Source organism: Ascaphus truei, chromosome 3 (assembly GCF_040206685.1).
Source record: "Ascaphus truei isolate aAscTru1 chromosome 3, aAscTru1.hap1, whole genome shotgun sequence".
Taxonomy (NCBI): Eukaryota; Metazoa; Chordata; class Amphibia; order Anura; family Ascaphidae; genus Ascaphus; species Ascaphus truei.
Window position 1 is genome coordinate 303,171,004 of NC_134485.1, and position 72,089 is coordinate 303,243,092.

Consider the following 72,089-nt stretch of genomic DNA (forward strand, 5'->3'; position numbering starts at 1 on the left):
CCTATGCCCAGGGTGGATGAACTTGTAGAGAGACTGGGCAAAGCCCAATATCTCACAACCCTAGACCTAACAAAAGGGTACTGGCAGGTTCCCCTCACAGAAAGGGCAAAAGAAAAAACAGTCTTCTCAACCCCAGACGGCCTCTTTCAGTATAAGGTGCTGCCTTTTGGCTTACATGGAGCTCCCGCCACATTCCAAAGAATGATGGATCAAATTTTAAAACCACATGCTCGGTATGCTGCCGCCTACCTAGATGATGTGGTAATCCATAGTGAAGATTGGCAGTCCCACCTTCCAAAGGTCCAAGCTGTGCTCGACGCAGTTCGGTCTGCCGGACTAACTGCTAACCCCGCTAAATGCACTATTGGTCTGGAGGAGGCCAAGTATCTGGGGTATTCTATTGGTAGAGGGTTACTCAAACCACAAACACTCAAAGTAGAGGCGATACAAAATTGGCCAAGACCAGTTACAAAAAAACAAGTAAGGACCTTTTTGGGGTTAATTGGCTACTATAGAAGGTTTATTCCCAATTTTGCAACTAAGGCAACCCCACTAACCGACCTCACAAAAGCAAGAGGACCGCTAATGGTAAAGTGGTCCCCCGAAACCGAACAGGCCTTTAGAAGCCTGAAAGAAGCTCTCTGTGCCCAACCAGTGTTGGTCACACCTGACTTCTCCAAAGAGTTCGTGGTCCAAACCGATGCATCTGAGGTAGGGCTGGGGCGGTACTCTCCCAGGAGTCTCAAGGTGAGGAGCACCCCATCCTTTATTTAAGTAGGAAACTAAATCCCCAGGAGAAAAATTACTCCATAGTAGAGAAAGAGTGTCTCGCAATAAAGTGGGCTGTAGAGACGCTCAAATACTACCTGTTGGGGAGAAAATTCCAGTTGGTCACAGATCATGCACCCCTTACCTGGATGTGTCAAAATAGGGAAAAGAATGCTAGTGTGACCAGGTGGTTCCTAAGCCTACAACCCTTTACATTTTCTGTGGAACACAGGTCAGGGCACAAACATGGCAATGCTGACGGGTTGTCAAGGATGCACTCCCTAATATCCATGGTCGCTCATCCCTCGAGGTCTGAGCTGGGGGGGAGGATATGTGACAGAAACCAGGGGATGGTAATAAATTCCATATATAGGGCTCTTAGGATACTGAACAGTTTCTATCCTGTTTGGCCTGGGAGTGCAGCCTTATAATACATGCACTCCATCTCACAGTTTGGCAAGCGCTGGAACTGAGGGAGGAGAGATCCAGACCAGAGTTTGTCTGCTGCCTGATTTCTGTCACCTGTCATGCTAATTAGAGATCAGGTATGTAAGACTGATTTCCTGTTTGCTCTCCCCCTCTCCCCAAGAGCCTGGAGGCTGGAAGGCTGCTGAACTACAGAGGGGAGAAGCCTCTTCCCCAAACAGGTTCAATCTTTCTGTTCATTTGTCTAAGTCTGCAAAAGTATCTTGTTTTGTTGTTGGAAGTGGAAAAGCCACTTCCAACCTGAGTTAGGGAAAAATCTAAGTTAAGTTATTGCTCAGGTGAGCAGCTTTTGTTTTGATGTGTTTCTGTTATATGCACTGTGGCAGTCTCAGTGCCTTGCACTGAATAAACCAGGCATAGCCTGTTTAAAGGAACAGTACGTGACGCCTCATCATTTAACCTACCCTAGAAGACCGTGTTCTAACAGTCCCGGACAAACGGCGGAGCCCCGGAGTAAGCTGTTTGTCACAGTATATATATATAAGCCTATAGGGAACCATGTTAAAAATGGTTTTTGAGGCAAAAAGTGACACTGTGTGCTCATTTGCATGTCATTTCCCAGAATCCCTTGCTGCAGTGGAAGTGCTGTATGCTATGTGATAATGGGGAAAGGCGGGGTTGCAGACCTGCCTAAGACATGCAGATGAGCATACAGTTGTATTTGCATATTTGCTTTCCTGTGGAGGGTTTTTGTCACTTTTTTTACTCACCATAACTTAACTCAGTATTATGGTATAGCCTATCCCATAGCCTCTTTGCATACCCAGTTAAAATCAACCCCACACTGATGAGACCCATCAAGGTCGAAACAGCTGTCTGTGGGTGGTTTTCTGGGTATGCACCTTAACCCTGGCTGTGCTCAAAGCTGTGACCATGCCGCAAGCTTAAGCCTATAGGGAACCATGTTAAAAATGGTTTTTGAGGCAAAAAGTGACACTGTGTGCTCATTTGCATGTCATTTCCCAGAATCCCTTGCTGCAGTGGAAGTGCTGTATGCTGGGTGATAATGGGGAAATGCGGGGTTGCAGACCTGCCTAAGACATGCAGATGAGCATACAGTTGTATTTGCATATTTGCTTTCCTGTGGAGGGTTTTTGTCACTTTTTTTACTCACCATAACATAACTCAGTATTATGGTATATATATACATATACATATATATATATATATATACATACATATATATATATATATATATATATATATATATATATATACATATATACATATATACATATATATATATATATATATATATATATATATATATATATATATATATATATATATATATATATACATATACAGTGGTTGACAAATCACCAAAAAATCTACTCGCCACCTAGTACCAAACGTATGCTGCTTGGTTCAATAGGAGCTCTCCACGAAGTTAAACCCACTCGCCCGGGGCGAGCAAATGTATAGGTTTGTCGAACACTGTGTGTATATATATATATATATATATATATATATATATATATATATATATATATATAGATAGATATATGCAGCCCCCTGTAAAAAGCAAAGGCTATACCTATCTCCCTTCTACTGTGGTAAGTCCTGTTAAGATCAAGCACCAGTAATCATCATGGATTTTCCCCCTTCATAGCCCTGCTCTGAGTGGTAGATGCAGGCCTGGACTCTGCTGCAGGTGTGAGCAAGAGGGGAGGTTCTGCTGACATCACGAGAGGTGGGGCTAGCTCTATATTTATCAGCCAACTCCTGTAAGTGACGAGTCTGCCGTGGGTCTGTCTGAGAGAGAGTCCTGCGGATCGGTCCAAGGAGTTGGAAGAGACAGGCGGTCTCACCTGCGCAGCCGTTCAGGAGCAGAGAGAGAGGAGTGGAGAGACTCAGCCACTTTGAGTAGAGCTGATAGCGTTATAGACCTGGTGGACCAATGCCCGTCACCCCCCTGCCTGGGATGATGGGGAGAATCCAATCCCCACCGCGAGGATAACCTCGGAGGTGGGCCGCGGGGTATTGAAGCCCCAGCCCAGACCATCCTGTCGGAGGAGAGACTTGGAGGGCAGGAGAGGAGGAATTATCTGTGTGGGAGGAGAGCGGAGTAATTAGCAAGGCTTTACTGTTGTTGTTGCGGCTGCTGGACGTCACTACATTTGGGAGTCGCTGATCTGCCAATAAAGAGACTATCCTTTGTACCAAAGACTGTGTGTGAGTTGGAAGCTAATACCCTGGGACCGAGGGGGTTCTTCTATACAGGTCCTGTCCCATATTCCTGGGAGTATAGAAGATGGAGGCGCTGCACCACTAAGAGATCATGGAGGCTACCACCCCAGAAGCCTGGTCCTGGCTCCCCAATAACATTGCGGGAAGCTCAGGCCCTCCTGTTCCTCACAGGTATGCACCACCACGACGCATGTAATCTGCCCTCATGCACCCTAGACACCACCGTAGAGTCTGGGGGGGGGGGGGAAGCAGGGTTACATATATATGCAAAACAAAATGGGGCAGCCGGCACTCCCAATACCATAAATAGTTTGCGGTGCATGTCCTATACCAATAGTAAGAGAAAAGTAATCCACTCCAGCAGGAGCAGACACAAGACAGCACTCAAAGGTAAGTAAGAAAACTTGTATTCAAAAAAAAAACATAGCACAAACTTGACCAACGTTTCGGTCCTCGTGGGAGGAAGGTCCCACGAGGATCGAAACGTTGGTCATGTTTGTGCTATGTTTATTTTTGAATACAAGTTTTCTTACTTACCTTTGAGTGCTGTCTTGTGTCTGCTCCTGCTGGAGTGGATTCTCTGTCTCTGTCTTGTGAGATAGCCAGCAGCAGGAGGCGCAGGGAGGCTCCGGTGGCTCTCCACTGGTTGGCACCGCCATGTTGGAATTGACCGCGCTTGCGCAGGTGGCAGACCAAGCGCAGGAGGAGGCAGAGAGGCAGGAAGACCCTCTAGAGGTTGTGCATGCGCAGGGAAGTGGCGCGGCAGCCATTAGGATGGCGCAGACAGGAAAAGGTAGGCGGCCATTAGAGAGGCGCCCATGCAGTTTCCATAGGCAGGAGCCTCCTTGGGAACTACACTTTCCAGGAGGCATAGCTGCAGGCAGTCAGATGTTTGAGCTTAGCCAACAGGGCTCTAGGATTCTCTGCAGCAGGGAATTGATACAATGTTGTGTGGTGTGTGAGGAGTTGGAGCTGGGAGTGAGACAGGGGAGGTTGTGTGTGCAGGGGTCAGGGACCCAGTGCACTAGGCCCCCAGCTAGGCCCTGAGCCATTGTAGGAGTTCGTTGCTGCTGTAGGGAAGGCCCTTGCAGTTAGTAATTTGCCCTTTAAGCAGTGAGATATAGTCAGGGACACAGCTGTGTACACGTGACCTGGCAAGTTTGGTCTGGGAACAGACCTCTTCAGGAAAGAGACTGCTGTCTTCATGGTGGGAGTGTCTGGTGGGACACCATCCCACGCGGAGGCAGATTCATCACGGGATCAGCGGATCCTTTGGGAAGTTTCATCATACCGTGTGTGGACACACCCGGCAGGTACAGTCACCAAGTGCACCACCAGTACCGGTATCAAACAGGCACTGATCACGCCTAAGGGTGGGTTGCAGAACACTTGGGACTTTGGGGTACTGTGGACACGGTGTGGGGTACAGGGTGTGGGATTATAGCCCTGCGAGGTGTGTGGGTAGTTGTGCCTTACGTTGGTAGTGTGATAAGGTATTACCATAGAGTTATGTCATTGCATTAGAGCGTTAAGAGGTATGTTATGTTCCAGTAAAGCCTTTTCTATTTTACCAAGCTGTGTGGTTCATTGTATGAGTGTCCTGTGAGGGGCTGATCCCACTCTGCTGGGATCTCTCACAGGTGGAGGCGCTGCACAATTTATATAGTGATTCACCCCAGGCTCCCAGCGGCGGAGGCTTAGGCTCCTGCAAGCCAAACAGGTAAAAGGGCAGCACCGGTAGCTAATTACAGTCACCCCCCTGATCTCACTTAGGGGTGGGGGAAACAGGGCTACACACACACACACACACACACACACACACACACACACACACACACACACACACACACACACACACACACACACACACACACATATATATATAATCAGTGTTCGACAAACCTATACATTTGCTCGCCCCGGGCGAGTGGATTTAACCCCCGGGCGAGTAAATATTGGCCCAAGCAGCACACGTTTGGTACTAGGTGGCGAGTAGATTTTTTTGTGTGGCGAGTAGATTTTTTGGTGATTTGTCAACCACTGTATATAATATATATATATATACAAAAATAAAATCAGCGCTAGAACTAGCACAATAGGTGAATTTATAGTTAAAAAATAATGTGCAAATGTATTAAATAATAATGCAAATCAAGTAATGAAGGAGGATAATGTGCCTGTAGGATGCAGCTCTAATTAGGATATGCCTATCCAATAGAAATAGAAGAAAAAAAGTGCAATCCTACATAGCAAACGAAAATATATAGGGACAATTTATTGTAAAACAACAAAAGCTTGGTTGCTGGACATAAACACAAAAAATACACAGGCACTAAATGTACAGATAAAAAAAACACAATTAGAGGGGTAATCCAAGATAAAAAATGGTAGGATACCAAATAAAAAAATGTCCAAAAAGTCTGTTGTGGAGGAGTGATGAGTATTACAGATGATAAATCACTTGTGGAAAGGGACTAGGGCGCTCCTAAAGGCTCACTCAGAATTCTACTATGATGTGTCTGATATATTGTTTTATTGTGTGCCCCATTAATATATCAAAATATCAAAAAGAAAAAATAATAATCAATAAATAAATAAAATAATACTTGCCCGTCAAGGAATATGCAGCTTTACCCGAGAAGGTTCATCCCAGCGATCCTCAGAGAATATTGGAAGAAGAGTAGGGGAGCGCAAAACAGAGAAAAGGAAACAATAAGAAATAAGAAATAAAACCACAATAAATGGCAATTAGTACACAGACCAATTGGCTTAGTGACACAGAAAACTGTCCACCCAAACAAGGGAATAGCCAGAAATGGTGGGGGAATTACACCAAGAGAAAATATAATAAAGACTCACACGGCCATGTGTGAATCTGTGCCGCACATGGTATCTTTATCACCGATGTACTGGCATCGCGTCTCTCTGGTTGGGCTGTGTTCTATAGTGCTGGGAGTGAACTCCTCCGGATGCACCCGGTAGTAACAGGATGAGAAGTGTCCAGATGTGATGGTTAAAAATCAACTTTAATGAAATGGCAATAACAAACAGCAAAGCACTCACATATAAGAAAACAGCAGTGCTCCTGATCTGGTCCGGGCTGCGCTTCACTAAGAAACTCCTCTGTAGACCGCATCCGGTCTGCAGAGCTGGAGAGTAGTGACAACGTCAGGTTTGGCCTAACCTGACGAAGTATCCTCTGATACGAAACGCGTTGTTCGGGCAAAGTTCACTTGTTTGGCTCCTGCTGGCCACCGTAGAGCGACGTCGTCACTACTCTCCAGCTCAGGTCTATATCTATATATATCTAAAGGAAAAACAAACAAAAAACAGGCGCACTCATTGTGTAGTAAGGTTACAAATTTATATGGGACTGGAAATAAAACATGAACTGCGCACTCACAAACGGATCAAGTAAAATCGCCTGTATGAGATAATAACTCAATCGCCAACAACTGCAGCAGGAACCCAGCTGAACCTCCGGCGTAGACAAGTGTCCCGTCCCGTCAAGTGTGATTGAGTTATTATCTCATACAGGCGATTTTACTTGATCCGTTTGTGAGTGCGCAGTTCATGTTTTAATTCCAGTCCCATATAAATTTGTAACCTTACTACACTATGAGTGCGCCTGTTTTTTGTTTGTTTTTCCTTTAGATATCTTCACGGGAGTGGTGTTAGACCCAAATAGGCTGCAAAGACTCTGGAGGACAGTGTTCTGGGACTGTTTTTTGTATCGTCTAATTTTTATACATTTTTTTATATTTTATATTTTTTAGATTGTTACACACATTTTTCATATTAGTTGATGGTTTTATTTTTATTTTTATTAGTTGATACTTACAATTGTTTTTATGTACTCCCCCATTTTATTGGTTTACTAATTCATCACAGTCACATTTTACTATCCTTTGTCAGTATAGTCATCAGTAGGAGCCACTTCTTTGTTTCTCCTTTTTTGTATGTGTATGTTTATGTACTGTATATGTATATATATGTATATGTATATATATGTATGTATGTATATATGTATATATGTATTATATAATATATATATATATATATATATATATATATATATATATATATATAGAGAGAGACAAAAAAAGAGAGAGAGCGCACGCCCCATAGCATAATATTGCATAAAATTTATTAAAAAGGGGGAAGGGGGTGGGGGGGGTAGGAATCGCACTCACAGGATGCAAATAGTTAAAAGGCAGTTTGTGAATATATCACCACCATCCGGTTCTGGATACTGGAACACGTCTCCGTGGACTCCTTCAGGACTGCCAGACACGATCACCAGGAACCAGATGTATAAGGCTCCGTTCGCTGTCTGTGTATAGTCCAAACTCCAGCTCTCACTTCCGATGGCCGCCGATTGTATTCCCGCGCTTGGTGTAGGCTTCTGCGCGTGCGCGGCGTCGTCGTGATGACGTAATCGCGCTCTCAGTACCCTGACGCATTTCGTCACCTGACCGGTAACTTTCTCAAAGGGCCATCAGCCTACACCAAGCGCGGGAATACAATCGGCGGCCATCGGAAGTGAGAGCTGGAGTTTGGACTATACACAGACAGCGAACGGAGCCTTATACATCTGGTTCCTGGTGATCGTGTCTGGCAGTCCTGAAGGAGTCCACGGAGACGTGTTCCAGTATCCAGAACCGGATGGTGGTGATATATTCACAAACTGCCTTTTAACTATTTGCATCCTGTGAGTGCGATTCCTACCCCCCCCACCCCCCACCCCCTTCCCCCTTTTTAATAAATTTTATGCAATATTATGCTATGGGGCGTGCGCTCTCTCTCTTTTTTTGTCTGTAGATATCTGTGGAGTTGGTTTACCCCGTGTGAGAGCAGCCCAAAGACCCCTTTATCAACATCGGAAACCTCATCATTATGGACTAATTATTGAAGACTGGTTGGATTTTTTATTGATTTTTCTGTTTTTTCTTTATTAGCACGTTTATGCACTGTTATTATAATTTTTATTGGTTGTGGTAGAATAGAATTTAAAAAAGGTTACACTAGTTTAAGAGATATATACATTATACACTTTACACAATTATTCATTTATTAATTATAGTTTTATTAACTTACATATATCACAGTATTATTTTTTGGCGCCACACTTTTTTGTTTTTATATATATATTGTGACAAACGGCTTACTCCGGGGCTCCGTCGTTTGTCCGGGACTGTTTAGAACACGGTCTTTTAGGGTAGGTTAAATGATGAGGCGTCACGTACTGTTCCTTTAAACAGGCTATGCCTGGTTTATTCAGTCCCAGGCACTGAGACTGCCACCGTGCATACAACAGAAAACAGATCAAAACAAAAGCTGCTCACCTGAGCGATAACTTAACTTAGATATCCCTGACTCAGGGTTGGAAGTGGCTTTTCCACTTCCAACATCAAAACATGGTACTTTTGCAGTCTTACACAAATGAACAGAAAGATTGAACCTGTTTGGGGAAGAGGCTTCTCCCCTCTGTAGTTCAGCAGCCTTCCAGCCTCCTGGCTCTTGTGGGGAGACCAGAGCAAACAGGAAATCAGTCTTTCATACCTGATTCCTAATTAGCATGACAGGAGACAGAAATCAGGCAGCAGACAAACTCTGGTCTGGATCTCTCATCCCTCAGTTCCAGCGCTTGCCAAACTGTGGGATGGAGTGTATGTATTATAAGGCTGCACTCCCAGGCCAAACAGGATAGAAACTGTCTAGTATCCTGGGAGCCCTATATACGGAATTTATTACCATCCCCTGGTTTCTGTCACATATCCTCCCCCCCAGCTCAGACCTCGAGGGATGAGCGACCATGGATATTAGGGAGTGCATCCTTGACAACCCGTCAGCATTGCCATGTTTGTGCCCTGACCTGTGTTCCACAGAAAATTTAAAGGGTTGTAGGCTTAGGAACCACCTGGTCACTCTAGCATTCTTTTCCCTGTTTTGACACATCCAGGTAAGGGGTGCATGATCTGTGACCAACCGGAATTTTCTCCCCAACAGGTAGTATTTGAGCGTCTCTACAGCCCACTTTATTGCGAGACACTCTTTCTCTACTATGGAGTAATTTTTCTCCTGGGGATTTAGTTTCCTACTTAAATAAAGGATGGGGTGCTCCTCACCTTGAGACTCCTGGGAGAGTACCGCCCCCAGCCCTACCTCAGATGCGTCGGTTTGGACTACGAACTCTTTGGAGAAGTCAGGTGTGACCAACACTGGTTGGGCACAGAGAGCTTCTTTCAGGCTTCTAAAGGCCTGTTCGGTTTCGGGGGACCACTTTACCATTAGCAGTCCTCTTGCTTTTGTGAGGTCAGTTAGTGGGGTTGCCTTAGTTGCAAAATTGGGAATAAACCTTCTATAGTACCCAATTAAGCCCAAAAAGGTCCTTACTTGTTTTTTTGTAACTGGCCTTGGCCAATTTTGTATCGCCTCCACTTTGAGTGTTTGGGGTTTGAGTAAACCTCTGCCAATAGAATATCCCAGATACTTGGCCTCCTCCAGACCAATAGTGCATTTTGCGGGGTTAGCAGTTAGTCCAGCAGACCGGACTGCGTCAAGCACAGCTTGGACCTTTGGAAGGTGGGATTGCCAATCTTCACTATGGATTACCACATCATCCAGGTAGGCGGCAGCATACCGAGCATGTGGTTTTAAAATTTTATCCATCATTCTTTGGAATGTGGCGGGAGCTCCATGTAAGCCAAAAGGCAGCACCCTATACTGAAAGAGGCCATCTGGGGTTGAGAAGGCTGTCTTTTCTTTTGCCCTTTCTGTGAGGGGAACCTGCCAGTACCCTTTTGTTAGGTCTAGGGTTGTGAGATATCGGGCTTTGCCCAGTCTCTCTACAAGTTCATCTACCCTGGGCATAGGATAAGTATCAAATTTTGACACCGCGTTTAGTTTCCGGTAGTCATTACAAAACCTTGTTGTACCATCTGGCTTTGGGACTAAGACTATAGGGCTGTTCCACCCACTTTGGGATTCCTCAATTACACCTAGTTTTAGCATTTTTTTAACCTCTAAACTTATAGCCTTTCTTTTGGCCTCTGGGATTCGGTACGGTTTAAGGTTAACTCGGACCCCCGGTTCAGAGACTAGGTCATGTTCAATTACGCTAGTTCTACCTGGCCGTATAGAGAAGATTTCTTTGTTTCTTTTCACTAAATTCTGAACCTCTCGTTTCTGATGAACAGACAGGGTTTCAGCTATGCTAACCTCTGGGTCAGTTTCTTGATTCTCTGACGGACCTGGGGGTACTAGGGTTAACAAGACTTCTCTATCTTTCCAGGGCTTGAGTAGGTTTATATGGTAAATTTGCTCAGGTTTCCTCCTACCTGGCTGTCTTACCTTATAATTTACTTCTCCCACTCTTTCCAAGACCTCATATGGCCCATGCCATTTAGCAAGGAATTTACTCTCCACGGTGGGAACCAGAACTAGTACCCTATCACCTGGAGAAAAAATTCTGACCCTAGCACCCTTATTATATGTATTCCTCTGTGCTTCTTGAGCTTTCTCCATGTGTTCCCTCACTATGGGTAGGACTGCAGCAATGCGGTCCTGCATCTGGGCAACATGCTCTATTACACTTCTGTAAGGGGTAACCTCGTGTTCCCAAGTCTCTTTGGCTATATCCAGTAAGCCCCTTGGGTGTCGGCCATACAATAGTTCAAACGGGGAGAAGCCTGTGGATGATTGGGGAACTTCCCTAATGGCAAATAACAGGTACGGTAACAAACAATCCCAGTTTTTCCCATCTTTATCAACCGCCCGCCGTAACATGCTCTTTAAGGTTTTATTGAACCTTTCCACTAAACCATCTGTTTGTGGATGATAGACTGAGGTTCTGAGATGCTTGATTTTTAGGAGTTTACATAGCTCTTTCGTTACTTGGGACATAAATGGTGTTCCCTGGTCAGATAGAATCTCTTTAGGAATCCCGACCCGGGAAAACAGAACTACTAACTCTTTTGCTATGTTTTTAGCTGAGGTGCTACGTAGGGGAACTGCCTCCGGATATCGGGTGGCATAATCTAATATTACCAATATATGCTGATGTCCCCTAGCAGACTTTATTAGGGGTCCTACTAGATCCATAGCAATCCGGTCAAATGGTACCTCTATTATGGGAAGGGGTACCAATGGGCTGCGGTACGCCTTGAACGGGGCGGTGATCTGACATTCTGGGCATGAGGAACAATAATTCGTAATTTCTGCCAGAACCCCAGGCCAATAGAAGCTTCGGAGAACCTTTTCTTTTGTCTTTTCCACCCCTAGGTGTCCCCCCAATGGATGACTATGTGCGAGGTGTAATACTACGTTACGGAATGTCCGTGGTACCAACAACTGTTTAGTTGTAACTGATTTCCTTTTATCAACCCGATAAACTAGGTCGTTCTCTACCTCGAAGTAGGGGTAAGCAAGTGACCTATCTGGTTGGCCAGGAGTACTATTCTGGTCCCGTATATTTCCCCTTGCTACCGCTAATGTGGGGTCCTCCCACTGGGCCTTCTTAAAACTCCCAGGACTGACCTCTAGGTCAGCGAGGGTCTTATCCGGTTCTGGGGTGGTAAGTGTCTGCTCAACATCTTGATTTGGGGTATTCCCTACCAAAGTAGTGATGGGGAAGGGAATTTTACAGCACTCCTCCTTTTCCCCCTTCTTATTTGGGCCCTCGTCAACCTCCATTTCTGAAAAAGGGAAAGGATTTGTTTCTTCTAATACTTCGTTATGGTCCGCTATTGAACTCTGGGCGCTATTCTGAGCGGGGGACCACATTTTTAGAAAATGGGGAAAGTCGGTCCCTATTAACACATCATGTGCCAGTTTGGGTACAATACCCACCTTGAAATCTAAAGAACCAAACTCTGTTTCAAAAAAAACATCAACAGTGGAATATTCATGATTATCCCCATGTATACAACAAATTGCCACTCTTTGTGAACTGTTTCCCTGTTTCTTCTTAATGGGCAAGAGGTATTCGGACACTAGTGTGACCATGCTCCCAGAGTCAAGAAGTGCCCGAACCCTCTTACCATTAACCTTTACAAATGCCCACAGATGGTTATTCAAGGGGTCCTCTGGGCTAGGGCCCATACATTGGGACAACAGCGAATAAGGTTCCACGCTGTTGCATTGCATGGGCTCATAATTTAGTGGGCAGATTTTTGCTGTGTGGCCCCTCTCATGACAATTTACACATTTAGGTACATAGTCTGTGTCCCACTTAGAGCCTTTTCCCGGCTCCCCATGTTGGCTATTGCCCTTAGTGTGCGAACCACTGTTGCTGGTGCTGCGTGAAGGTGGTCGCCGCTCTTCAGCGCCCCTTAACCCCGGTACCCTTTTACCGTCTCTGGAAGAGTCCTGGAACCTCGGGTAGTGGGGTTGCTCCACGACTGTGGGTTGCGGGTGCTCTTCTGCTGCATTGTACCTTTCTACGAGGGCCACAAGCTCATCCGCATTGTGGGGGTCACTCCGACTGACCCAACGGCGTAAGGCAGAGGGAAGTTTCCTCAAGAACTGGTCCATGACCAACCGTTCCACGATGTGGCTGGCTGAGTTGATCTCGGGTTGTAGCCACTTCCGGGCGAGGTGGATGAGGTCATACATCTGGCTTCGGGTGGCTTTATCCATCGTGAAGGACCATGCGTGAAACCTTTGGGCGCGAACAGCCGTGGTTACGCCGAGGCGGGCGAGGATCTCGAACTTCAATTTTGCATAGACGTTAGCTTCGGCTGGCTCTAGATCAAAGTAAGCCTTCTGGGGTTCGCCGCTTAGGAAGGGTGCGATTAGACCAGCCCACTCAGCTTCTGGCCATCCCTCTCTCTGTGCCGTGCGTTCAAACGTGAGAAGATAGGCTTCCACATCATCCGAGGGTCCCATCTTCTGAAGGTAGTGGCTTGCCCTGGTCATTTTCGGAACTGGGGCTGCCGCTGCCAGTGGAAGGTTACTGATAGTCCCCCTCAGGATCTCGAGTTCCTGCTGTAAGCCCTGAGCGAACCGCTGTTGCTCCTCTCTCAGCAAGCGGTTTGTCTCTTGCTGGTTTGCATTCGCGTTTTGCAGGGCTTCATTCGTCTGTTGCTGGTTTGCATTCGCCTGTTGCTGGTTGGCATTCGCCTGTTGCTGGTTGGCATTAATCTCTTGCTGGGCTATTAGCAGCTGTTGATGGGCTGCATTCGTCTGCTGCTGGTTTGCATTAGTTTCTTGCTGGGCTATTAACAGCTGTTGCTGGGTTTCATTCGCGTCTTTCTGGGCAGCGACATTGCGTACCAGCGCACCCACCACGTCTTCCATCTTGTTTGCAGAGGATGAAAAAAACTTTTTTTTTTTTTTTTTCAAAGTTCTTCAACCCGCAGACCCCCTAGTGCTCTGCCCGCATTCTCCACCATATGTGACAAACGGCTTACTCCGGGGCTCCGTCGTTTGTCCGGGACTGTTTAGAACACGGTCTTTTAGGGTAGGTTAAATGATGAGGCGTCACGTACTGTTCCTTTAAACAGGCTATGCCTGGTTTATTCAGTCCCAGGCACTGAGACTGCCACCGTGCATACAACAGAAAACAGATCAAAACAAAAGCTGCTCACCTGAGCGATAACTTAACTTAGATATCCCTGACTCAGGGTTGGAAGTGGCTTTTCCACTTCCAACATCAAAACATGGTACTTTTGCAGTCTTACACAAATGAACAGAAAGATTGAACCTGTTTGGGGAAGAGGCTTCTCCCCTCTGTAGTTCAGCAGCCTTCCAGCCTCCTGGCTCTTGTGGGGAGACCAGAGCAAACAGGAAATCAGTCTTTCATACCTGATTCCTAATTAGCATGACAGGAGACAGAAATCAGGCAGCAGACAAACTCTGGTCTGGATCTCTCATCCCTCAGTTCCAGCGCTTGCCAAACTGTGGGATGGAGTGTATGTATTATAAGGCTGCACTCCCAGGCCAAACAGGATAGAAACTGTCTAGTATCCTGGGAGCCCTATATACGGAATTTATTACCATCCCCTGGTTTCTGTCACAATATATATATATATATGTGTATGTATATGCCTAGTTAAATGTTTAAAATGATAATAATATAATGATGATGAGAGAGGTATAATAAGCAACAAAATAAATGAATACTGAGCAAAGATATAAAAATCCTAATGGATTATGGAAAAGTGCAACAACATAAAACAAACAGACTAACATATAAGACAAGGAAGGGTAGACTATGGAGAAAGGGATGGGATGGATGGACACAAAAGAAAAAAAAACCCAATACCAGAAAATGCCGAAAAAAGAAAAAAATATATATATTGGTAGTGTGGCAAACTGCTCCCTTTATGTAGCGCTGCCGCTTGCCCAGGCTCTTACTGACACAGTCTTCTAGGGGTTGTTTTGCATAAAAGGGGGACAAACACATGTATACACACAAAGGGCACTCAGCCCTCAACATTCAGTGGTTTATTTCTCCATTAGTGACACTACACATATTTAAACACTGTCACTTTAAATCAAAACAACACATAAAAATAACACCTAGTCCCTTTAGGTAAAACTGACTACACCATAGCTTTAGCCCTTGCTAACTGGATGGCCAGCTAAGCTGGTTCCCATGCCAAAAACATGCCCTGGCATATGCCACAGTGTAACACAGTCTCTGCATACAATAATAAGGGTTTTGCTTATCTTAGTTCTTTTGGACAGATGTCCCTTTAGATCCTCAGATGCTGCAGTAAGTAAGTAAGTAATGCTGAAGGGGGCGTCCTCCCCGAACTGGATGCAGGGGATCTGCGATACCCCCAGCCTCCAGGCTCTAGGTGAGAGAGAGGCTGAAGCAGCCAAACTAACTGCAATAAATACCTGTTCCTTAATTAGGAGAGCAGATGAGGGAGAACTAGACCAATTGTAAACTGTGGCCTGGAGTTTCTATCCCACAGTCACAGCAGCTGTGAAACTGTGGAATGTGTCACTTCTTTAATAAGTCTGCACTTCTATAAATTTAGGCAGAAAGCTGCCCATTGTCCTGTGACTATGTCACAGTAGATAAATAAAAATAATTGCTGAAACGCCGGCAGCTATCCTCAGGAACAACCTCCTTCCTCCACAACTACAATACAAAAAAGGAAAGTGCGGTTCCCATAGCATAATATTGTAACAACAAGTTTAATAACACTATTAAAGTAGATCACTGCCACTCACAAGAGAAAAATGGATAATGCGCATAGAAACTGTGATAGAAACACTTAGCAGATGTCACCGTCGGTCCCACGCTGGAGCTCAAGGGCAGCATGTGTAGCTGTGTATGCCTTGTAGCTACTTCTGCTTCTGACTCAGGACACAATCAGGGAGCGCGCGTCCACATTGTTTTACCCTCCTAGAGACTCACGGAGGCTCTTTCAGCTGCCACGGCCCTGTTGCTCTCGTACTGGTGATTCTGGTGATTCTGCCTGGCTCCTAATATTATGCCACAGTGCCACAGCACAACCCTACGTGTTACATCACGGTAACAGGCAACTTCATCAGGGGATCTAGGTATCCTACTTTGGGCATCACCATGGCCCCCGTGATTCCCCTATCTCATGATGTGGCTGCGGAGGGCCAGGGTGCACTCGGCATGTGCAGGGAGGTTGTGGCATGTGACTGAGTCGCCGGAGGCTCCCAGCGGCTCCCTTTGCAGGGCTCCTCCAACTTCAGTGCCTCCGACCTGTGGCCTATGTCAGCCACAGTTTAACCCCCAGTGAGCAGAATTATCCCGTCCACAAGTTGGAATTCCTTGCTCTCGAATGAGCAATCATGGACAAACTCCATGAATACCTGTATATAGTCAACTTCGAGGTGCGAACAGACAACAATCTGTTGACGTTCATATTGACGTCCACCAAATTAGATGCCACAGGTAGCTGGCGGCCCTCTTGAACTACCGGTTCACGTTGAAGTACAAGCCAGGGCCCTTGAACATCAGAGCTGATGCTCTATCCAGAAGACCGGGATTGAGTACCACCCTAGATGATGAACTCAGGGAAGAAATCCCTGGAACAGGGATGCGGTCTATGTGCACAACCTCGGCCATCGTGGAAGATAAAGCGGCCTTCTCCGAAGTGAGGGTCACGGATTCATTGGGATGCCAATCCAAGGCTATTCCTGTTGCCTATTGTAACCCAGAGGGAATGAATATCACCCCAGACAAGATCGCCTGGAAGGATCTGGTACAATACCAGATAAGGAATCCAGTGGCTGTAATTATCCGCCAAGCCATCCAGCAAAACAAGCCTTCATTGCTGAAATGTGTTCCCAGCGACATGGTCGCAGTACTAATGCGGGAAATGGACAGTTATCGAAATGGACAAGGGTCTACCCTATTGTTGTTCAATACCATAACCACCAGATAGAATTCAGCTGGTTCTACCCAAGAACCTACAACACATGGTCCTGCACTCGCTACATGACCATGGGCATCTTGCAGTAGACAAGACATTCGGTTTGATACGAGACCGGTTCTTCTGGCCACGGATGCGAGAGTTAGTAGAACGCCACTGCCGCCGATGCTCACGTTGAATTCAATGAAAGACCCTTCCTACCAGAGCTGCTCCAATGGCTCAACTGAAGAGCTCAAGTAACCTGGACCTGGTATGGATGGACATGCTAGTTATCTCCCACTATGCCAAAGCCTTCCCTACCAAAGACCAGAAGGCCATCACGGTGGCGAAGATTCTATGGGAGCTGTACTTTATACACAATGACCTACCCAATCACCTACATTCAGATCAAGGATGGGACTTTGAAAGTTAACTCATCAGGGAATTGTTGAAATTGCTCAACATCGCCAAGTCCCGAACGACCCCTTACCATCCAGAGGGAGATGCTCTGCTGGAGAGGTTCAACCGGACCCTCCTCGATATGCCCAGCACCCTGAAAGGCTCGCAGAAGAATGAGTGGCGTAAGCATGTGGAGTCTCTTGTACACGCCTACAACTGCACCCGCCAGAAAGCTACGGGGTTCCCTCCCTACTTCTTAATGTTCTGGTTAGAAGCACGGCTTCCGGTAGACATAGGTCTGAGGGTATCAACCGATGGGGTACCCAACAGGAAGCATTTCAAGTATGTCCAGTGGCTCCAAGAAAGCCTGCAATGAGCCTATCAATTAGCTGAGAAGGCATCGGTTCATCTGAATGCTGGTAACAAACGGTGCAATGAACATAAGTTTCTTCATCGGGAAATACGTTCTGGAAACGCTGTGCTCCTTAACAATTTAGGAGTCCCCGGCAAACACAAACTTGCTGACCCTTGGCACGACAGGGAATCAAGGTTGAATCAGAGATGCTGTGCTTCCCGGTCTACCGCATAAAAGGCACAGATGGCCGGGTAAAGGTCTGTCACCGCAATCATCTCCTGCCTATCCCGCAAATGGGGGATGGGGATCCAGAAGTAGAGGCGACACCATTGGCCGGTGAGCCAGAGAAAGCTGAAGAAAATTCAGAGATAGTAACTGACACCACTGAGGATCCGATGGAAAGACCCTCTAGTAGTTTAGATCAAAATCAAGGGGCACTTCCCGAAGGAGATCCGGGTAATGGGCCCGGTTCACAGACACCTACTCCGGTGGCTCCAATGAGCCCTCCTCTGGACCCCAGAAGTTCCTGCTTTATACCTGTAGACGGACGTTCACAGAGGTACACAATTAGGAGGCTTTATAATGTGAAATTATAATAAGGCTTTATTGTGCCTGTTCCTTTTCATCAGGAAATTATCCAAACACAGGGGGGGGGAACAAAGCTTCCATTCACTTGGGAGTATTTCTAGTGAAATCCTATGCAATTATTCACATCTCCATTAGTTAAGCATGTCTCGCAGCCCCAAAACATATAGCATGAAAATAAGCAGATAAGCAGTCTCTTAAGAATTAAAGTCTTATCTGTTTCTTGGAGGGAAAATCTTCTCACTTCCTGGTTCAGCTTCAGGTGTAGTAGTTTTCCCTGTGTCTTGAAATCAGCTCTGCTGTGCAGAGCTCAAGACCAGTCAGCTCCAAAGGTCAGCTCTCAGTCAGAGCTAAGGAGTCACTTCCTGTCTCAAAGGCAGGCTTTTTGTAAACAATCTAATCAGGCAGGTGGTGTTTAGTAATTAACTACCACACTGCTAGATTAAAGGCACATTACTGAACACGGATAAGTCCCCTGTTACATACCTCCCCTGTTTGTGGGAAGCTCGGGCTTACCACGGCCAAAGCCCATCCTTCCACTCTCATTCTAGATATCTCTGTGACTTGAATGAGAGTGGATGGAGGAAGAGAACCCTCTGTCCCGCTGGGATTGGAGCCCTTTCTCCAGTTTATTTTTGTCTCCTCCCGAAGATGCTTGAGATCAGCACTCCTCAGTCGCTCGAGGAGGACTTTTTACATGTAAAGTCTTTTTATCGCGTGCGCGGTCTTGAGATTTCTGTTGCGTCGGGCACTCCTCTTTTGGTAGACAAAGTGTATGGCAACAGTTGTAGAGCAGTTAGGACTAGCCCTTAGAGTTTTCTGCTCTTGAAGTGGTCTTTCTGCAGCTTCTCCACACCACGGAGTCGTCAGTTCAGCTTCTTCAGCTAAGGATTCTTCTGGCTTTGATTCTGCACTCCTATCTCTGTTTGTTGCCTGTTGGGCAGCTGTAGGTTTGACTAGTGCTTTCTTTGGTGGCTCAATCTTCGTAATTTTGTTTTGAAGGTGCATGGAGTCCCCAACTCTCACTGTACCCTTGTCCTTACGGGCATTAGTTACTGTGGGATACTGGTGCTTGGGCAGAGCCAATACCTTTTTCCGTATTGGAGGAATCTGTATCAGAGTCTCCTTCATATTCTGGAGCTCTGTAATTTTTGTCGTCAAGGTTGCCGCTGCGTCTGTTTTCTCCTTGGGAATGGAACAGTCTCTCTGTCTCTCCAGCTCTTGCTCCAGTTTCGGAGCCTTCTTACGCTCCCTCTCATACAGAGTCACCTGGTATCGAAGCTCCGCTTCCAACAATGCTCTGAAGACATGCAGCGTGGCCTTTAGCTCCTCATACTGCTCTGTGGGGATGTACTGGGTATTCAGACGTTCGTGCAGCGCTTGTACCTCTTTAGCAGCCTGCAGTTTTTCTTCCTGTAGCGTTTGCTGCTTCTCCTCAGCATACTTGAGGTGTGTACGCAGACCTTGCAGTTGGTTCTGCAGTCGGTGTTCTGCGTCAAACTTTTCCTTGACTTCTTCTGTTAACTGAAAATTTTCTTCTTTCAGTTTTAAGTTTTCTCTTTTTAATCTTGAATTTTCTCCTTTATCAGTCTCTGTATTCTTCAGGGCCTCTTTGCCGTCCTCCTTCCATTTACGCACATCTGCTTTGAGAATTATAATCTCATGCGTGAGACTTCCTTCTCTAGGTTGAGGGTCTGAAGCTCCTTCTGAGAGACTTTGAGATATGTTTCAAGATTACCAATAGTTTCTTTAGCAATGTCCAGCTCCTCAGTGAGACTGTGTAGTTCCTTTCTGGAAACTTCCAGGTCTGTGCGGCAGCTGTTGGTCTCATGATGTGAGGCATCCAGTGCTCTGCGGAGTGTCTGAACCTCTTTCTGAGATACGTCCTCCTCTATCCGGACACTGTTGACCTCCTGTTGTGAGGCATTCAGCTCTCTGCGAAGAGTGTGAACCTCTTGCTGGAAGACTGTCATCTGCTTCAGTGCCTCCTCATACTTCCGCTTTAGCGTAGCCACCATTTTATCAGATTGGCTCTGCTTTTCCTCCATGGTGGAAATAGTAGCCTTTGCAGTATCTAGCTCAGTCTTGAGATCCTCCAATTCGGTCTTGGCCGCAGAGTAAATTGCGAGCACAGTCTTCTGTAGCTCAGCATTATTTTTTCTCTCCCTTTCCAATTCTTCACAGAGTAGATCACAGTCATGCCTGGCAGCTTGCAGTGCATCTTCAGGGCTGGTCAAGGGATCGTCACTCACTGGCTCCAACTCCGCTTCCCTGGGATGGTTGGCCGAGGGTTCCTCACTGTTGGCACCGGACAGACACTTCTTTGGAGTACACGACTTCTGCCTTGGGCCCTCTGGATATTCAGTTACCCGCGGGACAAATTCTCTCCATTTCTCTAGGCTGCAGGGCAACTCGGTCCCCCTTTTCCTCCACAGGATCTGCGGACATGTCTGTTCCTTCCACGCTAAGTGAAGAACCGCTTTTCTTTTTCCGCCTTTTTGATTTGGATGACACCGTCCCTTCGGGGATATTGGGGTCTCTATCTTCATTTGAAATTTTAAGCAGCTTCATTATATACGCCAGGCTTTTCTTGCAGCTGCTTTAGCTGACAGAAATATTTGGTGATCCACTGCTCCCGCTCTGTCTCCTGCTGATCATATTCGTCATCAAAGGGAGCGGTCTTTTCTGTTCGTGCCGAGTTCAGGCACCCCTACCATTCTTGGGGTGTTTTGTGGGTGTGACTTGGTTCGGGTTCCCCATAAGAGATGTCTTCCTCTTTATTGGACTGGAAGGGCCACTCTTCCGTGGGGTAGGGTTCATTACAGGAACGCTGCATCTTGTCCTCCATTTTTAGGCTATCAGGTGTAATTTTCTTCCTGACCTCAGGAGGCGCTATTGCAGCTGTTGCCACTGAATTTGCTAGAACCCCCAATTGTGGTAGTCCTACAGATGGGCATATTTTGCTTGTAGAGGTCGTAGCTCTCACAGGCATCTATGTAGACTTTTCTTTCTTGGGTAATTTTTTTTTTCAATATCATCAGTACTGTGCATGCATTTTCTTTTATCAGGTATATAAGATGTGCAGTTGCTAGGTAAAAAAGTCTATTTGCTATACACCATTTACTTGCTAGGTGCAAACCCTCCGCTTCAGCAACAGAATTTGGTTTTCTGCCTGAGTTCAGAAATTTTCCGTCTCATCTTTGGGTATTATGGCATTCACACTTCACACTTTGGGTGTCTGTTTTGCTCCCAAGATAATAGGCATACTTTTTTACTTGCAGAAAAAAAAACATTATTTGCAGTGGACTCAACACTCAGCAATTGGCTTTGAAAAACCTTTTCCTTTATAGGGCAATTTTACACTCAGCATTTGTTTGCTAAAAATTCCCCTGCTTCAGCACAGTCTTGTATCAATTTTCACACTTTTCTGCATATACTCCATTCACAGCTGGTAACCCTATGCGGTGTGGCAACCTTTATTTGCAAAATCAATACCACTTGTGGGTTACCATCTGCATTCACTGCTTCAGCGAAACTTTTGAAAACAACAAACACCTATCCCTTTTAAGGGCTGACTCACTTCTTGAACCCTGACTATGGCTGGAAGGCAAAACCCCTATTTCAATGACCATATTAAGCTTTGTGATAGGCAAATAAAGTTTTAGCTGCTTCAGCAGTCTCTCTCCTCTTGGGATTGGGGCAAAGAGTCCATCTGTGGTTTTGTAAGTTTCAATGCAGTGTAAGTTTCAGTGGTGTGTCCCTTTAACTCTGATCTCTGCTGCATGAGGTTTTTTTTTTTTTTCCTCAGACTGTTTGTAGGCAAAAAGCATAAAAAAAAATTTCACATAAAAATCTCCGGTCCTTTTTAACTACAAGGACACCTCTTGTCCCACTTCGGACACCATATGTAGACGGACGTTCACAGAGGTACACAATTAGGAGGCTTTATAATGTGAAATTATAATAAGGCTTTATTGTGCATGTTCTTTTTCATCAGGAAATTATCCAAACACAGGGGCGGGGGGAACAAAGCTTCCATTCACTTGGGAGTATTTCTAGTGAAATCCTATGCAATTAGTTCACATCTCCGTTAGTTAAGCATGTCTCGCAGCCCCAAAACATATAGCATGAAAATAAGCAGATATAAGCAGTCTCTTAAGAATAAAAGTCTTATCTGTTTCTTGGAGGGAAAATCTTCTCACTTCCTGGTTCAGCTTCATGTGTAGTAGTTTTCCCTGTGTCTTGAAATCAGCTCTGCTGTGCAGAGCTCAAGACCGGTCAGCTCCAAAGGTCAACTCTCAGTCAGAGCTAAGGAGTCACTTCCTGTCTCAAAGGCAGGCTTTTTGTAAACAATCTAATCAGGCAGGTGGTGCTTAGTAATTAACTACCACACTGCTAGATTAAAGGCACATTACTGAACAGGGATAAGTCCCCTGTTACAATACCTCACAGAGACATTACAGAGACTGAATTACCACCGATGAGAGAGACTGAGCCTCGAGTACGATCACTACTCCCTAGAGGGAGTTAACGAAGGGCTTCGCCGAAGCCAACGGGTTAGGTACCCTCCCAACCAGGTAGCCTATGATTCTTTTGGGGCACCCCACTATGAGGCTCAGCAGTGGTCTCGCAGCAAAATCAAGTCTGTCATAGTGATGTTTACCCAGATGTATAACTTGATGTAAAGCCGATTCAATGTGTTAAGTTGTACATATGGCACTGCATTTTTATTATATAACTTCTTTGTTGTGGTTAAGGTTATATGTGTTACAGTGTTCCCAAGCAGAGTCGTTGGTCTTTTCACCAGGGAGAGAATGTGGCCTGGTCTCCCCTTTGGGCATCCCCATGGCCTCCGTAGTTCCTCTACCTCCCAATGTTGCTGCGGACGGGCAGGGTGCGCTCGGCAGGTGCAGGAAGGTTGCGGCAGGTGACGGAGTTGCCGGAGGCTCCCGGCGGCTCCCTTTGCTGGGCGCCGCCATCTTCAGTGCAGCCGCACATGTGCGATATGGTGTGCATGCACAGAAGAACTCGGCGGCCATGTTTGTACTCCCAGCGCATGCGCAGAGGCTCATCAATAGCAGTGGCCATTACTATATAGCTCCGCATGGGGAACTACAACTCGCAGCAGCCCCTGGGACTGGGAAACACATGACACCCCAAAGCCAATAGGGCTGCAGCATTCACCTGCAGAAACGGATACATTTGGTGGACAGAGGAGACCACGCCAGTCGGAGCTGGGAGAAGCATAGGGTAGGGTCTGTGTGCTGGGCATCTGTGACCCCTGCACTTGTCCAGAGACCCCCTTAGGCCCCGACTCTTTGTTTAGCTTGTGGCTGCTGCAAGGACCATCCCAGTAGATAGCATAAGCATGAGGGACACAGCTAGGGCATGGCTGCAATCTGGCATCAGGTGGTCTGGGATCAGATCACCATGCACAGAGAGAGACTATAATGGTGGGACACTCCTGCTGGACACCACCCCACGTGGAGTCGGACTCATCGCTGACGATGACGGCGTAGGACTGGATGGTTCCTTGTCTTCAGTTGGCACTACCGGATGCGGGAGTACCCGTCAGGTATCAACAAATGCACCAACTTTACACACGTTAGATGTGGGCAGCGCTCTCGCATACACTTCATATGGGAGTGCCTATTATAGGCTGTACACAAGGACATTGGTGCCCCTGCACCCAACTACTGTGGGAATACTGTGTGGGACTATTGCATAACGTATTATACTGTGTGGTTGTGTAGTATACTGTATGTGCATTATCAGTTTGTGTTTAGTAAATATCGTTATACCATATCCTGGTGCGTATTACTGAGTACTTTGTCCCGTGACGGGGTTATTCAACACTGTTAGGATCCCACGCAGGTGGAGGCGCTTGCATCAGACTGATCAGGTACACCACAGGCTCCCAGCAGCGGAGATTCATGCCTCTTGTGAGCCACAGATAACACACACACAGTAGCCACCATACTGTATCTTCCATAGGGTGGGGAAAACTGCGCTACACATATAAAAGTATCAGCTAAACCCCACAAATATTATCACATACCATTTTTTTCTACAAATACAGTATATTATATAGCATTGGCATTTTATACGGAGAAAGACACTTTATTCATATTTACCATGACATTAATTAATACAACAATAACAGAAGAGTTTAAAAAATCCTGCAATATGTAAAACGAAACAACGTAAATAATATCAACAATGATTTTAACCTTAATGCATATAGATGGATCTACCTGAAAACAACAACAAAAAACAACTCCAGTAAAAACGTCTGTATCCAAGTGCTTGTGGCAAGGTTGAATTTTTAACACAGAGAGAATTCCACAGTGATCTAGAAGAAGTAAATTATCAATATTTATGCATACAAGGTAGCGCTCATCTGCAATTGCTCCTAGCAATGACAATAAACACTTTCAGCAGGTGTCCCAGAAGTCTTTGGACTGCCTATTATTATTTTTATGTGGCTACATGCTATTACCATTTTGTTTAACGCCAGATAGCTTTTTCTTTTTTTTATGTTATTATCAGAATGCACAAAGTTTCTGCAATTGTGTGGCTATGTGTGTTTTGTTTACAAACCTTTAATATGATAAAATCATTTCATTTGGATACTAAAAATATGCAAAACGCTGCTATATGGCGTTATTATAATTATTATTGTAATAACTGTTTATATACATATGAGAAATCTTTGACAAATTGTGATACTGACAGAAAGTGTAATTTTACATACTGTAGATGATCTATATCTATTTTCTCAATACTATAGTTTTATTTTTTTCAGAACTGTCAAAAGGGCACATTGTTTACTCAGAAAATGTATCAAAACCTACAAGGACACTCTTTTGTCATTGGTATGGATACAAGAGTTCTGTATTGCAATGTGAAATGGCTCTAGTTTATCTATCCCTTCAGTGCTGATGTCACCTACAATACACTGTGGGACATTTGGTGCTTAAACTTCGATTAAATCATGTTTCTGAATATACTGTAAATGCACATGTAGGTCTAGGCATATGAATAATTGCCAACATGATCAGTCCTTGGCACAAGCAAGTTATCTCTTACCTGGACCCCAATATGTGTTGTTTCGCTTTGCCGTGCTCAACTTCTGCTGGAACCTGGACCCTGTTTGCCTTTCCTTTGCCCTGACCTTAGAACTGTGACCCTAACTACCCTGCTCCTAATTTATAACTTTATCCTTGTAATTCCTAGAATATTGTGACCCACCTCATCACTTTCGGGTAACTTTGTCGTAGGCAAAAAGATTATTTTTGATTCGGTTAATGCTACATTTGAGAGACACATGGCTATCTGACCTTTGTACCCTCACAATTGTGAATTGTTTAGCAAATGTCATATTTACATGTAGCCGTGTCCCCTCTTGGTGCTGGGGAGGGGGACTGCTTCGATATATGGGAGCGGTGGAGCCCCGTGGCATACCTGGCAAGCAGGGGCCCGCCATCTTGTAGTTCACGCATGCGCAATGCAGCCATGCTCATGCGCAAAGGCAAGAAGTTGCGGTGGACATTTTAAGTTCGCACATGCGCAGTGGAGTCTTTGCGCATGTGCTGTCCCCAGAGTTGCGGCGGCCATCTTAGGAGAGGCCCCAAAAGGGACTACATGTCCCAGGAGCCTGAGGGACATGCAGGTAGAATATTGACATAGTTTGGCAGTTACAGGCAGTTTGAGGCAGTTGTTTGCCGTTACTGGCAGTTGGAAGAAGGACAGAACTGTAAAGGTAGTGTCCAGGGAGCAGTGCTCCCCTGGACTAGGACTAGGTTTGTCCCTAGGTCCCAGCTAGGTCGTAATTCCCCTTCTAGATTGTGGCTGCTATATGGAAGACCCCAGACAGGGACGCTACCCTTTAGCCTTATAGTGTCAGGTGTAGCACCAGTGAAGAGATTCCATGTGGTGAGCTGCAGCCTGCGGTTTGGGATCAGACAACAGGCAACTATAGACATTGGGAGGGGACACCCTACAGCTGGAGCTCCCTCAAGAGGTTGACGCCTATGCGGACCAGAGAGAGAGGATTCAGCAGATGTCGTGGGACCAGATGGATCCTTTTTGCTCATTCAGTGGTACCTGGGTACAGGAGTGCCCAGGGAGGTAAAGTGCACCAACGGTCCACATGAGTAGCACTACTCCCTACACATGGGTGGGACTGACTCTCATTGGGGGAGGACACAAGGGGTATTGGTGCCACGCACCCTAGGTAATTTGGGGGACACTCACCCTGTGTTCTTGTTATTGTATTGTGTTTGTTATATTGTATGGTATCGTTATTCTATTGTTAGTAAACCAATTGTTGGATACTGGTGTGTGTATCATTGTAAGTGGTCCTGAAAGGGGTTATCACACTGCGCTGGTATCCCTCTCAGGTGGAGGCTCTGCACCGAAGAGAACGAGAGCTCACCCCAGGCTCCCAGCTGCGGAGGTTCAGACCTTCTGTGAGCCACAGGTAATGGCAGCACACGTAATTCCCTTAGACACAGGAAAAGGGGGTTACATACAACATATATGTATCAGCTATTATTACTCCAGGTGACATGTTCCAGTGGGACATCCATAGCACTATAGTGTAAAAGGCTACCATTCAACTCAGATTACAATAGGGGTACCCCGCTAAAGCTTTGTAATTAGAGAAGAGGAGGAGGATAAGGGAGGTAGGTTAACTGATATAAACTGTAGGAGACAATAAACTCAACTAGTAGCACTGGTACTCCCTACTGAATGATTTGGTGTGTAATTTAAAATGAATCTTTAATGATCATAAATACTAAAATAAAGGTGATTAAAATTAACAGACAATAGACACACACTAATGATGTTGAGTGCATGTGGCACTCATGATCAATAATGTAAAGACAGATAATTGAGCTTAATTGAATCAATTATCCAGAAGGGGTCTGATATGCAGATCGCCCTTGCAAAATGGTGTTACTACTGTAGGTATATAGGAGAGGAGAATGTGCTCTAAGTAGTCACTGGTGTAGTGCAGCTTCTGAGAATGCTTAATTTGTCAACAAATCAATTAAGTGGATTACCACACAATTAAATAATGAGTTACATCAATAAACATAAGAAGCAACTGTGGTGATGAGAGAGATAATCAGGCCATTAATAAAGGCATTTAACCTGGCTGATTAACCCTCAATCGCATTGGGAGTGAAGGGGTTAAATGTATGTGCATTACCCTGATGTGTTTTCCCCTGCACCACCTTTACAGTCCCCATTTTGCAAGCCCATTCCCTGGCTGGAGTAGTAGGGATATATACAAACTGTACTGTTGGTTTTCAGACACAAGATGGCATTGTAAGCTCTGATTGAAGACGCATGGCTGTGTATGGGAGGGCCAATTTGAAGTATAGATATCAATTTCCAAGCACTCAACCTCGCAACCGCAAGGTCAATTGAATAAGTGGTTTGCAGTTAAACTGAAGTGGATTCTGTCAAAATGTTTCTCTCATCTTGTAAGCGTCCTGAGTTGAAAGGGAGAAAGTCTATTGATGTGGGAACAAGGTTAACCACGAAAACCACAATAGAGACCTTTCAATTAAGTAAGCTAACTTGCGAACCAAGTGGGCTAGCACTCTAATTTTTGGAGTTCTAATTTTCGGCCGAAGACAGCCACGCGCCGCCCACGCTATTTTTAAACTGCGGTTGCAGCTTCATTAGACTCAGCCCGGCTGCAACAGTAACTTGCTCCGCTGATAATAAGTAGGCGGTGTGGTAGTTTGTATACCTGTTGCCCATATTCATGAATGGGCTCAATCCGCTATATACTGCATGTTATCTAGAATGAAAGTAGGCTATACCCTAAGATGAAAAATGGGGAATAGCTAATTACAGTGGTATCAACTGTAATACCTAGTAAACATGTGTAAGGAGATTATCTTCTGACCATGCAGATCACGGCTGCACACTCCCTTGAGCAAGAACAGGAACAGGCTGCTGGTCGCTGTGCGAACTGAATGCTGCCATGTGTCAACGGTACCTGCGTGTGCTCCTGGTGAAACTAGCTGACGCGCGCGTTCGCGTATCAAAACGCTTTCTCAAGGCTCCAGTTAATAAAGGGGGGGGCCCATAGACAAGGGTGGGTTAAATAGCAGTGTCTCGCCATCTAATTGGTCCAGATACTCCCTGTATTTGCCACAGTATGTGCTGGTCTCAGTGAGCTGAGCGGAGACCACAGCAATTGTTATGATATTTAGTTTCATATGTGGCAATGCTCACTGAGACCAGCACATACTGTGGCAAATACAGGGAGTATCTGGACCAATAATATTGTGAGACACTGCTATTTAACCCACCCCTTGTCTATGGGACCTCCCCTTCATTGACTGGCGTCTTGAGAAAGCATTTCGATACACAAAATGCGCGCGTCGTCTAGTTTCACCACGAGAACGCACAGGGACCACTGACACACAGCAGCATTCGTATGGCGACCAGCTGCTTGTTCCTGCTCAAGGGAAAGTGCAGCCATGATCTACACGGTCAGAAGACATCTCCTTACACAAGTTCACTAGGTATTAGAGTTGATACCACTGTAATTAGCTATTACCCATTTTTGGATTTGACTACACTGCTGTTACAAGGTTGCGGCTACCTGCTTCTTTGAAAAAACGAGCAAATATAATAGCCCACACTGTCTCTCTGTGTGCTCACATGGGCTTCCGTCTAGTTACCTCATCTTGACTGAAAGATAATGAACTATTTAGATTGTTAAAATTGCAGTGGGAATTCAGGAGGCAGAAGCTGTTGACACCATTATCATACTAGGATCGTGGATCTTCCTCCTACCCCACCCTGTCCGAGTTTGACAACCATTTTTAATGAACCCCTCTGGAAGTTCATACCATACTATACTAAGAACTTATCTGGGACATTTTGGTCATTCTTTGTTTATACCGACGAAGGTTCACACAACAATTTAAAGGGTTACCAAGTATAACTTGGGCAATTGGGATCTTCCTCCTATCCTACCCTGATTAAGTTTAGCAACCCTTTTGAATTAACCCCTCTGGAAGTTCATACTAAAAACTTATCTGGGGACATTTTTGGTCGATCTCTGACTATACTAATTAGGGCTCATACAACGATCTACAGAGTTACAAAGTATTACTTGCACATTGGTAAATTGCCCCACTGTCTCTAATTCTATTGGTTTGTAATTATCTATCATTATATCACCTTGAGATCTTGGAACACCATTATACACTGTGATTATTACTCATATCCCGTGTTCAGTAGCTCTAGTATGTGCCTGAGGTGAAGTTTACTTGACTTACCCGTATATTTAATATTTATGTTCACCCATTTTGGGAACATCTGATCATTACTAATTGATCTTATTAATTTAATTGGATACCATAGGAGGGTCCAACATATTTAGGTCACCATACACTATCAGCATTTGATCCAGCGTCCATTTGCAGCATTCGGACCAGGATCTGAGCTGCATCTCAGTTGTTTTTTAACACCCGTTATTTTAGTTTTTGGTTGGCATTAACGAATATATTTTAATAAACTTATCTTTACACTATCAGCAGAGTGCCCGCACTAGGTTTCTTTTTCTTGCTATTGTTCTAGTATTTATGTTAAACCTATTTTGTTAATGTTTGCTACCACTACCAGCTTCACTGCACAAGATTAAAATGTTAGCTAAAACTGATATGTCCAAATGGACAGAAAGCCTGACTTTGAGTGGGTTCTTTATTATATACTTCCATAACTCTGACTTTGTTATAAGAGCTATCTAATGCATGGGAAAGCTCTGTGGAAACATACATGTTTAAAATGAATGGGAAGCTAATATTGAGAGACTTAGGGGCTTAGTCTATAAACTCTGAAGAGGCTGATTGCGGTGCTTGCATTCAAGCTTCGGAGTTTATAAAATCAGCCCTTTGGAGCCATATTAATTGAGTGATGTTAAGCCTTAAAGCACCTTACAGCTCCTTAATGTTAATGAGCACTAAGGCGCCTTATAACTTGGCACTGTTTAGTAAAGATGGTTCCTGTTGTGCTATTTGCATGTCATTATCTAAAATGGTGATTTGCTGTTTACGTGCGACAATAGGGTCAATCTACAAGGTTTGGGGGACTTGTGGAAGACATACAGATGTACTACAGGTACATATTCAGTCTTTACACAACCTGCAAAAAGTCTGATCACATTAGTTAAGTCAGGAGAGTGCAAATTTTTGCTGCTGCGCCCCCCTGTCTTGCCTGCCCCGGTGCTCGCACCCCCTATCTTGGAGCTGCATCAAATGACGCTGCATGGTTAATGTGACATCACAGTGTTTACTAAGCACCTACTGCACCGACACACTTTATTCGAGCAAATACCCGGTATGTACCTGGCAGATACCTGGAATGCGCCACTCCTCACCTCTGACAAGCCCCGTTGCATTTGCCTTCCCAGCCTGGGTTCATGCCTGGCTGATGGGCGGCTGATCTGTTAAATGATAATGATTAGGATTTAATAGGCTGCAATGCTTCGTGTGTCTACCAGATGGCATAAATTCATGAATTGTAATGCAGTATATATATATATATACTGTGCAGTATTGCAGCCAGCGGGAATAAAATGCTTCAATCCCTGCCTGGAAAATAACTCAATGCACTCGGGCAGAAAACAGTCACAAACCTCAATACACCCGGGTATACCCGAATTCGTGGGACTAGCCAAGCTCGAATAAAGTGTGTCGCCAGTGTATGAATATATATATATATTCATAGGTGCTTAGTAAACACTGTTATAATCTTCCTGTGTGTGATTATTGGGTATATTGGTTCCGGTGAGGGGCTCCTCCACTATGCTGGGATACCTCGCCGGGGAGGCACTGCACCGAAACGATAAGTATACACCAGGCTCCCAGTGGCGGAGGCTCAGACCTCCTTGTAGCCAAACAGGTGAGGGAAGCACGGGTAGTCTCTTTACTCTGAGGGGGGGGGGGGGGTTCAAGGGCTCCACTTATATCAGGCTTCCTCCTCACCTTTTCTTTCTTCTTCAATTCCTTCTCCAGAATACTACTGTCCTCATTCTCAAATAAATTAACCTCCTAAATTTCCTTCTCACCCTTTCTTCTGCTCAATTCCCTCCTCAATCTTTTCCCCCCAAATGTCCTCTTATCCTCTTTTGTCCATACTTCAATTCTTCTCTGCTTAAACTATTTTGTTCATTTTTGTCAGCAAGTTTGTTTGAATGTGTGGTTCAGCTTTTAAAATATTGTATTTTTTAATCCAGGTAAAAGTAATTTAAATGTATATTACAATAAGTGTTGTGAAGAGAAAACTGTCAACTGCACAACACAATAAACAAATGTAGATTGCAGTTAAACTGAAATCTAAACTGTAATGCAGTTAAAATAATAAGAAAAAAAATTATGAGACAAACGGTCCCTTCTTAATATGAGTTTGTTTCCTCAAATACTATTGTAGCATGTTTCTCATTATCATCATTATTACACCAAGATATTAGTTTAAGAACCAGAAAAATAAACAGACTTGGTATGTTTGTTCCTACTAAGTAAAACACTACTGATCAGTGATCTCCGTTTGTATACCGTATGTTATCTTCTATTTAAATGAAATACGTTTCCCATTAGTAGATTGATGCAGTATTCATTATGTTCTTGGAACATTTGAATAAAAAGTGATTAGAAATCAGAAATAACTTATAGAAAAAGTACCATTTAGACAAAAGTACCATACAATTAGCATTACCTGTATTGATTGCCCTGTAACACAAAACCATTTGTCAAAGCAATTTAAAAACATATGTTTCCTTCTTCAACTCTCTTGTAAAGTAGAAGTATATGAGTGTTTTATGGTAAGTGTCTCTCTTTACATCTTTTTTTACGGGGCAGGAAGGAAGTAGGAACAGCTCCTCCTTAAAAAAAATGCCAGTAGTAGAAAAGAAATCAATATGATGCCAGTAACACGGTTTAAAAGATTAATAGGCAGTAATAAAGAAGGAGGGAAGTGCCATTAAAACAGTTAATGGCGACCAAACAATAAAACTGCTATAAAAATATATAAAACAGAAATGTTTCAGAATAGCAACAACATGGTAATATCCATTAGCAGCTTGAAAATAGCTTAATTGGGTATTTTTATATGTGAGTAGATAAGAAGACTTAAATGTTTCAAGTCTCTTAGATATTTGTTTTGGTTCACTTACAAACCTCAGGCAACACAATTAGTATTCAATTGCATTCTGCTTTGTTCCAAGTTAAACAAGCAATATTCTGAAATGTACAATGTGAGCATATGTCAAATCATACATTACTGAAAGAATAACTAGAAAACGTTACTTTTACATTTCAATGATCAAATTATATATTTTTGTCCAAACTCTTACCAATAATCAAAATGTGGTAAAAAGTTAGTCATTGATGATATTGGCAGTTTTGAAGAACTAGAAGCTTTTATGTTGGAATTTGCAAGGGATATTTTTGAATTTTTGAGCTCTAATTAGGTCTTTACATATTTACAAATATGTATTAAAAAAAATCATGCATTCATAATTTTGGTGCTTGCATTTATATCAGTCCTGTATATTTATATTTTACTTGTTTCTTTTTCATTATTTAAGGTTATATAAAAGTTGCTTGCACCAAGAAAGCTGCACAGCATTTTGAATTTTCTAAGTGTACATCTGCGATGTATTTTTGAACTTAACAATATCTACCCTGTACATGATAGAGATAAAATCACTACTTAAAGGTCAGAGTGGTATACAGGATATTGAAAAATCCCAAATAAAGTAAATATGATTAAATAAAATGTCTGTCATAAGTAAGTTTGTATCCAAGACTGACTGCTTATATGGATCACTATCTTTACAAACATTTGCCCACGAACAAATAGTGAGCTGTTGAAACACAACATTCGGAGTATGCAGTGCTTACAGTCAATATTTAATATCATCTAGGTTAACACTCATTGAACTCAATCCATATTTTAAAATACTATAAAAACTACATTTATTGGATAGAAAGTAGAGATGTGTAAAACTATTAAAATTGCATTGGCAAATTTTTGGGCGTTTTTTACAAATTTGATTAGTTGCAAAAACATTTCACTAAGCTTCAAATGGATAATAAGGTAACCAAATTAGTTATATTTCTGCGAAATATCGCCAGACAGCAAGCAAAATGGCATCCTATAATATTTGCAGAACCTGAAAATAAATGCAAAATTGAGCAAAAATAGAATTATGTAAGGGGTCATGTGACTTCTGAGTCTTGGGTGCTTGTGTGTGCAGAAGTAAGTGGTGGAAATGAAAAAGGGAGATTGAGACTAGTGTTTAGTGGTGTGATTGAGTGTCAGTGTTAGACTGTGTGACTGTGTGAGGTTTGTATAGTATAATTCAATGTTTGTATGCTATTATTTGTATTGATACCATCAGGTCAGGGCCGACAACAGATTTCCTTGGTCCCAGGACCAGGCCCGGTGTGGGAAGAGGCAGCAGCTGGAGAGAGCTGGGGCCTGGCGACGGAAGCCAGAGACCCGGCAGCTGGGCCCAGCTTTTGGATGCTGCTGCCAGGCCTGGCTCTCCCCAGCTGCTGTCTCCTCTTCCCACGCTGGGCCTCTCTCTCCCTTCGGTGCACGCTGGAAGTCAGGCTCAGCTTCTGGCATGCACTGGAGAGAGAGGATGGTATGTGTGAAGAGGAGGCAGCAGCTGGAGAGGCCAGCTGGCCAGACACCCCATAGCCACCAGACCCGGTACACTTGTCCAGGCTCTTCCCCCTTGTCGGCGGCCCAGCTGAGTGTTAGTGTTTGGTTGTGTAAGTATATTGAGTATTGATTCTTAGTGTGTATAGTTATTGAGTGTGGCTGAAAGTGAGGGAGACATAATAAAAATTAAAACATTTTATTCAGTGTTAGTGTAGTAAGTTGTTTATTTAATTTTACTGATTTCTCATAATATTATTATAATATTTTCTCTCACTGTAGGCAGATCATGGCAAATGGGAGCAGGGCAATCCTGCAGCCAAGTTTAAATTTAGGCGGCCCTTGGAGAGTCCAAACAACTGCCTTCACTATTACTGCTACGACTACCACCATTACCACTGCATCTTTACCAGTTGTAGTATCTGTGCCACCATGTAATAGGGTATTACCTTGGCTACAACTACTGATCACACTATGACCACCACCACCATTATGTCTTCCCTTTGCCTTGAATTGATCTTAAGGCACTACTTTATGGAGACCCATACAGTAACTGTGTCTGCTACTATTATCTGGAGTACCCTTATGCTTACTACTACCCTGTAATAAAGGTTGCACTCTTTCAACGATCTCTGGTGTATTTCAGCGTCAATCTCCCACTTTCTGTCCATAGCCTTCACTTTCCTACTCCACGCTCGACTTTTCCTCCTCAATCAATGCTTATACTCTAAACCCAAGTTATCCTGGCACTGTGCTAGTGACTGCTATTCCCTAGGCACAACATCTTTAATTTGTTCCTTGAAGGGAGGGCCTATAAAAGGTGAATAGATGACATACCTCCTTAGTGGGGACCATTTCTCAGGAAGTTGAGCAGGGCATCCACTAAACCTCATCATTATTCTCACACTCATATTACATGAAAATAAAGGTACTATGTAGAAGGAATATGTGAGGTGACTTTGCTGAAGCCAGCATTGTGATTGCTCACTAGAATAGTAGCTGCCTCAAATAGCCCCAAAGGCACACATATCTCTCAATCAGATTTCACTGGTTTGTGCAATAAGTATGCCCTTCAATTATATTGGAGTTCTCTATGATATAATAATTGACTGATTTGTGTTTGTCATAGAGTTGATCTAGTCTGTACAGGGTTGAATGGGTACCTCTGATTTGAGCTTGTGATCAAGTAGGTTGTTTGGCTGCTGCAGGTGACAGAGGGCATGAGCTTTGTAGGAATGGCTAAAATGGACATATATTTTTTGAGATGCTGATATATTCTGCACTTTTTTAACTGGTCTAAGTAATGGTTAACTATCAAGTTGAGTACATGGACAAGGATCTTAATCAGGGAGCCCTGATAAAATGCTGTTACTAGGTTGCTTCCTTTATCTCCTGTCACTAAGCCCAACCTACAGCACCCTTTGGGAAAATCAACAATCAATAATCCTTTTCATTTCAAAAGAATATCAGCTGCCTTATGGGCTTTAAAAAAATAGATAAAAACCATGTACAGTATATATAGGGTAGTTTTGCTCCTTTAAGTGCTGCTTCATCTGACTTCCTGACTCTCAGCTTCAATACCATCAAACCCCCCTGCCAACCCACCGCCTTTTCTTGACAAAAGGGATGAAAGCAGACCCAATGGGTTGTAACAGTCATATCCACCATCATAGCAATGTAGCACTATGGTCGTCGCTTGCCTGCGAGTTTGGGCTTTTCAACCTTGTACAATGCCTTGACAGTCTGCGGCACACAGCCTAGCAGTCGGTAATGGCCCCTTGGGATTAATACAGCGGGGGTCCCTGCGTTTGAATGGGACTCGACCTATATGAATCCTATCGGGCGGCACCTGTCTAGAAAAGACGCGCACTAAGAGTGAGACTGAATTAGTCACTCTCCCTGCACACCTCTAATAGGTGATCGCACAGCTTTGATTTTATTTTGATAACATAGTATTGAAGCAGGGGGTCTCCGGAGCTGAATCACATTCATTTCAGGCCCGGAAACCCCAAATTTCCAGATTTACAGTCCCTGTTATGGGGTGCCAGTATCTTCGCCATGCTTAAATTCTCCCACTTCACAGCCCATATTCTTAATATTGCCACTCAGTACCCTTTGTATTGGTATACAACTCTTTGAGTGGCAATATTAAGAATCTGATCTTGTCACATAGGCCTCTTTTGTCTGAAGATGAGACTCTTGGAGATTTATTTATACTGTAGTTCCTCCCTTGTTCTCCTATAAACCAGGTAAAATCTGAGAGATTCTATTATTATGGAAGATTTGGGTGGAAGGCAACAATTCAACAATATCTTAGAACCCCTAAGTATGGAACATTTAGGTGCTGTTCATGTGCCCAGTGCAATAGTGTTCAGGAAGGGTCATCTTTGTCACATTCGCAGGCAGGACGGAAGTACTCTATTAAAAATGATTACTCTTGTACTTCTAGGTTTGTCATCTGCCTTATTAAGTGTCCATGTGGGATTGGATATGTGGGTGAAACTACAAAATGGTCATAGAAAGGATTGGCCAGCATAAGGCTGCTATATGTAGAGGTTAGGTGGAAGCACCTGTTGATCACCACTTTGTCTCCAAGGGCCACAAGGGTAATCAATTCAGATTTCAAGTTATTGATGTGGTTGAGAAACTGTGGAGAGGATAGGGATAAATAGGGTCAAAATTTTACTCCAACGAGAAATTGGTTGGATTAAGGGACTTAATACCCTGACACCCACAGGAATGAATAAGGAGATGGACCTTAGTTGCTTCTTTTAAAGTTGACTGAGTCTTCTCTCATATTCCCAATTGATCTGTATATAATCAGACTTGATGGGGTCTATGTTGTGCCTGTCGTAGGATGGATTTGACATATGACCATAAAAGGATACATCCAGGGAACTTGCCTCTGCCCATTGTGAATAGTGATGGCATGAGATGATGTTGGGGATATCTTTTTGACAGATGTGGTGGGTCAGTCTGTCTCACTGTATATATTCTGACCTCTCTATATCTCCCTCTGGTCTTTTATGACTGGTAACCTCCACTATGAGCTCCTATTTATCATTACATTAACCTATGAAAAAGTCAATTATTCACATCGTTAAAGTTATTGTGACTTTATTGTGATTGTCTATCTAACTATGAACTGTGATTTATATGAGGTTGCAGTATCATCTTGAATAGAAGGTGTGTAGGTGAAACCTTCATTGAGTCCATGGGATTTAAGGTTTTCAGACGATAAATCTCTTTTCTATGAAGCCAATTGTCCATATCGCTTCATCTCATAGTAGAGAGATGGTCAATACCTGAAAAGGTGAGATAGTTAATATCACCTCTATGTTGTTGGTTAACGTGTCTTGCAACTGGTATATCTTGTTTAGTTGGGATAGAATTGATGTGTTCTAACACACGTTTGTGTACAGCTGCAGGGGCCATTATTCAAACAAATCACGGGTTGTGTACATCGGAATACCGATGTCGTGACGCGGGATGTCTTCCAAACTTACTGCCTTAAGACGCGAGTGCGGTGAGTGCAAAAAATTGTATTTTACAGTTTTGGTTTTTAAACATCTTAAATTGACACAGTAGCACAGTACTGTACACACTGCAATTCATTCATTTCATCGCACCCAAAGAAACAGAATCCATGAAATTCAACAAAGCAATCGCGATAAGCGCGGGTGCCTGGGGCGATTGGCCACGTTCATGCTGCATGGTGTATAGCAGAGCACACAAAAACGGCACCGTGATTTGTTTGAATAACGGCCGCTGCAGCTGTAGCTCTCTAATTGTCTTGCCAATGTATCGGAGGCCACATTTACAGATAAATGGAATTACATTTATTATGAAAGTTTTTAATTCAGTAATTTATTGTAGTCATTGTTTAATTCTTGTTTTCATCCTTGTTTCGCTGGTTTGACAGGCTGATAAGCATCACCACCATGTTCATGTCAGAACAATTCCAGCGATATGGTGTATGGTGCATATACCTGCTGGTAACAGGATGGCTGAGTCGCCGGTGGTGGTAGTTGGGACACAGGTCAAGGCTTCTGGGGTTCATACCCCACATATCTCTTTAGCAGTGCAGTGCCTCCATCTGCCATAGGCACCAGGAACTGGAGGTGATCTCCCACAGTAGAACTATTAATTCTCCCCCCAGTAAGGTCATACACCAGGCACTAGATATATAACAACAGGAATGGTTTATTGTCTTCTGTACAGCACAGTTACAAGGCAGGCTTCTGCCCGATGCAGTACACGCAGCTCTCACTGATGGATGGTCCCTAGACCACCACTACAGGCCAAGGGCACCCGCAGCCATCCTAGCTCTTCCCCCACCTCGCTTGCAGAGGAAGAGATAGTGTCCACACTCACTCTCCCCCGGAAGGAAGAGCACAAGGGAAGGCCCCAATCTCAGGCTGCGAGTTGTGTGACCTGCCTTCCTCAGTGGGGGAAGAACACTACTAAATTTAGGGTGGTCCTGCCTTTAAGTACTGCCAGGAGGAGGGCACCAGGTCTGGCTCATGATTGGTCATGCCCAGGCCTGATGTCACTGTCACGGGAGACCAATGCTTTTAACACAAAAATACCCAGATCCTTTGATTGAGCAAAACATGAGATAAAATAAATTGTGAGTTATTTGCAGAATGAACATACACAGATTAATTTACAAAATACTACGAAAATACACTTAGTTACGATGTTACATCTGGTTACAGGAAAGATCTTAGATGGAATCTCAGGTGAATCTTTTTACAGCATGTTGAATCTACCTACTGACTGGCTGCACAGACTTTTAAACCCTCACAAGTCCTATCTTTACACTGTGCAACCAATCGTGGCGTGGGAACAAAACAACCCACCTATTGCCAAGGTTCGCCCATACTTCAGGAAGCTTGGCAGAGGCTTCAAGGTATGCCACGGGCATGTGCAAACTTCGGCCCTAAGCTGCTTAGCATACCTAGCCAAGCCCACTTCCCTGGTGACAGGTTGTCTACCTGCCCCCTGACACCTGGACAACTGTCAGGGACAAACTGTTTACCTCTCCCCCTCCCCACTTGACACCTTATGTGGCTAATTCTTTTGAGCTGCGGCCTGTTTCCAGACACAGGGGAACCGAATCAGCACGGTGCCGTAGAAGCCTGCGTCTAAATTATGCATTGCTTACTCAATGGATTTCCTGCCATGCATTTTAAAGCATAGTACTCACACTTTAAGTGTTACCTCCTGTTCTGGACGCCTGAAGGAAAAATCCCCATATGTCTTTAATGTTAAAACAGTTAAACTAGGGTAACTTTAATTCATCCATTTTTATAAGGCTTTATAAAAATTGCGTGATAACATTTTTAATGGTTTAACCCCAGCAGCGCTCACCTCAAAAACTCAGCATTCTAGGATGTTCCCAGACAAAGTTACATCACAGCTTATGCGCTGTGCAAAAGGCTGCTGATTTTTAAAACTTGTTTCCTTTCTGCGGTTGGCAGTGAAACACTGTGACAATGCTTATAACTGATACATAACTGGGGAAGACATATACAATGTAACTCCGGGTATTGATGTGGTCCCCTTAAGCTTAGTGGGACACCCACAGACAATTCTAACAAATTTAAAGGCTTGCAGCCAGCAGTGGGCTGCAGAGCTGACACTTCACATTTACCCCATATGACTGAGGGGAACTCTGTTACATGACTTATACATGTGGTCCCCTTATACCTAGCGGGACACACAAAGACCGTTCTAACACAATTACAGGGTTGCAGCCATTAGTGAGCTGCAGAGCTGACACTTTACATTTACCCATTATGACTCGGGAACCCTTTTACATGGCTTATACAGCCGATACATAGCATTACTCTCGCCCCCTTATCCCTGTGGGGAGAGACACAGACATTTTGAATACATTTGCAGTATTACCACCCTTGCTGGGTTGCAGAGCTGACACTCTACAATTCCCAATCTGGCTCAGGGGCACCCAGCCAGGCATAATACCTTTATTTATTGGCCTGGGTATCCCCTCACCGTCACAGTCAATACCTCCCGCTGTCAATCAAATGCAGCTCCTCAGAGGGGGAAAACCCCACAGCAACTATGTGCAACTTGATTGTACCATGGTTTACTGCTAGCCAAAGGGCATGATAGTAGCCACAAGTGACCTGGCTACACTCTCCCTCTGATGGAATCCCAACGACCCTGCTTGGGTCCTATATTTTCAGGTACCATCGTCGATTGAACCTGAACATAACAAGATAACAACTTCACATATTTGATATCACATTATTATGCATGATATATATTCTCTGTGAATACAGTCCGACAGTTTTATTTGAATATACATCCACAAATGGCTGCCATACTGACGATAGGTCCCTCCCAACATGGAGAATATTTTTTTTATCAATAGTAGTGCTATGGGTCAGGCTTCCTGGTGAGGAAATGTTTTGTGGCATAACACTACTTAGTAAATATTGGTCTTAATGTCTCCAGAAATCAAATACCATGTGTTTTTACAATCTGTACCTAATCTCCTTCGTGAAGACACTGTTTGTAAACTGATAAATGATCAGACTTTTTTCATTTTGTTATTTTGTTTAACCTAATTATGCTTGCATCATTAGCCAAAGAAATGAAGGGAAAGAACAATAATTACCAGATAAAATTAGAATTATACAGAGCCAGATAAGATATTTTTTACACAGCATGCAATAAGTGAAACGTTTAATGCATTTTCCTTAGGAATCCAATTAAATTAAGTTGTTTAAATTTATTTTTTATTTTTAACCACCGTGTGGAACTGCCCTTTTTAATGATGAGAAGTCAATATGACATCAAGACTTCTGCCTGGTGATATGTGTTGCTGTTTGTCTATGTCTATCTTTCTCTACTTACATACTTTGATAGCAAATACAAATGTTATATTTTCACCTATTAGGGATATGTGCTAGCCCCTCTAGCAGTAAAGGAGTTTATAAAGAATACAGATGTAGCAGGGTCCCCCTTTCTTACCTTCTAGGGGGATAGGCTCTGTTGTTTGGGAGTTGTCGGCCATGTTGGGGTTGGCACAACCCCATAGACCAGGACTATGTGTAGTGTGGCAGCCATCTTGGGATTGGCACCATCGTAAAAGGAGGCTCTGAGCAAGCAGGATCTCTTTTGCGGGCTGGGGACGGCGTGGGCAGTTGATCCGGATCCTGCAAAGAGGAAGGTATGTCCGGGGAGCTTGGCAAGTTCCACGTCTAGGCCAGAAACACTACCTGTAGGCCCCAGACAGTCCTTTCACCTTAGTAGAGTGTGTTGGGCCGGCCACACAGTTATGGATCTACCGTTAGTGAGCGGTGGAAGCACAGCAGGACCAGAGCCAGGAGAGGAGTTTCTCTGGCGGGAGGTGTTACTGTGCAGAAGCCAGATGTGAGGCGTGAGGGGCTGTTGTCGGAGACCCCATGGCGTTGGACCTTGCGGCTGACCATCCTCGTCTGGAAGTATTCCCTGATTAAAGACTTATATCTTCCTGGTTAAGTGCTCCACCGCAAGGGGGAGGGTAATGCTGCCCTCATACATACATACATTGGGGAAGGGTTGTTTGCTGGACACCGGGTTATAGGTGCCCAAGCTCCCTCAGTATTATTGGGGTTAGCTACCCCATATTGTCCTATTGTTATTACTGCTGTTATTGTTGTTATTGTGCCTGTGTGGTAATATTTGGGCCTACTGTGGGACCACAGTAAAAGAGTTATATAACCCTGTTTTGATTGCGTTATTGTGGTATACCATAAATATATACGTGTTCTTATGAGGAGTCATCCTCATACACAGGATCCTCAAAGGTGGTGGCACTGCATCAGAGAGAGAGAGAGAAAACGCAGTCATCCTAGGCTACCCAGGAGCGGAAGCTCAGGCCTTCTGTAAATCTAACAGGTAGCAACAGTGACCGTAATTACCGCTATTTTCCTTAGGGACAGGGAAAGGGTGTTACATAGATATACAAAGTCAGAATAGAACAATGGTGCTCAAAGTGCTGTGTGTGTGCTTCTGAAGCTAGGGAGACACTGGGTATTAAGGTAGTGAGCATTGGTATACTCAGTCCATAATAATGGGGGTGGGGGCACCAGGAAGCCCTGAAGATTGGGGAAGTTGTCCTAGGACACCCTCCTTCACCTCATTGGGATAGCCCCTTAAGAGTACTCACAGTCTGTTCACCTCCAGAGTCTCCCTTCCAATGCGTGCTGCTATGTAAATGAATTCCAGAGATGTAGGTGTGTAGCGCACAGCATCCAACAGAGAACAGGTCTGGCAAAAACTTTCTTTATTGGCAAGGCATAAAAAAGAGGGGCGCAACCCTTCAACGCGTTTCGTGCAAAGCACTTTGTCAAGAAGTGCCTCTACACGATATACAGCCACTTAAATACACAAAATCTGTCAAATCTCGTGACGTCATCAGACCGCTACTATCCAATCAGAAGGTGATTCTGAATTATCAGATGTAGAATCAGTCCCTCATTCTGTCTCATTTATGGACATGGAAAGTAGAACTAGTGGATCACAACGCACCAATTCCAATCAACCCAGGGAAGAGAGACGCCCATCCGGAGTTAATACCTCCCGGGAGGATCCGACGCCATCCACATCAATGGAAACTTACCACACTGACCAACAGTCAAAAAACTACTTGATGTTCAGGAGAGACCAAAAAGGACAAGGAGGGGGGGGAAGAGAAACAGGGGGAAAAAGGGCAAACAAAAGGAAAAAGAATTATTAAATGATGTTAACAATGTAATTAATATTTCAGGGTTGGGGCTGTCACCCGCAGAGATCTCCTTACTAAATAAAGGGCTGAAACACGCGCCAACAATGGACATTGACCTCTTTGGTGTAGCGGTGGATGTCCACAAGTTTGTGCGCAAGATGACTTTGAAAAATTTCTTTCATCAACCAAACGGTGAGGGATCGCTGACGGCGACAGACTCAGGTGAGATATCACAAGATGATTGTTGTCAAATATTGCCCTCTCCCGCTCCCCTCCCTTCCCTAGCCCTCAACTCCCTGGATTCCTTTCAGGATCAATGCGCGATTAGAGATATGGAAGACCTTTTAGCACAGGGAGATTATGCGGAGGACTCACAATCATACATACTTGGGGATTGGAGATCCAGACTTAAAGAGAAATCAGTCTTTTACCCGACCTTCATTAAAGGTCCATACCTCACTATGTTTGAGAATCTAGTGATCAGGGACCTCAGAACATTAGCCCAAGGGTTCTCGTTCCCCCATCGGGGATATGACAACCTAAACAAAGAGGAGCGTGCAGCCATTAAAACTCTACAAGAGAACGAAATGTTAGTAATTAAAAATGCAGACAAGGGGGGAGCAGTGGTGGTGCAGAGTAGGACAGACTATTTCAGGGAAGCCTTTCGCCAACTTGGGGATGTGTCATCCTACTCTGTACTACCACAGGACCCTACAGATCTTTTTTTAAGGGAACTACTTGAGTTAGTAGATTTAGGAACAGCAACACATGTATTGAATAAAGATGAATCCAATTTTATAATAAATCTTCAACCTGTCATACCGATATATCACCATCTCCCAAAGATCCACAAGACTTTGGTCGACCCTCCTGGTCGGCCGATTGTCTCTAGTATTGGATCTTTGGGAGATGGTCTGTCTCGGTATGTCAATTCCTATCTGCAGCCTTTTGTTAGGACCTTGCCGTCCCACATTCTGGACTCAGGTGACTTACTTACCAAAATACAAGAGATTTCTTGGAATAAGGAATACCTGTGGGTGACTATGGATGTGGTCTCCCTCTACTCGATAATACAACACGATCTGGGCTTGACAGCTGTCCGACACTTTATAGAATGTCCAGGTAGCTCTCTACCTATGACAACTTTCATCATGGAATCTATACTTTTTCTTCTCACACACAATTATTTTCTTTTCGAGCACAAGTTTTATTTACAACTTCGGGGGACGGCAATGGGGACAAGTTTTGCCCCCTCCTATGCCAATTTATTTATGGGGTGGTGGGAGAACACTTTCATTTATAATAGCACCAATCTGTTTAGACACAATATTATTTTTTATAAACGTTTTATAGACGACTTAATTTTTATATGGCACGGGAGCACAGAAACACTATTGGAATTTTTTAATCATATTAATAATAACACTTTAGATATTCACTTTACGATAAATTATCACTCACAACACATCAGCTACCTTGACATTCTATTCTATATTGATATGGACCAAAAAATACAATCAGATGTGTATACAAAAACAAACTCGAGGAATTCATTTCTTAGAGCGGACAGCTGTCACCCCAGATCAGTGGTAAAGGGAATACCCAAAGGTCAGTACATCAGACTACGGAGGAATTGCTCCCCAATGAGTGATTTCAAGGCCCAGTCTGATGTGCTGACCAAGAAATTTATAGAAAGAGGGTACGATCGGGAGACCCTCCAATCCACTGTCAAAGAGGTAATGAAAATTGATAGAGAAAATACTCTCCCCCCTGGGTCCAGGATGAGGAATGAGCAAAAGGGGAAGAACACAACTCACCACAATGACAAGGTGTGCCCCCTATTTATATCTCAATACAATAGATCAAGTGGTCAGGTTCGAGAGATCATAAACAAACATTGGGAACTATTACGAATGGATCCCATTCTAAGTGAGTATACAAAGTCTGGCCCGAAGTGTGTATACAGGCGAGCTAAGACATTGGCCGCGTTCATTTCACCTAGTGTAATCTCCACCAAAGTGGGTGAGCCTGACCGGTTCCTGACGAAAGGCTCTTATAGATGCAATAGCTGTAACATGTGTCAATTCATGAGGCCCTCGCAGCATTTCTTTTCCCACAGCCCACATAAAAAGTATAACATTGGTAGCTATATTAATTGTAATACAAGTTTTGTAGTTTATCTAATCAGTTGTGGCTGTGGGAAGAGATATGTTGGTAGAACTACGAGGGCTCTAAAAATTAGAATGCAAGAGCATTGTAGACTAATTCGCAAAGGGGATCTGGAACACCCAGTGTCGAAACATTTTACGCAATGCAGTAAGGGCAGCATAAAGAACTTCACGTTCATAGGTTTAGAGAAAATCAAAAGACAAGAGAGAGGGGGAGATGTTCTCAATACTCTGAATTGTAGAGAGTCCTTTTGGATCTTTACGCTCAGAACAAGGTTCCCAGAAGGAATTAATGTGGAGTGGACTATAAACCACTTCATAAAATAATCATGGACTTTATGACAGAAATGTGCTGATTCATGTTATTTGAATAGAATTGTTCTAATATCTATAAAATAATAAATGTGTATCACATAATGACAGCATTCTTTGGGAACGGACCTGATGATTTTTTAATACACTGTGTGGACATCATATGACAGTTTATATGACTGAACTTGTTTATGCGAATTGTCTATAGATAACAAATTCTTGTTTTGATGATTCATTATATAGCCGGTTTGGGATAAGAACAGTATCAATTATAAATCTAAAATCTATAATAATGAAACAGCTGCTCAAAACCAGGCACAAATATAAAACTATTGGTTGTCCCTCATTTCCCTTGTAGTATAATGGCTTTTAATAATACCTTTGTGTACATTGTCAAAAAGTATACATTTCTGTGTTTTTTCTATTAGGCTCTCCACAGTAGAAATAATTAACATGCAATTATTGTTTTTTATATATACATAATGATCATGTTCATCAAGAGGGAGCACATTTGTTTTTACATGAGTATAGCTTATACTTATATTTTAAGGATGTATCTTGTTTAGTTTAGTTTAGTTAAGTGTTTAGATAATAAATTGTATTTGTTTAAATTGCTTTGATGTATAGCAACATTATGGGCCAAGCTAAACGTAAATCTGTGTGGATATGGGCCGCCTTTTTATGTGTAGTGTATTAACCTGTTATTGCCCTGCTGGGGGAGCGGTGCAGGTGAGTCTGCTTCTTTTACACTTGACAGCTCAGCTGCACCGATCAGTCAGTGGATCAGGCATGTTTGGAACGTCCGCATGCGCATGCGCGTGGCGAGGGGTCTAGTGTGCTTGATTGCCGCTCCCATGGCTGGTCTCCTGAGCAGCGTTGTGTTTACCAGCTGGTGCACATCGCAGGGACAGTGAGAGGTGTGGTATGCGGTGATTTGCTAGCGCTGAGCTCGATCGCGGCGCGCATGCGCGGGGAATGTCCTTCTGATTGGATAGTAGCGGTCTGATGACGTCACGAGATATCGCGAGATTTGACAGATTTTGTGTATTTAAGTGGCTGTATATCGTGTAGAGGCACTTCTTGACAAAGTGCTTTGCACGAAACGCGTTGAAGGGTTGCGCCCCTCTTTTTTATGCCTTGCCAATAAAGAAAGTTTTTGCCAGACCTGTTCTCTGTTGGATGCTGTGCGCTACACACCTACATCTCTGTTACATAGATATGGCAAGACTTACTGGCTCTGGAACCACAGCTGAGAAAATGAAAGCCGCGGATCCTGAGACAGTGTCTGCTATGGTCATACTGCGGGTGGTCCATGCTTCTTTATCAGACCCCCACAGCATTAATTCTTCACGTGACCACAGCTTGACCCCGTGCAAGAAACAATACACCTCTAGCTGCCATATTCTATTTTGTTATTTTGACATTCTTTCATTTTTACAGATGTAAATCAATCTCAAGTATTTCTTATTAAAAAGTGAATTTAGGGGGCGCATGCGCGAAGGATCGGAGTATGGAGGCATAAGAGACTAGCTCCGTCCCGCGCGATCAAAAGATAACGAATAAAACTACCCAAAAAATAAAACCGGGTTCTCATACTTATACCCAGAGCACTATTAACACCCCAGGATGGCTCCAAAGAAGCCAGGAGGGCAAAAAAAGCAGAAGTTATCAGATGTACGGACGTATTTTGGAGGAGCAGCAGAAAGTGCCCCAACCAGGGAAATGGCCGACACAGATACAGAAATAGAAGGAGATGATGAGGACACAAACGGTCAATCCCAACTCCCAGTCAGACGCTGTGACTTCGAACGACTATACACTGACCTGAACAAACTTTTACAAGCGGATATCAAGGAAGTCAAGCGAGAGATTACCAAACTGGGGACACGAACGGATGACTTAGAAATCAAAGTTGATCTCACGATTAAAGCAGGGAGGAAAACGGATAAAAAAACTGCAGACTTACAAAAACAAATAGATGACCTGAGAGAGTGGCAGGAGGACGCGGAAAACCGCGATAGACGGAACAACATAAGGATCCGCGGTGTCTCGGAGGAGATGGGGACTGTGAGGCCTTTACCGCAAGATGGCTGGAGTCCCTAATGCCAGACAGCCCAAAAGAAAAACTTATGATGGACCGCTGTCATCGGGCCCTACGATACCGTCCAACCCAGAACGAGCAACCGAGAGATATCATCCTCCGGTTGCACTATTATACCACCCGGGAAGCGGTACTGCGGCTAACAAGAGCATTACCGGCGATTGAATTCGAGGCCAATAAACTACAAATCTTCCAAGACCTGTCCCCGCTTACCTTGGCGAGACGTCGCTCCCTGTTCCCCGTAACTAAAGTGCTCCGGGACTCTAACACGCGATATCGCTGGACCTTCCCGTTCGGACTCCAAGTCACGAAAAACGGGAGATCCCTCACACTAAAGGATATCGGAGAGGGCCCGGGGTTCCTTAAAGCACTAGGTCTGCAAAGCCCCCTGACGGAAACGGCAGAGGAAGAGCCAGCCCTGGAGCCGGAATGGAGCGGAGGATCAGCCTCACCAAAACCTAAGCGAATAAAATGAAGATCGCAATAAAATGCATTTTTTGGACACATAAAACACGTTGTTTTTGGTTACTTGAGTTTAAAGTTATAAGCCAAACCGTGCCACGTTGTGCACTGACCCAGAGCAGACCCGCACCTCTACAGTGTCCTCAGAGCCCAAGCGGAACACCTACAGAAACCCCTGGAATGAAACTTAAGTCCCCCCGCTGAGTCCGGTCAAAAGAACCAAGTCCTAGCGGAAGAAATTAAGGGACTCACTTTTGGACGATCACCACGAGGGTATTGGAAGATGGCCGTCATGCTGGAGCTTCTTGCACCCCACCGCGAAGCGCAGAATGCGGAAATGGCCGACGAGCGGGAACGAAGAGCAGCACATCCTCCTCGAGCCATCAGGAGATCCAAGATGGCCGCCGCCAGAAACCGGAAGCGGATATCACCAAACAGCGCGAGAGGCACCGACGCCATCTTGGAGGTGGCAAATCTGTCTGGAGCGATCGCAAGCCACGAAGGCCCCACAGGCAGACGGGGGCAACTATAAACAAAGACACAGGCACTATACGAGCGACGGAGGCCTGACAGGACCAGGGCTGCAGTACTGAGAAAGGCGCAGAGACAAAGGGACAAAGACAAATGGGGGGAACAACAACATACAATCACACACACAGATAAGGGTATAGGAGAGTGAGCTAAGCAGGGACACCCACTTTACATCAGAAGGGCACTCCGGAGGTGACGCACGCTTAAGGCATCAAACATTAAAGATAAAGGAGATGCAGGAGGACGGGGTCACAGAGAGGGAAGGAAAAAGCTCTAAAAAGAGCATAAAGAGCACCGGGGTGTTAGCAATATGCATGGCGTTGGATAGAGGCACAACACAAGTTAAAGTTACAGGTTAAGTTGTAGAAACAAATAAGACCCTAAACAAAAGTACAGGTATACGAGCAGTTCAATTTAACAACTATATAAGGATGCATAAGGGAATAAAGTTGTTACCTATGTAGACCTACAGAGGGTAGTTATCAAGAGAGAGCGGGCCGGAGGGTAAGAGAGAGCTTCATACCCCGAGGTCGGCATGTGCTGTACACGAGATCTGGGATGGAGGGTCTCCCAGAATCCCGTCAAAGTCCTTTGGGGAGGGAGAGAGGGTAAAGGCCCTGAGGGTGCGGGGCCACACTCCCGAAGGCGCTGGACTCTATTTCAGGACGGGGCAGTCTTGAAAAGGAGACCATACTGTTTATACATGTTTATTTACATGGCGTTTTTTCTTTTATGTCATTTCTGTATCTATCCTCTTGTGTCTTCCCACCCCCCCCACCTATCCCTCCAGCGACTGAGGTCATCAACAGAGCTGAAGACACAGCCCTACCAGACCGAAAATGGAGAAGGACTCCATAGTGCGAGCCCAGCCACCAGAAGATGACCCTAATGGGTAGAGAGATACGTTGCCTTTCCCATAATGTAAAGGGACTGAATAACCCAGCTAAACATAAGTTGGCCTTTAAAGACTATAAAAGACACAAAGCTGACATCCTCTTCCTCCAAGAGACTCATTTTTAAAAAAAAAGCTACCCCAAATACATAGACAAAGATTTTAACACAATATCTCTAGCCTCCGCTTCAGTGAAGAAACGAGGGGTGGCCATTGTATTCCACAAAAATCTGCTGTTCGAGCTAGAAAAAAAGGTAATAGATGCCGAGGGCAGATATATCATTTTAGTGGGATCCATCCAAGGTCAAGCTCTCACACTGGTCTCGCTATATGCCCCATGCGAACAGGCAGCAGATTTTTTTGCCCTTTTTTTCAGGCGCTTACAGCGGGAGGCAAAGGGTCAAATAATACTGGCAGGAGACCTGAATAGGACGTTAAATCCAAAGCTAGACAGATGTACGGCCCCTAACCCACCCAATAAATGTGACATACTAACAATCTTACACGGACTTCGAGACTGTCAGCTAGTGGACATATGGAGGGAGCAACATCCACAGACCAAGGACTATAATTTTTACTCCCACCCCCATGACCGATATAGCCGGATAGATTACTTCCTTGTGTCCAACAGACTGGTCCCAATGGTCTCCCATTCGGGCATACACGATATTTCGTGGTCAGACCATGCACCTATAGAGCTGCGGTGCGAGCTACAGTTGCGGGATAGACCGGGAGCGAACTGGAGATTAAATGAACTACTGCTAAAAATCCCTAAATTTGACTTCGAGATTGCAGACAAAATCAGAGAATATTTCGAAGAGAACGAGGGGAGTGTATCCTCACCTGTCACACTGTGGGAGGCCCATAAGGCTACCCTCCGAGGATCTCTTATGTGCCTAGCTGCTAGACGCAAAAGAGAACAAGAGAGTAAGATAAAGGATCTGAAGGGGAAATTGGCATCCTTGACAGCATTACATAAAACTTCCAAAACAGAGGCAATCTTGGCACAAATCCAAGATACCAAAAGGCAACTAAATCTAAAACTGACATCTCAAGCTGAAAAGGAAATGAGCTGGACGAAGCGTCGATTCTTCGAGAAGGCGAACAAGCCAGACACGCTTCTAGCGACTAGACTTAGAAATAAACAACCATATTGTCAAATACAATCAATACGCATGCAGGGAGGGGAACTTACCTCTAATCCTAAGCGAATCGTGGAGGAATTCAAGCGCTACTACGAGTTGCTCTACGATGGGGGTAAGGTTATCCACAATCAAAAAACAAATAATAATCTCCGAGAATTTCTGAAAGAGGCAAATTTGCCCACATTGGGTCGAGTGGAAAGAGAGGCACTACAGGAAGACTTCTCTTTAGAAGAGTTGACGTACGTCGTAAAGTCTCTTAAGCCAGCCAAGGCGCCCGGCCCAGATGGCTACTCCAACCTTTACTACAAAAAATACTTAAAACTTCTAGCCCCACACCTATTGAAACTCTTTAATTCGATACTACAGGGAGCTTCGTTCCCGGCGCAGATGCTCCAGGCTTCTATTTCATTGATCTATAAAGCAGGAAAGGACCCGGCAGACTGTAAGAGCTACCGGCCCATCTCTTTAATCAATACAGACATTAAAATTTTCTCAAAACTTATAGCCAATAGAGTGGGTATCGTCCTTCCCAAGCTAATACATCCAGATCAGGTGGGGTTCATTAGTGGCAGACAGGCGGCAGACAACACCAGGCGAATAATCGACGCAATAGATTTGGCCCAAAAGCAAAATATCCCTTCGATGGTGCTCAGTCTGGACGCCGAAAAAGCGTTTGACCGGATTGACTGGCCCTACCTGAAAGAGACGCTGGGGGCGTTTGGCTTCGGAGGAAGCTTGTTGGGGGCCATTCTGGCACTGTACGAGGGGCCGGCAGCGAGGGTGAGACATCAGGGGTTCCCTTCAGAGCTTTTTCAGATTCATAGTGGCACAAGACAGGGTTGCCCGTTGTCCCCTTTGCTGTTTGCCCTTTGTATAGAACCCTTGGCGGCGCATATTAGGAACAGCCCGGATGTTACGGGCATAACTCTCAAAGAGCAGTCACACAAAGTGGCCCTGTACGCTGATGATGTGATCCTGACATTATCACAGCCTCTTACCTCTCTACCCAATGTGTTCTCAATGCTAGGGAGATTTCATCAAATTTCGGGTTTCAAAATTAATCAGGCCAAATCAGAAGCTCTCAATCTAAATCTGCCCAAATCAACAGAAAAACTAATTGGACTCAATTTTAATTTTAAATGGCAGCCCTCCACGATCAAATATTTAGGGGTTAACCTCACCAAAGACTATAAAACCTTGTATAAGGCAAATTACCCACAGTTGTTTAGGACACTAAAGGAGGACCTACGGCGATGGGCAGAATATAGCATCTCGTGGATAGGCAGGATTCAAAGCGTAAAAATGAATCTTCTCCCACTGGTGCTATATCTCTTTCAGACCCTCCCGATTCCCCTGCCAAAAGAAGAGATCCTCTCTTTACAGTCTGCAATAACAAAATTTATTTGGAACAAAAAAAGTCCCAGAATTAAGAAAGTTATCTTGAGGAGGCCGACCTCGAGAGGAGGGCTGGGTGTGCCGTGCTTGTTCGCTTACTACGAAGCAGCTCAATTAACGCAGATTCTGCAGTGGCACACAGACCCGACCCTTAGGAGATGGGTGGCACTGGAGAGGGAGTGCTGCGCTCCGGTGGATCTGAAAAACCTGATATGGCTACCCAGGAGTAGCCATGTACGGATGCAAACACCCACTGCAGGCCATGAGAAATTCCCTGAAAATATGGGAGGCCACTAAATTTAGATGTTCTCTCACAACACAGCAGTCATCGATGACCCCCATATGGGGCAATCCAGATTTCACTCCAGGACTAGACAGCGCTCAGTTTACAAAGTGGATTCTAGCAGGCTATCTCCGATTATACGATCTGGAGGGCAGGGATGTAATTAAATCCTTCGCTCACGTAAAAGAGGAAAAAAACATTCTGAATACCGAATTGTTTAGATACTTACAGATCAGAGCTTTTTATAACAAGACCCCCATCCGGCCACGGAGAACAAATTTTGAGCAGATGTGTGCCAGACAAACGGATGCACGGGGACTAACCTCTCGGATGTACAGGGAAGTGATCTGTCCGGAGACAGCCGACGCGCCCAGACTTAATTACATGAGACAATGGGAAGCCGACTTAGGGGACACGCTAGAAGACGACGAATGGGACAGGATCCTACAGGCAGCAGTGAAGAGCTCTATCTGTACCACACTAAAGGAGAACGCCTATAAGGTCCTGATGCGTTGGTACTATACCCCAACAAAACTCTCTAAATTCGTCAAAGGCTATTCCCCGCTCTGCCCCAAGCAGTGTGGGGAAAGAGCAGACATGCTCCACATGCTGTGGTCGTGCACAAGGGTGGCCCCGATCTGGGGGCAGATCCAGGAGTGGCTGCAGCGGTTACTGGAGATCGAGGTCCCCATGGACCCATGGCTGTTCCTACTGGGTCGGCGGGTTCAGGGGTTCTCGAACGCAACACACAAACTAATTGCACACTTCGCCACTGCCACCAGATGTGAGATCGCAGCATTGTGGAAGCAACCGGAGATTCCAATTATACCCAAAATCAGAAATAGAATTTGGTTCGTCTGCCAGATGGAACAGTTGACAAGTCTGGTCAACAACACCGGCACAAATTTCCTAAAAGTTTGGTCACCTTGGTTGACACAGACAGACATCCCGGGGGTAGATGTTACCAACATATTGCAATGATACTCAGAAAAGGCGTTCTCCGGTAGCGAAATGGATCCTAGACGATAGGCCCTGGGTTAAGTGACGTAAAAGGGTAGACTTAGCCAAAGCATAACTCAATTTAGAGCGGGAAAGTCAAAATAAAGACACACCAATAGCTGAGGTCCCGGACCTAACTAGGGAAGTCTATACAGACACAGAACAAAAGCCGCCTGAGTCGCCCACCACCCCCCCTCCCCTCCTCCCCCTTCTTTCCCTATCCCTGGTTCCTATGTCTGTCCTGTATGTCATGTCACGTTATGCATGTTGATTGGAGGAGAAAAACGGAAATAAGGTGACTCGATGTAAGCCAATGAATTGTGTTAACATGTATGTACTGTTTCACCTAATAAAATGAAAGTTATAAAAAAAAAAAAAGTGAATTTAATTTATATACCTTTTACCATCTCATATTAATAAAGCAATCAACTATATTTAAACTTTTTAACAGAACTGTGTGGATTTGTTTTTAAATTCTGGTGTAATTGGACTGCACCATTAAAGCATTGTTACAAGCCCAAACTGCCTAGTGAGAACAGGTACTCCAACACATATCTTATGGTTCTGATGCCATGGCTACAGTTATTTAGTAATTATGGATTTAATATAACACCTTCCTTAACAATCTCACAATCATTTTGCAAACCGGTCAGCCCATAAAATGTATTCTAGAGCATGTCTCATATCATACAACTGTTGTAAGATATTTTAGCCCGTTTACTAAATAACTGGTAACTGTATTCAGGTTTGCCACCTTCTACTGAAGGCCAACCCGGAGGAAAAAAAACAATCCCTTACTTGGTGCGACGGCGTCTCACGGCATCCTGCTGCAATTCCCCCTCCAACTGCAGTGAAAAAGGCTGCGTGGCATCGAATAATGCCACATTGCAATGGCAACAGGCCGCTACGAGGCGCCACGTTTCCATGGCAACATGACGCTGCATAGCGGCATCATGTAACATAGCGTCTGGTTGCTATGGTAACACACCGTCATTTGACACCACGCAGCCATCTTCACTACAGTCGGAGGGGGGATTGCAGAAAAATAACGGAGAATGCCGGAGACCCCGCCACACCACACCACACCGAACCCCACCGCCACCCGGAGACTGAAACCGGCAACCCGTAGCCCGGAAGTAAGTGCCCGAAAACCGAAGTCTCCGGATCAAACCCGGAGAGGTGGCAATCCTGACTGTATTCATGTCACCTTATGAAAAGAAAATTGCTCCCTTCAAACCTTAGGAAAGTCACTTTAAATTATATGTGTAATGGTGTTTCCCCCACCCAGTGGGAGATTTGTTCATTACTGTGGGTGCATATACTTGCTGGCAACAGGACAGTTGAGTCGTCCGCCGATGGTAGTGGGGACACAGGACAAGGCTTCTGGGGTTCATACCCCACATATCTCTTTAACAGTGCAGCGCCTCCGTCTGCCGTAGGCTCCAGGAACTGAAGGTGATCTCCCATGGTAGAACGATTACCTCTCCCCCCAGTAAGGTCACCCACCAGGCAGGAGGTATATAACAGCAGGAATGGTTTATTGTATTCTGTACAGCACAGTTACACGGCAGGCTTCTGTCCGATGCAGTAATCTCAGCTCTCACTGAAGGATGGTCCCTGGAACATCAGTACAGGCCAAGGGAACCGGCACCCGTCCTAGCTCTTCCCCACCTCCCTAGTAGAGGCAGAGCTTTGGTCCACACTCACTCTTCCCCGAAAGGAAGAGCACAAGGGAAGGCCCCAATCTCAGGCTCCCACTTGTGTGGCCTGCCTTCCTCATTGGGAGAAGGACACTATTAAATTTAGGGTGGTCCTGCCTTTAAGTACTGCCAGGAGGAGTGCATCAGCTCCTGCTCATAATTGGTCATGCCCAGGCCTGATGTCACCGCCTCCCGCTGTCACTCAATTGCTGCGCCTCAGAGGGAAAAAACCCCATAGCAACTACTGGCAACCTGATTGTACCAGGGTTTATTGCCAGCCCAAGGGCATAATAGTAGCCATCAGGTGACCTGGCTACACTCTCCCTCTGGTGGATTCCCAACGACCCCGCTTGGATCCAACATTTTTGGGTACCTTCGTCAAATGAACCTGAATATAACAAGATAACAACTTAACCTAATTGATATCACATTATTTTGCATGAGATACATTCTCTTTGAATACAGTTCATGACCGTTTTATTTGAATATACAGGCATACCCCGCATTAACGTACGCAATGGGTAAGGAGCATGTATGTAATGCGAAAATGTACTTAAAGTGAAGCACTACCTTTTCCCCACCTATTGATGCATGTACTGTACTGCAATCATCCTATATGTGCATAACTGATGTAAATAATGCATTTGTAACAGGCTCTATAGTCTCCCCGCTTGCGCACAGCTTCGGTACAAGTAGGAAGCCAGTATTGCTGTTCAGGACGTGCTGACAGGCGCATGAGCGAGCTGCAATTTGCCTATTGGGCGATATGTCCTTACGAGTGTACTTAAAGTGAGTGTCCTTAAACCGGGATATGCCTGTACAGCCACGATATGACTGCCATACTGAAACATAGGTTCCTCCCAACATGGAGAACAATTTTTATCAATAGTAATACTCTGGGTCAGGCTTTCTTATTAGCGCTCCTGACTCATCGGTGACTGTAATGGAGTACACCCTCTTAAGGTTTCGTTCTGAAATATACTCCACCCTATCCATATACACTGATCTGCCTACCTTCCAGACATGCACCAAATAAGCTCTCCTTTCCTGCTTGTTATGGAAAGTTCTTTGGCTGTGTTCTAGCACATAAGCCTTTACAGCTTCTGTTAACCACTGTTCCCGGTTGGTGTCAATTTCCCACATTAACGGCTCAGGGACATACGGGTGCTCAAACCCATGGGAGTTCCGGTACTTATCTACATGTCTCTCAGCTCGGCTGATTTTAGTGAGCCGGCGACCCTCAGTCTGACTTGGCAGGACCCAGTATAATGGTTATTGAACCGGAGGCACATAATTATCTGGGACATTACCCGTAGGCTGTATAACACCCAATCTAATCTCTGCTTCTCTTTTCCTAATTTCTCTGGCAGCCTCGTCGGGACTAAATACTCCTTTAGCCCACCAATCATCCACTATGGTCTCGGTTTCTAGTAAGAACCTTGTGCGGTCCATAAAGGGCACATATCCCCTGAATCTAGGATGCCACCAGGGTAAGGACCCGGCTGACTCTACTACAGAAAACCCTGTGTTGGATGTGGTGCTTGAGAACCCTGAAACATCAGGCGCAACAGACATGGCATAATGACTAAACCCACTGTTGACACTACACACATCATCTTCTATACATTTGTCCTCTAATAACATCTCATTCCCATAGGATCAGTCCTTCCAATCCAAAGAGGGAACAAGAGTCTAAGAGGCCAGCAGGCTCCTCTTTTTAGAGTTAGGTTCTCGTGCGGATCGATCAGCTTCCACAGGCGGTAACCCACCCTGAGATATTCTGGTAGAAGGGGTTCCTTGGTTAGAAGTCCCAGAAAAAGAAGGGCGTCAAGACACCTGGAGACCAGCCGTACTTTTCGAAAGTAAAGGGACCTTGAATTTGTCAGAGTCCCGGTCAATGTTTCGTGAGTCTATATTACCTGGACCCGACATTAAAGTGATTTGCACAAGTGAGGTGTAGGGGCTGGCGTGGGCCTATGGGCTGCAAATAGTCTAGTGACTGGGCCAGAAACGTAGGGGTTGGGATATCCGGACACACCGGAGGTCGGTCATCATTTCTGGACACTTCTGCAAATTTGTGTTGAGCCTTACGCTTATACATTGACTGGATAAAGGCAGTTCTCTTTAAACGAGTAGGAGCGGTACTCACTGGAGCGAGAATCGGAGTAATCTCATCCGTTCCAGCGGTCGCTAACAGTTCAGCATCACTTCCAGCAAGTTCGGGATCCTGGGCATATCCAGATCCCGCACTGGAAAGATGTCGACATCCTGTTGCGGCGTAGAGGTGGGACCTTTATCTTTGTCCGCTTCCGCCACGTGGTCGTTGTCACCGGAAGGTACCTCCATTGGTACCGGAGAATCGCTGGTTAGGCCTCTTCGGATATGTAGCTCTTATCTTCAGTGCAGCGCTTCATTCCAACAGGGCCTATCAGAGATAAGTGCAGTCCCTGCAGGAAAACCTCTTTCCCTCAGGCAGGAGTAAAACAAGTAACTTGGGGTCTTTATTCTTGTTGCACAGCATAGATCACAGCACACTGACATGATACAGCAACCTCTTCTCTGTGGTCCCTGGAGTAAACCCAAGGAGCTTGAGGCCCCAGGAGTCTGTCCTTGTCACCCAAACTCCTTGATGGAGTATAGGGTACTCGCTCCCACTCCCCTAAGGGAAGGACAGGCAGAGCCAGATCCCTGGCTGTAGAACAACTAAATTGAGGCTGCATCCCCTTTTTGTTACCTGGGGAGTGTCCCAGGTCGTAGCCCTGGTTGGGGCGGTACCTAGGCCTTGGGCACACCCCTCCTGTCACTAGGGATCTATTTACTGTAGCAGGTCATAGATTTAACCCTAACAGTGCCTGTGCTGGTTCCAGGACTTATGTGTTAGGCTGCGCTTATAGTGCAGGCGACAGCAACGCTACCGATGCCGTCGCCACCCGCAAAAGTTATAATTTAACTTTCAGCGACGGGGTCATTGATTGGTTCAGAGACAGTCACATGTGGCGACAGTCTCTGAAAAATCAAATTTCCCAGGCTTCCAAATTTTTCGTCGCTCCGTTGCTCCGTCGCCGCGTTTACTATAAGCACTCGCGACGGAGTCAATTGTTTTGTTTTGAAGTGACGTCGCTGTCGCGGGCACAGTAAGTGCAGCCTTAGGCAGGGAAATTAGTAGCCCAGGGGGTACTTGGCTACACTTGCACAGAGGATCACAATTATGTTTATATAGCTTTGGTTATAGTGGTTGGATATAAATATTTTTTTGCTTATTCATAGCCCTGTGTCGTGTCCTACTGTCTGACGCTTGGCCCCGTGCCCAGCTAGTGAGAACGTTTGGCCATAACAGGGAGTAGAATTCAGGCCCCCATCTCAGCAGTAGAGGTTAGCCTGAGGTAATTAAGTTAGGGGTTACATGTAATCTCTTACTATTTTACAATACAAAACTTTGTGTAGGCAAATTGTACTGTGCACTATTTGCTATGTATGCCCACTTTATTTTTTACAATTAAATTTGGCAAATCAACTAAAGAAAAGTAACTAGCTGAACAAAAATGATTTTATGTCTTCGGAGTAAAAACATACTGGCATACACTATAACGTACTTTGTTCTTACCTCAAAGGCTTATTTCGTTTGCAATGAAAGGAGTAAAATTGACTTTTTCTGGCTTTGAGGCTTACAAGGGACCACTGGTTTTCAGGAATAATATCCAGTATTTAATCTGTACCTCTGTTGGATGCTAGACAGGCAACGCAACATGACAAAACCAAATGAAAGTTTCCAGCAGAGCACTTGATTGGACTGAGCCAACATGATTTAATGACAGTTCTCTAGTTATTTGAATCATAAAAACGTGTCATACTTGCATAGAGTTATTTTTCTTGTTTAAGATTGAATATAACTTTTTTCAAACTGGGCATGTTTCAATTTTTCTTTAAATACATTTTTGTTTTACAGAAAAATCATTTTTTTGTTTCCCTGATAAAGTCAAGGAGTGGAATTATGATAAAAAATTAGTCCTATATCTGAATATTACTGTGCATGCACAAAAAATAATGTCAGAATTATAATAATACTTAAAGGAAATATGTTAAATGGCCTATTTATTAAAATGCAAGAATAGCATTTACATACATGTGGTTTGGTACTGAATTGCATAGAAACACATCTCTCTGTATTTGTTGAACACTTCTTTCATGTCCAAACCGTGAGCAAGTGTTATTTTTTCTAGTAATTTGGTTCTGGCTATGCACTTCTGTTTGTTATGCAAAACATGTATGCGAGAGAGGAATTAACAGGTAAATCGTGCTAATTTTTGTCACCTGTCTCAGGCTGGTGAGAATGATAGTTTACCTATTGGTTATATATTTAATAGCAGAATATTACTCAGAGAGGTTAAGGTGTACAGTCTCACATACATTATAGACACATTGATCAAATTCCAGGACTTGTTGTATACAGTGGCGGCCGCCTTTAGCCTCCTGCGGCAGTTTCGGCGCGAAATTCAAATTTGCGGGCAGATGCGGCATGTTCCGGGCTGTGTTCCGGCCGTTTTAGGCGCCGCGGGCGTTTTTCATTGTTTAGCGCTAATGGCGCTGTCTAGCCGTTCAGCGCTGAATGCGGCTGAACGCGTGAAAGTGCGTGGCATACGGAGAACATCCCCGAAAAAATTCGGGGATGTTGGACGTTAAACGGGGCCGCAGCAGTAGGTTAAATCTTGCTGAATATTTTAAAATTAATTTTAAACTTGGATTTTATAAAATTGTATGCACTAATGGAATGTATGTAGAAAAAAGGGAATGAATCTGATGCTACAAAGTCACGTGTATGGCTAGATTGCAAGACCTTCGGCCAATATACAGTCCACAGTGGAAGGAATCTCACTGCAAGTATAGCACAATATTTGAGTCTTAAGAGAGGGTAGCATATGAAGACCTAACTCCGGGCCGGGGGCTATTAAGCAGAATGATAGATAGAGAAGCGAGGTGACGCATCCGCAGGCATGCCACACCTAAACTCATATGACCCCACAAGCTGCTACCCTTACCCGACCCGGTGTCCTCGCTGCCTGTCCAGCCGGTCCGTGCTCACGGTTAGCAAGAAGAACGCTGCCTCTTGTGCTGATGAGAGGCTGTAACCAAGCTGTATCCAGCATGCCAAGCGCTACGGCGCGTTCTAAGGTTCAAATGGATGGCGCCAACACTCGCACTGGAAAAAGGAGTATATCCCCCTTGCTATAGCAGTAAGATGCCTGCGTGCTCCAGCCAATATAGATATAGTTAAAAAATGAAGTGGTAGGCGGTCATTGCTCCCTTGAACACAGCCAAACTTTGAATGATAAAATCAGCTTTATTAGAACAAAATGCTGAACATCACAAACAGGAACACTCTGACGCGTTTCTTCCTGACATGGGACTTTATCAAAATACTTGTCAATAGTCAATTTAACCATGAGTTAAACTAAAGTTTACAGTAACTCAAATAGTTGATGGCATAATGGTATCTTGTACTCTGTGCATACAGACACCACTTTCAAGACTCCAAATCAAAAATATCTGCTCAATCTGATAATCAGGGATCCTCCACAGAGTGGGAAACTTCTGAGGGGGAAGAAGATACAGCCCCAAAAGTCCATCGTCCCCACTTCCAGAGCAACTACCCTTCCTTTTTTTGGAATATCCCCGTTCGGATCCACCAAGAGGTGGACACGTAGGGGGAAAGGTGGACACCCTAAGGGACAGGGAGGTTTGGGGTTTCTGCAGAAGAAATCGGCGACCCAGACACAAGCAGGAGGGTTACACACAGAAGTTACTGAATCTTTACCATCTAATTTGGACAGCTCAAAAAAATTACAAGTGATTAACTTATCTAATTTCCAACTTCAGGATAAAAACATTAAGATACTTTCAAGATGCCTTTCATTTACCGCCTCAAAAGATATGGACTGTTTTCAATTGGTTAAAGACCTAGACCTATTCAGCAGAAAGTTGCAGGAAGCAGAAAGAGCCTACACAAATTTATTAGTAAGAGAGAAATGAATATGGCCACTAATTCTGGTCTGGAGTCAGTTGAACAAATAGATCTGGACAATTTAAGGAACATGAACGTATTACTACAAGAATCAGACAGATTACAGGGGGAAGGCCTATTCAATAATTTCAAATTGAAATCAGAATTCATACCACCTGACACGTGCCCAAATTTTGATGTCTTTGTAAGCCTGGTGACAGAAGATCTAAAAGAATTATCAAAGGATAATACTGTAGGAGTGATTATCTCAATCATGTAGAAAAGGAAGCCCTTAAAGAATTAGCTGAGGAAACATCTATAGTTATCAAGCCCTCCGATAAGGTGGGCAACATCGTTCTGCTGGACAGTGAAGAATACGTATAAGAAAATAACAGAATTCTCAGCGACAAAAATGGTTGTAAAATCTTGGATAGCAATCCAACTATTTAAAACCAGAGACAAAACATAAAACACAGACAGAGCTCAGTGCACATCCAGTGAAATTCATATACGGTACAGTGCCTAAATATATATGTATAAATATCTATTAAATAAAATGGTCTTTTAGTTTAACATTTTTGGCCAAAATTGTTGTAAGCCCCTGAGCCACTGCACAGCAGACCACAATTCCAGGGGTCCCTAACACTAATATAAATTCTTAATAACCTGTGCAATACCAGGAAGAATGATTTATAATAAATCTGTCAAAATTAGTTGCAAAGTTCTAAGTCTGATTGAAGCTTTTAATAACCTGTACATTACCAGGAAAAGCACTCTGTATTAGATTTGTCACAACCATACTGCAAGCAAGCAAGTTCCCCTGAGTGGGAGGTGCTATGGAGTGAGCTTTTAACCATTTAAATGTGGGAGGGGGTAAGCTTCAATTAGGTAGGAGGTTGCCACCCTCCAATCAGCTAAGACTAGCTGAACAAGAATTGTAAAACATACTGGACACCTAACAAGCTCCTATTGAACCCCCAAAATAACCACAACATATATATAAGCATATGAGTGTCACAGAGGAGTGCTACTGAGCATGGCAATATATATTTAAAACCAGAGACAAAACATAAAACACAGACAGAGCTCAGTGCACATCCAGTGAAATTCATATACGGTACAGTGCCTAAATATATATGTATAAATATCTATTAAATAAAATGGTCTTTTAGTTTAACATTTTTGGCCAAAATTGTTGTAAGCCCCTGAGCCACTGCACAGCAGACCACAATTCCAGGGGTCCCTAACACTAATATAAATTCTTAATAACCTGTGCAATACCAGGAAGAATGATTTATAATAAATCTGTCAAAATTAGTTGCAAAGTTCTAAGTCTGATTGAAGCTTTTAATAAACTGTACATTACCAGTAAAAGCACTCTGTATTAGATTTGTCACAACCATACTGCAAGCAAGCAAGTTCCCCTGAGTGGGAGATGCTATGGAGTGAGCTTTTAACCATTTAAATGTGGGAGGAGGTAAGCTTCAATTAGGTAGGAGGTTGCCACCCTCCAATCAGCTAAGACTAGCTGAACAAGAATTGTAAAACATACTGGACACCTAACAAGCTCCTATTGAACCCCCAAAATAACCACAACATATATATAAGCATATGAGTGTCACAGTGGAGTGCTACTGAGCATGGCAATATATATTTAAAACCAGAGACAAAACATAAAACACAGACAGAGCTCAGTGCACATCCAGTGAAATTCATATACGGTACAGTGCCTAAATATACTGTTGCGGCAGACTTTATTCTAACAAATCACCGTTTTGTCCCTGGCTTGTTCCTGGAATGCCACGCTGTTCACACGGAGCATGCCGCATTCCTTTTGCTTTCCCAACCACGGGTCTTGCCCGGCTGACGCGCGGTTGATGTGTTAATTGATAATGGTTCAGGATTTAATAGGCTGCAATGCTTCGCGTGTCCGCCAGATGGCATAAATTCATGAATTGTAATGCAGTATATATACACAGTATATATACTGTATAATAACAACCCCTATAACTCCTAACATACACATACAGTACTGTATATGCACATCAATGATACTATAGACCGGCAAGATGTGTTTGCAGCAGAGAGAGATCCGCTTCTCTCTCTGCGCAAACATCGGCACATTAAAAATTATTTAAAATACATTTTTATTCATAGTGTAGATGTGCAGGGGGTCTCCAGAGCTGAACCGCATTGGTTTCAAGTCCGGGGACACTCTGCTTCCCGAGATACAGGCCCCTTTATGAGGTGCCGGTATCCCTCTGCATTTAAAGGTCCCGATCACGTGACCGCGGCATGTAAACCAAGCAGAGGGATACCGGCACCCCATAAAGGGGCCTGTATCTTGGGAAGCAGGGGGTCCCTGGACCTAAAACCACAGCTTTATTGTGGGTAGCGGGGGTGGGTGAATTGGGTATTTGGCCCTTGGTGTGAGTTTAGGACTTGCAGGGGGGTTGCGGGTGCACTTAACCCCTTCACGACTGTAGCAGTTAATACCGCTATGGTCATGAAGGGGTTAACCCCTCCCGCTACCCCCCCGCAAGCCCTAAACAACCACCGTTGGGGCTAATACCCCCTTCACCCACCCCCGCTACCCACAATAAAAAAAATTCACACACAGCAGCCGCACAAAAAATAAATAAATAAATCTAAATAAATAAATAAATACATGAATATAAATAAATACATTTAAAATACATTTTTATTCATAGTGTAGATGTGCAGGGGGTCTCCGGAGCTGAACCGCTGTGGTTTTAGGTCCGGGGACCCCCTGCTCCCCGAGATACAGGCCCCTTTATGAGGTGCCGGTATCCCTCTGCATTTAAAGGTCCTGATCATGTGACCGCGGCATGTAAACCAAGCAGAGGGATACCCACACCCCCTAAAGGGCCTGTATTTCGGGGAGCAGGGGGTCCCCAGACCTAAAACCACAGCGGTTCAGCTCCGGAGACCCTCTGCACATCTACAGTACAAATAAAACACACACATCAATAAAGAATCGTTCCTTACCTTTGCGGCTATGTGCTATGGTAATGAAGCAGCATGAATGTATTTTTAATAATATTGTACAGTGAGTAGGGGGTTCCTGAGCCAGAAATCAAAGCTCAAGGGACCCCCGCTGCTCCTGCACAATATTATTAAAATACAAAAATGCTGCTTCATTACCATAGCTGATAGCCGCTAAGGCAATGAAGGGTTAAGGCAGAATAGCATGTTTATTGGGGACATTTGCCCCCAATAAACATTGCAATAAAGAACATACAGTACAGTACACTCCCTGTGTATTTAAAATACATAAACAATAATAAATACATTAAATACATATTTTTAATGTGTCTGTTAAACCTCCCTGCCTTGACTGTAATCTCCCCTCCCCCTAATGTGTCTGTTCAACTTCCCTGCCATGACTGTAATCTGTGTAAAGCCCCCTCCCCTTAATGTGTCTGTTTAATCTCCCTGGCCTGTGTTTCTGTGAGTGCAGTGTATGTAAATGTGGGGAGGGGGAGGGGGAGGAGGATCCCGTGTAAATATATTGCAGCGCCTCACTGCCAATGGCCCACCCCGTGATGCCTAACCACCCACACCCACTACCCACTACCCACCTGCCCATGGCCCCTCTGCTGCTGCAAAACAGAGACAAAAATTAAAACATTCAAAGTAATGTCCCCTAACCCCTCAATCACCATAGAGGTTATTAACCGCTACAGTCATTAAGGGGTTAACCCACCCTCACCCACCACTCGGGACGCCTACATACCCTCCCACACTAACCCCCCACCCTGTGAGGCCTAACCACCCTCACCCACTACCCACAAGGGAGGCCTACCCACATACCGTTGGGGAACACCCCAGTACCCACAATAAAAATAATACAGTGACACACAATAAACATCATTATATTTATTAAATACATTACCCACCCCCTCTGCCCCCCCATAAATACAAGATTTATCCTTTTACAAACAGGGTTCATAACGTAGCCCCACGCGAGTCCCCGGTGGGCTGGCGGGGCACCTGACAGACCTACAGGGTACCAGCAGCCCTTTTCAAACAGGTTCTGGAGGCCTGCTGGTGGGTCCCGCCAGCACCATGGCCCCCAGGTGGTCTCCTTGGGTCACCGTGGGCCACAATTGGGTCCCCACGGTAGGCCCGTGGATGTCTGGGAGCCCCGGGTCAGACCCACAGGTGTCTGCGGGGCCTCGGGTGGTTCCCACGGGGGTCTGGGGAACTCACGGGTGCTCACTATGGGTCCACGGTGCCCCCACAGAAGTGGGACCACACATCTTCATCCCCGCACCTACGGGTCGGCGGTGCCCCCACAGAAGTGGGACCACACAGCTTCATCCCCGCAGACTACGGGTCCGCGGTGCCCCCACAGATGTGAGGCCACTGCTTCATCCCCGCATGTGTCACCCGTGGAACCACCAGCCTGATACCTGTGAGATACCCGAGAAAACCCCAGGTGGTCTCCAGAGGTCTCACGGAAACACGGAACAAACCCTGAATGTAAAAAAAATACACCTGGCCTATACATTCAATACATACACCCCCCCCCCCCCCCCCAACACCTACAGTACAATAATGTGCAAAATAACTATTATCCAGATATGGATAATAGATTAATTGCCCATTATTAAAAACATTAACTAGCATATTCAAATAAATAAAGTATTACTGACCTCATCAATAAGAAGTCTCCGTCGCCAGTGACATCCTTGTCTTTCCCACAAAATACATAGCAAATACAAAGCCAATACATTGCAAGTACATTCAGATATCAATTAACCCCTTAAACACCTTATCAGATAATAACCGCAAAGGTAATTAAGGGGTTAAGCCACACTGGCCCGATACCCACTCTTCACCCATGAATTTGTACAGTGGCTTCATCATGCAACTATATATACAGTATATATATATATATATATATATATATATATATATATATATATATATATATACATACATATATATATATATATATATATATATATATATATTTATATATATATATATATACACATACACAGATATATATATATATATATATATATATATATATATATATATATATATATATATATATAAAAATAAACAGATGGCACATACATATGTGGTAAAAAGGTGCTTGTCCCATACAGGTAATGTATATATAGGTTCCTTACCGAGTAGATCCAGGATCCCAAGATCACGAGGCAAGAAGGAGACAGCACACTCAAAGGTACAAAAAGCAGCGTGTATTCAGTAGGTGGGTTTATGTGCCAGTTTTTCTACTGAATACACGCTGCTTTTTGTACCTTTGAGTGTGCTGTCTCCTTCTTGCCTCGTGATCTTGGGATCCTGGATCTACTCGGTAAGGAACCTATATATATATTGGCCTATCCCATAAGCCTCTCTTGCATTCCCAGTAAAATCAACCCCACACTGATGAGACCCATCAAGGTCGAAACAGCTGTCTGTGGGTGGTTTTCTGGGTATGCACCTTAACCCTGGCTGTGCTCAAAGCTGTGACCATGCAGCAAGCTTAAGCCTATAGGGAACCATGTTAAAAATGGTTATTGAGGCAAAAAGTGACACTGTGTGCTCATTTGCATGTCATTTCCCAGAATCCCTTGCTGCAGTGGAAGTGCTGTATGCTGGGTGATAATGGGGAAAGGCGGGGTTGCAGACCTGCCTAAGACATGCAGATGAGCATACAGCTATATTTGCATATTTGCTTTCCTGTGGAGGGTTTTTGTCACTTTTTTTACTCACCATAACTTAACTCAGTAGTATGGTTTGGCCTATCCCATAAGCCTCTCTTGCATTCCCAGTAAAATCAACCCCACACTGATGAGACCCATCAAGGTCGAAACAGCTGTCTGTGGGTGGTTTTCTGGGTATGCACCTTAACCCTGGCTGTGCTCAAAGCTGTGACCATGCAGCAAGCTTAAGCCTATAGGGAACCATGTTAAAAATGGTTATTGAGGCAAAAAGTGACACTGTGTGCTCATTTGCATGTCATTTCCCAGAATCCCTTGCTGCAGTGGAAGTGCTGTATGCTGGGTGATAATGGGGAAAGGCGGGGTTGCAGACCTGCCTAAGACATGCAGATGAGCATACAGCTATATTTGCATATTTGCTTTCCTGTGGAGGGTTTTTGTCACTTTTTTTACTCACCATAACTTAACTCAGTAGTATGGTTTGGCCTATCCCATAAGCCTCTCTTGCATTCCCAGTAAAATCAACCCCACACTGATGAGACCCATCAAGGTCGAAACAGCTGTCTGTGGGTGGTTTTCTGGGTATGCACCTTAACCCTGGCTGTGCTCAAAGCTGTGACCATGCAGCAAGCTTAAGCCTATAGGGAACCATGTTAAAAATGGTTATTGAGGCAAAAAGTGACACTGTGTGCTCATTTGCATGTCATTTCCCAGAATCCCTTGCTGCAGTGGAAGTGCTGTATGCTGGGTGATAATGGGGAAAGGCGGGGTTGCAGACCTGCCTAAGACATGCAGATGAGCATACAGCTATATTTGCATATTTGCTTTCCTGTGGAGGGTTTTTGTCACTTTTTTTACTCACCATAACTTAACTCAGTAGTATGGTTTGGCCTATCCCATAAGCCTCTCTTGCATTCCCAGTAAAATCAACCCCACACTGATGAGACCCATCAAGGTCGAAACAGCTGTCTGTGGGTGGTTTTCTGGGTATGCACCTTAACCCTGGCTGTGCTCAAAGCTGTGACCATGCAGCAAGCTTAAGCCTATAGGGAACCATGTTAAAAATGGTTATTGAGGCAAAAAGTGACACTGTGTGCTCATTTGCATGTCATTTCCCAGAATCCCTTGCTGCAGTGGAAGTGCTGTATGCTGGGTGATAATGGGGAAAGGCGGGGTTGCAGACCTGCCTAAGACATGCAGATGAGCATACAGCTATATTTGCATATATATATATATAAATATATATATATATATATACACATATATACACATATATATATATATATATATATATATATACAGTGGATGACAGATCACCAAAAATCTACTCGCCACACAAAAAAATCTACTCGCCACCTAGTACCAAACGTGTGCTGCTTGGGCCAATATTTACTCGCCCGGGGGTTAAATCCACTCGCCCGGGGCGTGCAAATGTATAGGTTTGTCGAACACTGTATATATATATATATATATATATATATATATATATATACAGTATATACACACACATGATGAACCAATATACAAATAAATGTAGAAGGGTTATCAAAACCATACTGTTCTACAAATAACACTTCTCCATACAGACACACTACATTACAATGAATTTCCATTAATAATCCTAACTGATCTTACAATCTAAATCATCAAATGCCAATGAAAAACCTCACATTCCAATCAATACATTGCATTTACATTGTATAAATGATGCATAAAATCTATGCACCATATACATTCTGCAAATAAATGTTAACAATATCATTGCAAGCAAAATACAAATACCTCCAAACAAGTAAACTATTTTAACCAATCAAGTAAACAAGAATCAATTAGCAATCATTATTTACATCCCTAAACAATTGACAGTCCATCCCGAACAATGAAACAATTAACTAATTCACGCCTGGAGCAGAACAATTTAGCATGTGAAAAAATATAAGTACCAACCAGAATACAAACTTTAAAACCAAGGCTAACCCTGAACACAAGCACACAATACAATATCAACAATTACATCTATCTAATTTTAAAATACTTTAAACACACAATAAAGCATAGCAGCATAGACAAATTAATTTAAAACACATCAAATCAAGCTTTTAAAACAACATAATTTCTTACCCTGTATGTATATATCTCTCTAGACATATATACATACATACATACATACAGTTGCAAGAAATGATATACCACAAAAAAAAATATACATGTTAAAAAAGCTTTTAAAAAAATTAACAAGTTAAATAAAATACATTTCTTTAGTTCACTTACCATTACTTGGCCCCACCGACTCCCCTTGCGCACCTTACTCACGAACCAATCCACCAGGCACAGGAACCCATAAAATAATAAACCATAAAAAAATAAACATTACACTAAAAATCCAAATCAATCCACGGGTCTTCTACTTGTAATCCATCTTCATCTGTATTCTTCTTTCTTCTATCTTCTTCCGGGCGGGGTCTTCTTTCCGTCTTCGGCCATGCCCTGGCCTTCTGCTTCTGTGGGAGGTCCTTCCTCCTCGGTGTCTGGCTTCAAAATGAGACGACATATTCTTTTAAAGACCTATGACGTCACATTTTCGTCATATGGTTCCCACGGCCCTGATTGGGCCGTGAAAACCATGTGTTTTGGCCGATAAAATTAAAATTATGATGTCACTTAAAGGCAATGAAAGCACAGCCAATCAGAATGGCTTTGCTTCAATTGCCTTTAAGATGACGTCATTAAAAGAAACATGGCCGGCCTCACATGGTACGGTAGCCAACCAGAGCGTGGGAACTCCATCCCTACTCTGATTGGCTCTAGTATACCATGTGACAGAGGCTTGGGGGGAGAAAGGATGTGACATCATTGAAAGCCTGTCACAGGGTACTACAGCCAATCAGAGTAGGGATGGAGTTCCCACGCTCTGATTGGCTCTAGTACCATGTGACAAGCTTTCAATGATGTCACATCCTTTCTCCACCCAAGCCTCTGTCACATGGTATACTAGAGCCAATCAGAGTAGGGATGGAGTTCCCACACTCTGATTGGCAACCGTACCATGTGAGGCCGGTATATATGATGAAGCCACTGTACAAATTCATGGGTGAAGAGTGGGTATCTGGCCAGTGTGGCTTAACCCCTTAATTACCTTTGCGGTTATTATCTGATAAGGTGTTTAAGGGGTTAATTGATATCTGAATGTACTTGCAATGTATTGGCTTTGTATTTGCTATGTATTTTGTGGGCAAGACAAGGATGTCGCTGGCGACGGAGATTTCTTATTGATGAGGTCAGTAGTACTTTATTTATTTGAATATGCTAGGTAATGTTTTTAATAATGGGCAATGAATCTATTATCCATATCTGGATAATAGTTATTTTGCACATTATTGTACGGTAGGTGTTGGGGGGGGGGGTGTATGTATTGAATGTATTGGCCAGGTTTATTTTTTTTACATTCAGGGTTTGTTCCGTGGTTCCGCGTGAGACCTCTGGAGACCACCTGTGGTTTTCTCGGGTATCTCACGGGTATCAGGCTGGTGGTTCCACGGGTGACACATGCGGGGATGAAGCGGTGGCCTCACATCTGTGGGGGCACTGCGGACCCGTAGTCTGCGGGGATGAAGCTGTGTGGTCCCACTTCTGTGGGGGCACCGCCGACTCGTAGGTGCGGGGATGAAGACGTGTGGTCCCACTTCTGTGGGGGCACCGCGGACCCGTAGTGAGCACTCGTGAGTTCCCCAGACCCCCGTGGGAACCACCCGAGGCCCCGCAGACACCTGTGGGTCTGACCCGGGGCTCCCAGACATCCTTGGGCCTACTTTGGGGACCCAATTGTGGCCCACTGTGACCCAAGGAGACCACCTGGGGGCCATGGCGCTTGGCGGGACCCACCAACAGGCCTCCAGAACCTGTTTGAAAAGGGCTGCTGGTACCATATAGGTCTGTCATGTGTCCCGCCAGCCCACCGGGGACTCGCGTGGGGCTGTGTTATGAACCCTGTTTGTAAAAGGATAAGTCTTATATTTATGGGGGGGCACAGGGGGTGGGTAATGTATTTAATAAATATAATGATGTTTATTGTGTGTCACTGTATTGTTTTTATTGTGGGTACTTGGGGTGCGGGGGGGGGGGGTTCCCCAACGGTATGTGGGTAGGCCTCCCTTGTGGGTAGTGGGTGAGGGTGGTTAGGCCTCACGGGGTGGGGGGTTAGTGTGGTAGGGTATGTAGGCATCCCGAGTGGTGGGTGAGGGTGGGTTAACCCCTTAATGACTGTAGCGGTTAATAACCGCTATGGTGATTGAGGGGTTAGGGGACATTACTTTGGATGTTTTCATTTTTGTCTCTGTTTTGCAGCAGCGGAGGGGCCATGGGCAGGTGGGTAGTGGGTAGTGGGTATGGGTGGTTAGGCCTCACGGGGTGGACCATTGGCAGTGAGGCGCTGCATTATATTTACACGGGATCCTCCTCCCCCTCCCCACATTTACATACACTGCACTCACAGAAACACAGGCCAGTGAGATTAAACAGACACATTAGGGGGAGGGGGCTTTACACAGATTACAGTCACGGCAGGGAAGTTGAACAGACACATTAGAGGGAGGGGGGCTTAAACTTTCATGCCTTGACTGTAATCTGTGTAACAGACACATTAGGGGGAGGGGGAGGGGGCCTTACATAGATTACAGTCAAGGCAGGGAGGTTTAACAGACACATTAAAAATATGTATTTAATGTATTTATTGTTTTTTATGTATTTTAAATACACAGGGGGTGTACTGTACTGTATGTTGTTTATTGCAATGTTTATTGGGGGCAAATGTCCCCAATAAACATGCTATTCTGCCTTAACCCTTCATTGCCTTAGCGGCTATCAGCTATGGTAATGAAGCAGCATTTCTGTATTTTAATAATATTGAGCAGGAGCAGTGGGGTCCCTTGAGCTTTGATTTCTGGCTCAGGGAAACCCCTGTTCACTGTACAATATTATTAAAAATACATTCATGCTGCTTCGTTACCATAGCACATAGCCGCAAAGGTAAGGATCGATTCTTTATTGATGTGTGTGTTTTATTTATACTGTAGATGTACAGAGGGTATCCGGAGCTGAACCGCTGTGGTTTTAGGTCCGGGGACCCCCTGCTCCCCAAGATACATGCTACTTTAGGGGGTGCCGGTATCCCTCTGCTTGGTTTACATGCCACGGTCACGTGATCTGGACCTTTAAATGCAGAGGGATACCGGCACCTCATAAAGGGGCCTGTATCTCGGGGAGCAGGGGATCCCCGGACCTAAAACAAAAGCGGTTAAGCTCCGGACATACCCCTGCACATCTACACTATGAATAAAAATGTATTTTAAATTTAGTTATTTATATTCATGTATTTATTTATTTAGATTTATTTATTTATTTTTTGGGCGGCTGCTGTGTGTGAATTTTTTTTATTGTGGATAGCGGGGGTGGGTGAAGGGGGTATTAGCCCCAACGGTGGTTGTTTAGGGCTTGCGGGGGGGGGTAGCGGGAGGGGTTAACCCCTTCATGACCGTAGCGGTATTAACTGCTATGGTCGTGAAGGGGTTAAGTGCACCCGCAACCCCCCCGCAAGTCCTAAACTCACACCAAGGGCCAAATACCCCCTTCACCCACCCCCGCTACCCACAATAAAGCGGGCACGTTGGGTTAACCCCTTCATTGCCTTAGCGGCTATCAGCTATGGTAATGAAGCAGCATTTCTGTATTTTAATAATATTGTGCAGGAGCAGGGGGGGTCCCTTGAGCTTTGATTTCTGGCTCAGGGAACCCCCAGCTCACTGTACAATATTATTAAAAATACATTCATGCTGCT